Here is a 72,089-nt window from a genome sequence, read left to right as displayed (position 1 = left end):
AACTGTACAGTGAGCATTTTGTTCTAAAAACTTGAAAACATTTCGATTGAGTTATCGGAATGTATAAAACTATGAAACTAGAAAAATAGCTTTTTTTTATAGATATACAACTGTACAGTGAGCATTTTGTTCTAAAAACTTGAAAACATTTCGATAGAGTTATTAGAATGTATAAAACTATGAAACTAGGGAAATAGCTTCTTTTTTATAGATATACAACTGTACAGTGACCATTTTGTTCTGAAAACTTCAGAAAATTTCGATAGAGTTATCGGAATGTATAAAACTATGAAACTAGGAAAATAGCTTCTTTTTTACAGATATACAACTGTACAGTGACCATTTTGTTCTAAAAACTTGAAAACATTTGATAATGTTATCGGAATATATAAAACTATGAAACTAGAAAAATAGCTTTTTTTTATAGATGTACAACTTATTTTCCTAAATAACTTCTTTTTTATAGACATAAAACTATACAGTGGTTATTTTGTTCTCAAAATTTGAGGACATTCCGATAGAGTTATCTGAATGTATAAAACTATGAAACTAGGAAAAGAGCTTCTTTTTTATAGATATACAACTGTAAAGTTGTCATTTGTTCTCAAAATTTGAGAAAATTCCGATAGAGTTATCGGAATGTATAAAACTATGAAACTAGGAAAATAGCTTCTTTTTTATAGATATACAACTATACAGTGGTCATTTTGTTCTCAAAATTTGAGAACATCCCGATAGAGTTATCGGAATGTCTAAAACTATGAAACTAGGAAAATAGCTTCTTTTTTATAGATATACAGCTGTAAAGTGGTCATTTTGTTCTCAAAATTTGAGAACATTCCGATAGAGTTATCGGAATGTATAAAACTATGAAACTAGGAAAATAGCTTCTTTTTTATAGATATACAGCTGTAAAGTGGTCATTTTGTTCTCAAAATTTGAGAACATTCCGATAGAGCTATCGGAATGTATCAAACAGTTCGTGGTAACGAACTGTAGTAAGGAGCGACCCGGTTCAATAGTAACCAAAACTCTAAAAAATGGAATTTTGATACCAATACATACATCAAAAGAATCGCATTTTAAAGCTGATTTTAAATATATAAGTTTCATCAAGTTTAGTCTTACCCATCAAAAGTTACGAGCCTGAGAAAATTTGCGTTATTTTAGAAAATAGGGGGAAACGCCCCCTAGAAGTCATAGAATCTTGACGAAAATCACACCATCAGATTCAGCGTATCAGAGAACCCTACGGTAGAAGTTTCAAGCTCCTATCTACAAAAATGTGGAATTTTGTATTTTTTGCCAGAAGGCAGATCACGGATGCGTGTTTATTTGTTTTTTTGTTTTTTTGTTTTTTTTTTCCCAGGGGTGATCGTATCGACCCAGTTGTCCTAGAATGTTGCAAGAGGGCTTATTCTAACGGAAATGAAAAGTTCTAGTGCCCTTTTTAAGTGACCAAAAAATTGGAGGGCACCTAGGCCCCCTCCCACGCTAATTATTTTACCAAAGTCAACAGATCAAAATTCTGAGATAGCCATTTTATTCAGCGTAGTCGAAAAACCTTATAACTATGTCTTTAGGGACGACTTACTCCCCCACAGTCCCCGTGGGAGGGGCAACAAGTTACAAACTTTGACCAGTGCTTACATATAGTAATGGTTATTGGGAAGTGTACAGGCGTTTTCAGGAGGATTTTTTTTGGTTGGGGGAGGGGTTGAGAAGAGGGGAATATGCTGGGGGAACTTTCCATCGATAGTTTGTCATGGGGGAAGAAAATCTCCATGAAGGGAGCGCAGGATTTACTAGCATTATTTAAAAAAAACAATGAAAAAATAAATATGAAAAAGTTCTTTCAGCTGGAAGTAAGGAGCAGCATTAAAACTTAAAACAAACAGAAATTATTAACCATTTGAGGGGCTCACCTCCTCCTAATACCTCACTCTTTACGCTAAAGTATTTTTAGTAATTTCAACTATTTATTCTACGGCTTTTGTGATTCTGGGGTCATTCTTAATGAATTGGGACAAAATTTAAGCTTTAGTGTAAAGAGCGAGGATCTGACAAGGGGGCAAACCCCCTCATATATGTAATAAAAATATGAGAATACAAAAGTTCTTTACGTAAGCTAATTTATAAGTTACGTAAATCTTTTACTAATAAAAAAAATTCTAGTTGCCTTTTTAATTAACCAAAAAATCGGAGGGCAACTAGGCTTCCTCTCCCGCTCTTATTTTCTCAAAATCATTCGATCAAAATTATGAGAAAGCCATTTAGCCAAAAAAAAAAAAATGCAAATTTTGTTTTAATTATTCCTCTGCGGAGAGCCAAAATCAAAACATGCATTGATTCAAAAACGTCCAGAAATTAAATAAAACAAGAGCTAAGAGCTCATATGGCACTTGTGACGAGGTCGGAAGAGCCGAGAGCTCATATGGTACGAGGTCGGAAGAGCCAAGAGCTCATTTGGACGAGGTCGGAAGAGCCAAGAGCCAAGAGCTCATTTGGCACTTGTGAGAAGGTCAGAACCTAAAGTTAAACTTTATAGCACAAGATCCTTCTAAATATCAAATTTCATTAAGATCTGGTCACCCTTTCGTAAGTTACAAATACCTCAATTTTCAAAATTACCTCCCCCCTCCCAATTCCACCAAAGAGAGCAGATCCGGTCCAGTTATGTCAGTCACGTATCTTAGACAGGTTTCTATTCTTCCCATCCAGTTTCATCCTGATCTCGCCGCTTTAAGTATTTTCTAAGATTTCCGGTCCCCCCAACTGCCCCCCCCCCAATTACGTTTGATCCGGTTGAGATTTAAAATAAGATATCAGAGTTACGAGGTCCTTCTAAATATGAAGTTTCATGAAGATCCGATCACTCCTTCGTAAGTTAAAAATACGTTATTTTTCTTATTTTTCAGAATTACCCCCCCCCCGCCATTGAGCGGATCCGTTCCAATTATGTAAATTACGTATGCAAGACTTTTGCTTATTTTTCCAACCAAGTTTCATCCCAATCCTTCCAATCTAAGGGTTTCCCATCATTTTAGGTCTCCCCACCCCAAACTTCCCCCAATGTCACCAGATCCGGTCAGGATTTAAAATAAGAGCTTTGAGCCACGATATCCTTCTAAAAATCAAATTTCATGGAGATCCAATCACCCATTCGTAAGTTAAAAATACCTCATTTTTTCTAATTTTTCAGAATTAACCCCCCCCCCCCCCCAACTACCCAAAAGAGAGCGGATCCGTTCCGTTTATGTCAATCATCTATCTAGGACTTGTGTTTATTTTTCCCACCATGTTTCATCCCGATCCCTCCACTCTAAGTGTTTTCCAAGTTTTAGGTTTCCCCCTCCCAACTCCCCGCCCCCATCACCAGATCCGGTCGGGATTTAAAATAAGAGCTCTAAGACACGATATCCTTCTAAACATCAAATTTCATTGAGATCCGATCACCCGTTCGTAAGTTGAAAATACCTCATTTTTCTAATTTTTAAGACTTACTCCCCCCTCCCAACTACCCCAAAGAGAGCAAATAAGTTCCGATTATGTCAATCATGTATCTGGGACTTGCGCTTATTTTTCCCATCAAGTTTCATCCCGATCCCTCTACTCTAAGTGTTTTCCAAGATTTTAGGTTTCCCCCCTCCAACTCCCCCCAATGTCATCGGACCCAGTCGGGATTTAAAATAAGAGCTCTGAGACACAATATCATTCCAAACATCAAATTTCATTAAGATCCAATCACCCGCTCATAAGTTAAAAATACTTCATTTTTTCTATTTTTCCGAATTAACCGGCCCCTTCTCCCCCCCCAGATGGTCAAATCGGGAAAACGACTATTTCTAATTTAATCTGGTCCGGTCCCTGATACGCTTGCCAAATTTCATCGTCCTAGCTTACCTGGAAGTGCCTAAAGTAGCAAAACCGGGACTTTAGGTTTTCCCCCTCCAACTCCCCCCAATGTCATCAGATCCGGTCGGGATTAAAAATAAGAGCTCTAAGACACAATATCATTCCAAACATCAAATTTCATTAAGATCCAAATACCCGCTGATAAGTTAAAAATACTTCATTTTTTCTATTTTTTGCGAATTAACCGGGCCCCCACTCCCCCCCAGATGGTCAAATCGGGAAAACGACTATTTCTAATTTAATCTGGTCCGGTCCCTGATACACTTGCCAAATTTCATCGTCCTAGCTTACCTGGAAGTGCCTAAAGTAGCAAAACCGGGACCGACAGACAGACCGACAGACCGACCGACAGACCGACAGACCGACAGACAGACCGACAGAATTGGCGACTGCTATATGTCACTTGGTTAATACCAAGTGCCATAAAAACAAGTTTTTTAACTAAAAGTAAGGAGCGACATTAAAACTTAAAACGACCAGAAATTACTTCTTATATGAAAGAGGCTGCTTCCTCATCAACGCCCCGCTCTTTACGCTAAAGTTTTTTACTGTTTTAAAAAGAAGAATTGAGAGAAAGAGTCAAACTTTACCGTAAAGAGCGAGGCGTTGATGAGGAAGCAGCCTCTTTCATATACGAAGTAATTTCTGGTCGTTTTAAGTTTTAATGTCGCTCCTTACTTTCAGTTAAAAAAACTTGTATTTTTTATTTAATAAAACTATGAAACTAGGATAATAGCTTCTTTTTTTATAAATATACAACCGTACAGTGACCATTTCGTTCTTTGAGGGTTTGTGGCTGCAGCTTGGTGTTGACACATATGAAACTATGAAATTAGGAAAATAGCCTCTTTCTTATAGATATACAACTTTACAGTGACCATTTTGTTCTAAGAATTTGATAACATTTCGATAGAGTTTTCAGAATGTATAAAACTAGGAAACTAGAAAAATATGCTTCTTTTTTACAGATATACGACTGTACAGTGAGCATTTTGTTCTAAAATACTTGAAAACATTTCGATAGAGTTATCGGAATGTATAAAACTATGAAACTAGAAAAAAACCTTTTTTTGTATAGATATACAACTTTACAGTGACCATTTCGTCTTAGAAACATTTTGATAGAGTTATCAGAATGTATAAAACTATGAAAATAGGAAAATAGCTTCTTTTTTATAGATATACAACTGTACAGTGACCATTTTGTTCTGAAAACTTCAGAACATTTCGATAGAGTTATCGGAATGTATAAAACTATGAAACTAGGAAAATAGCTTCTTTTTTTATAGATGTACAACTTCTTTTCCTAAATAACTTCTTCTTTATAGACATACAACTATACAGTGGTTATTTTGTTCTGAAAATTTGAGGACATTCCGATAGAGTTATCGGAATGTATAAAACTATGAAACTAGGAAACGAGCTTCTTTTCTTATAAAAATACAACTGTATAGTGGCATTTTTCTCAAAATTTGACAGCATTCCGATAGAGTTATTGGAATGTACAAAACTATGAAACTAGGAAAATAGCTTCTTCTTTATAGATATATAAGGGTAAAATGGTCATTTTGTTCTCAAAATTTCAGAACATTTCGATAGAGTTATCGGAATGTATAAAACTATGAAACTAGAAAAATAGCTTTTTTTTATAGATGTAAAACTTCTTTTCCTAAAGAACTTCTTCTTTATAGACATACAACTATACAGTGGTTATTTTGTTCTCAAAATTTGAGGACATTCCGATAGAGTTATCGGAATGTATAAAACTATGAAACTAGGAAAAGAGCTTGTTTTCTTATAAAAATACAACTGTATAGTGGCGTTTTTCTCAAAATTTGACAGCATTCCGATAGAGTTATTGGAATGTACAAAACTATGAAACTAGGAAAATAGCTTCTTCTTTATAGATATATAAGGGTAAAATGGTCATTTTGATCTCAAAATTTCAGAACATTTCGATAGAGTTATCGGAATGTATAAAACTATGAAACTAGGAAAATTGCTTCTTTTTTATAGTTATACAACTGTAAAGTGGTCATTTGTTCTCAAAATTTGAGAAAATTCCGATAGAGTTATCGGAATGTATTAAACTATGAAACTAGGAAAAGAGCTTTTTTTCTTATAAATATAAGAAAATGGTCATTTTGTTCTCAAATAGGAAAATATAGGAAAATAGCTTCTTTTTTTATAGATATACAACTGTACAGTGGTCATTTTGTTCTCAAAATTTAAGAACATTCCGATAGAGCTATCGGAATGTATAAAACTATGAAACTAGAAAAATAGCTTCTTTTTTATAGCTATGCAACTTTACAGTGGTTGGTTTGTTCTCAAAATTTTAGAACATTCCAATAGAGTTATCGGATTGTATAAAACTATGACACTAGGAAAATAGTATCTTTTCTATAGATATACAACTGTACAGTGGTCATTTTGTTCTCAAAATTTAAGAACATTCCGATAGAGTTATCGGAATGTATAAAACTATGAAACTAGAAAAATAGCTTTTTTTTATAGCTATACAACTGTAAAGTGAGTATTGATGAGCTTGCTGGTAATGCTACAAGAGATAACAAAAAAACTCGTATCACTCCTCGCCAACTTCAGCTAGCCATTAGAAACGATGAAGAACTGAACAAGCTACTGTCGGGGGTTACCATTGCCAAAGGAGGCGTTTTGCCCCATATTCAAGCAGTCCTTCTACCAAAGAAGACTGAAAAACCCGCAAAGGCCTAAATGAATCTAATTTTAGCTCCAAGACCTACCCTAAATTAACCAACAGCCCTTTTCAGGGCTACAAATTCATTGAATCACTCTATAGCATCTAACCACTCCCGGAATGGAAAAAGCTATGAAATAAAGGATGCTAAATGTGAAAAGGAAAACTATCACATTAATCAATGTGGAAAGGAATTTCCGGAGTCTGGGGAGATATTTTCCTTAAAAATCCTTAAATTATACCCCAACAAAATCTAAATATATATTTGAGGCTAAACTATTTTGTTACAATTCATAAAGTTTCAAAGACCCTCTAATTCGACTGATCTAAACTAGTCTAGGAAGCCATAGGGTAGTCATCTCAAAGGTAGAAACATTTTAGGGGGCTTGTCATTTCTTTCAGAAGGAATAAAGGTTTGTTTTAAGAAAAAGAATTAATAAACATATTTTGATTCTTTTTAAATATTTGTCTACTAAAAACCTTGGTTCATGACTCTAAAACTAGGCATTTTATTTCTTTTCAGTTTGTAGACCAACAATCATTTTGTTACAAAATTTCTCAGCCAACGGCCATACCACGTTGAAAGTACCCACTCACGTCAGATCATGGAAATCACAAAACGTCGGGCCCGATCAGTACTTGGATGGGTGACCGCCTGGAAACACTGGGTGATGTTGGCATATTTATATATATATATATATATATATATATATATATATATATATATATATATATATATATATATATATATATATATATATATATATATATATATTTTTTATAATGATTTTTTTTTCAAAGTAAAATAAAATTCTTGGTAAAAAACTCGTTTCCTTATTCTAATAGCGCCAAGCTGATTACATTTTTTATAAGAAAAAAGAAAAACAGAAGAGACTAAGTTGGACATCTCCTTGATTTCCATCTATCGGTAATAAATAAATGCCAACACTTGACTCACATTTCTCTAAGCCAATAAATAAAGTCAAAATTGTATCCAAAGTGACAGTATAAAACCCCAAGATATTTTAGTTGACCATTCCGGCAATTAAATCAAGTTGAAAGCAACCAAGAAACATACATTTTTAATGATTAATTCTCCTATGCTGGAATTGATTTATCAGTCCATGGGGCATCGCCTTGATAAGAGCAGATTGAACAGTGTATTTATGTCCTAATCGTCTTCATATATTTTTGGGCTCAACTACATTGAACAGTTCAAATACCTTTGTCTTTCAATAGCATCTACACCACAATTCTGCTTGTTCCTTCAATAGCACCGCATAAATAGCTGATTTAAATCAAAGGCTTACTTTAAAATTAGTTTTTGATTTGTCCATGTCCAAATTCTCTTAATATGTTGTTCGGCCCAACTCCATCGTACAGTTCAAATTGCCTCGGTGTTTCAATCGCATCTATAGCAAAAGTCTGACTTTTTAGATGCTACTTTCTTGGCGGGAGCTTTCTTGACTGACAGTCCCTTCTTGGGTGTCGATTTCTTTGCTGCTACTGCTTTTTTGGCAACAGTGGGTTTCTTGAAAACCTTTACATGTTTTTTGCTACCGGCAATTGGCTTGGTAGCCTTTTTGGCTGAAGTTGAGTTTTTAACGGCAGCTTGCAAAGCTTTCTTAAGATGCTTAAGATCCTAAGCGATGCTTAAGATGGTTAATTTTTATTTTTGCAATCGGAATTTTCGGCCTTGACAGGCTCTGCAAGCTTGAAAGAACCAGTTACGCCAGTACCTTTGGGATTTATAACAATTCTATTTGCAAGGCAACGCTTCAAAGCTTGCTTAAGGTGCATATTCACAACTTTGGCATCGTTGCAAACCTGGAAATTGCCCATTATGTATTTGAGAATGGCCTGACGGCTAGGTCCCCCACGTTCTTTCAGGTCAGCCATGGATTTGGTGATCATTTCCGTGTGTTTTAGGTGGTTTTTTCTGGTGTCTTGACCTTTTTATCCCCTTTAGGTTTTGCAGCCTTAGCTGGTTTTGGAGCCTTTTCTTTCTTTCTATGAAACAAAATCAACCAGTTATAATGGCCTCTGTGCCAAATATGAAAATCCTGGTAATTCCACAAGGGAATGGCTTATTTTAGGAGTGGCAAATACCCGTTTGATTTTGAAAGCACAGTGGACTTTTTGGAAGACGTGAACTGAGCATTCAATATAGAATAAGTGCCCACACCGAAAAACTTTCGTTGGGAGAAAAAGTTTAGTTTTGAATTAGTCAAGTCATCGAAACAGCACAGTCAATTTGTGGAACAACCAAACCTTTGCTTAAGTGAAAGTTGATGTACCTTATGTGACAATTTAAATATAAGTACTGCAATAAATCTATTGTTTATTAATCGTCCTTGTTTATGAATCCAGGTACCAGGCACAGTTTCTATAATCTTGGGGTAAGCTCTCAAGGGAATCTACACAACTTAGGAGACCCAAATATTACTAAGATGATTCTGTCACCCAAATCATAGGAGATTATAAACAATGTCTCTCTGATCCCCATCATGCAATCTCGATTTGAATATCCCTTATGTTATATCGCAATTAAGCTTCCGATATTCATGGAAAACTCCCAGCAAGATCTCTTATAAATGGACCTCCCCCTCCCCCGTAACACAAACTCGTATTATCTCAAACTCATGACCTATCTAGATTGTTTTTTTTGTCAGGCCAGAAAGTCCTAGGATGCCAATTTAAAAAAATATGGAGTTGGTTTTGAGAAAAACTATAAATATGTAATTATGGCTCGTTTGAAAAGATAAAATATTAAATATCTTAAGTAATGATAAGCGGACAAGCCTTAGTTTTGTAAACAAAAATCCACGACTGACGAATTTATGAGCACATTTCAAGATTTTAAATATGATATTTTAGCCTAAGGAGTGGCTCTATCATTTTAGGTGTCTGTGGCACCTGCAAAATTAACCAAGAAACATAACTAAGTGTAAAAACCCAGTGTAATCTGACAGAAGAAAATGAAGAAAAAAGATATACTACTTGTATGAATGGTTTACTGATATATGGATGGATGATAGACTTATATATCCAAATTTTAAATGACTTAATTTTTATACAGTCCTAAAAAAACTTTTGCTGGATTTGCCTTACGCTCAGACTATCGGTCTTGGCTTTTTCTCCAAATTATTCACGGCCTGATACCAGCAATTTGATTCTAAATCAAAAGTCATGTGTCAACCCGAAATTCATCCGATTATTCATCCCTTAGTTTCACGACTATCTACCTTAGTTCTGCTCTAGGATAGATGTATCAACAAGTGAAATGACTTCATTTTTATACAATCCTAAAAACAGTTTGTACCAGATTTGCCTCTCACTAAGACTATCTGTCTTAGTTTTTTGTCAAAATTGTTTATCAAGCCAATATATTTTCCTCGTTATTCATGCCAAGGAATGGTTGGTTTCCAATATAGGCGTATTGGACAAGAAGGTTCTAATAGTGTACTTCTGTTTTGGTGGGACTACCGCTGCGACCCGGATAAACATTTCAAGTACTATAAAATAGCCTTCGTTTTTTATTATAAGCATTATAGCTTAGACAGGTAACTTTTCAAAACATACTTGTATTATCTTAACTTTTAATTACTTCGTGATGTGGTTTGTTCTTTCTAGGTTTCAGCTATGTTTGGTAAAACTTACATTGTCCATTTTTATAATGAAGTATATCCAACAGTATATTGATACCTGCTTACAAACAGGAAAAGCCCTAGATTTTTTCTTCTTTGGAATAGTTAGAGACGAACCTCAAAGAATCAGGTAGTAAACTAAGTCCAATACATGCAATGGGTTGTTTATCTAATGATCGCTAATGAGTGTCTTTTAATATAATTACTCTGAGCTAGCGTTCGTTCTCTATTATAATAAGAGACGATTCTCAGTATGGCACTATACCCCAGACAAGTAGCTTTTCAAAAGGCGCTTGTATTATCTTAACTTTTAGTTACTATGTACTGTTTTTTTTCTTTACTACGTTTCAGCAATATCTGATGAAACTTACATGCTTCTCATTTATAATGAACTATATCGATCCTTTATGTAATTACATAAAAAAAACTAGTTTTTTTAACTGAAAGTAAGGAGCGACATTAAAACTTAAAACGAACAGAAATTACTCCGCATATGAAATGGGTTGTCCCCTCCGCAATCCCTCGCTCTTTACGCTAAAGTTTGACTCTTTGCCACAATTCTGCTTTTTAATACAATTAAAAGCTTTAGCGTAAAGAGCGAGGGATTGCGGAGGGGACAACCCATTTCATATACGGAGTAATTTCTCTTCGTTTTAAGTTTTAATGTCGCTCCTTACTTTCAGTTAAAAAAACTAGTTTTTTTTATGTAATTTCTGAACGTTTTTGAATTAATGCATGTTTGATTTTGGCTCTCCACACATAAATTATTAAAATGAAATTTGCATATTAATTCCTTTTTTGGCTAAATGGCTTTCTCTTAGTTTTGATCAGACGATTTTGAGAAATAAGGGATGGGAAAGGAGGCCTAGTTGCCATGAAATTTTTCGGTTACATAAAAAGGCAACTATAAATTTTTATTTTTAACGAATTTTTCTATTAGTAAAAAATATACGTAACTTAAGAATTATCTTACGTAACAAACTTTTATATTCTTTAATTTTTATTATGTATATGAGAGGGTTTGTACCCTCGTTAATACCTCGTTCTTTACACTAAATCGCAAGTTTTGTCCCAATTCTTTAAGAATGACCCCTGAATCAGAAAGGCCGTAGAATGAATAGTTGAAATTACTAAAAATACTATAGCATAAAGAGCGAGGTATTTATCTCCTCCTAAATACCTCGCTCTTTATGCTAAAGTATTTTTAGAACCCCTCACATGCGTAATAATCTCTGTTCGTTTTAAGTTTCAATGCTACTCTTTACTTTCAATTGAAAAAAAAATTTTCCATGTTTATTTTTTCATTGTTTTTTTATAGTAATTTTAGAAAATCCTGCGCCCTTTTCATTGAATTTCTGTTCCCCCATGACACATTTCTCCATGGAAAGATCCTCCCACATAGCCCCCTCACCTCAACCCCACCCCCAAAACCAAAAAAAATCCCCTGAAACCGACTGTACACTTCCCAATAACCATTATTATATGTAAACACTGGTCGAAGTTTGTAAGTTGCAGCCCCACCCCCAGGGACTTTGGGGGAGTAAGTCATTCCCAAAGACATAGTTATTATGGTTTTTGACTATGCGGAACAAAATGGCTATCTCAAAATTTTGATCTGTTGACTTTGGAGAAAAAATGAGCGTGGGAGGGGGCCTAGGTGCCCTCCAATTTTTTTGGTCACTTAAAAAGGGCACTAGAACTTTTCATTTCCGTTAGAATGAGCCCTCTTGCGACATTCTAGGACCACTTGGTCGATACGATGACCCCTGGGGAAAAAAAAACAAAAAAAAAAAAAAAAAACAAACAAATAAACACGCACCCGTGATTTGTCTTCTGGCAAAAAATTCAAAATTCCACATTTTTGTAGATAGGAGCTTGAAACTTCTACAGTAGGGTTCTCTGATACTCTGAATCTAATGGTGTCATTTTCGTTAAGATCTTACGACTTTTAGGGGGCGTTTTCCCCTATTTTCCTAAATAAGGCAAATTTTCTCAGGCTCGTAACTTTTGATGGGTAAGACTAAACTTGATGAAACTTATATATTTAAAATCAGAATTAAAATGCGATTCTTTTGATGTAGCTATTGATATCAAAATTCAATTTTTTAGAGTTTTGGTTACTATTGAGCCGGATCGCTCCTTACTACAGTTCGTTACCACGAACTGTTTGATCCTAATAAAACTATGCTGACATTTAATATCTAGGAGATGAAAACGAGTGCTAGATGTTTTCCTCCAGAAAATACCCTCTCCCCTTTGGTAAGCTTACTTATGTTTGTTCTGTCGTATCTCTCTTTTTATGTTAAATCTTGCGGTCTGAATTCAAATCTCGGTGGATCCTTTTTATAAATTGTTGTTTGCTTTTACCACCATGTAGATCTCTGCCATAATTCCTTCTTTTCAAAATTGAAATTAAGTTCAATGGGCTAGAGTTCGTTCTTTACCATAAAATTTCTTGTTCTTCAAGCCAATATATTTTCTTTGTTGTTCAAGCCAAGGAACAGTTACTTCCCTTTATATGGGTATTGGACAAGGCGGTTCTAATACTGTACTTAGTTTTTTTTATCTGATTCTATTTTTGGGAGTTATAAAGCAAAGAGCCCAGGAAAAAAAGAGGAAAGATGAACAAAAAATGGACAATGAAATGTCCATTTTATGGTTGGAAAACAAGGAACAACGATGAATGGAATCAAAACGATATAAATAGGTCAGGACTTTAAGAAAGGTCTCTTGTTTTTCACGTGGTGGCTGTATCGAACCTCTGGTGACGTAATAACACTAAGAAAAGGATCAATTATAAGACAAGCGGCAATTCGCCTAGGATATATTGGCGATAAGGGTGACAAGACAAGGGACAGTCTTAATATTAAGAAAAGCGTGAAAAGTGTAGAGGTAATAGAAAAGTGGGGTAATTTTAAAGGTCACATCTAGAAAAAACGTGATCAGACCTGCTGAAAATGAGCAACCTTTAGAAATATTCTACACTCCTACCAAAAATCAGGAACTTTGTCCCTGTTATCAAGTTTGTTCGAAATTATCAGGTTTCATGTAGAAGGATTGGGGAATGCCGGATTCTGATCACTTAAAATCCAACCTCCCCCCCCCCACAAAAAAAAGAGCCATAGGAAGGAAAAATGTAGCAATAAAAACTACATGAAAACAAAATCTATACCACATACTCTACCTATATTTTAGAATATCAGCCTAGCACTTACTTGGATATAATACATTATCTTCTTCTGTAATATATTGACAGCATATTTAAGGATTATTGATTTTAATTGATGGGGGAAATAGTGCTAGCATCAACCTCTGATATTTCCATTGGAATCAACATGATCGGGAACCAACTATAGGATCATTAAAGTTTTCTCTATTAAAGAAAAAGGAAAATCACTTCCGAATATTTGTAGCCCTGATATATTTTCTTTTTTTTCTATTTTTTCACCAGGGATAGTGGGTTATCAGAACATTATAGAGACATGTTTAATAGCCCATTTTAAAGGAAATCGCCATATCTAGTCGCTTTTCCAAGTAAGAAAAACTATTTGTAAAATAAAATCAGTTTTTCAACAACGTTTAAAACATTTAAAACCATTTTTTAAATCAATAATTTTTACAAGAAAGTGCATTTCATAATTGGAGGTTATAACCATTTAAGGCGCAATAAGTGAAGGCTAAGTTGTTTATTTCTTACGTCATAATTTTATGTAAATTTTGTAAACTTTAAGATATTGTGTTAAGATATTATGGAAACTGCAGAAATATTTCGGGACTGTATACAAACACTTGCGACAAACACTTATCTTTTGAGAAGATAAGAACTATATATACCCCCAGCGCATAACTTAAAATTTCAAAAAACGTCTCAAATAGAAAGTGTTTCAAATCAATCAATCAAAAAAATGTGTAAAATAAAACAATGTTACAAATAAAATCGGAAGAACCGAACTGGAACGATGCTAAACTTTTGGATTCACCAAACGATATGGTCAAAATAGACATTGGCGACCTGATTGAATTTGAAAGAATCATTTTTGGCATCAATGTATACCATCATTGGGCGATTTACGTAGGTAATAGCGAAGTAGTAGAAGCCCGCGCTCAAAGGAATTGCCTGTCAAAGTTAGCGAGTAAAGAAGGGCAAACTGAAATTACTACGCAAAATGATTGGATACAAAAAATATCTCTTCGGGAAGCAGCTTCCAATTCCCGATGGGGAGTTAATAATTCCCTTGACAGAATTTACTCCCCCCTTTGAGAAGCAAGAAATTAGAAAAAGGGCAGAAAAACAACTCGATCCAAAAGCCCGCATCTTCCCCCGTTATCGGCTCAAAACTTCCAATTGTGAGCATTTTGCTCATTTTTGCAGAAACGGTGAAAGTATTTGCATTCAAGTTGAGGAGAAAAAATTCAAATTAATTGATGACGGGGGAGACTTTTTGGATAAAGCCGGTAAGCAAGTGGCCAAACTGGTATTCTGTGAGCTCCTGAATTGTTTTTTAACATTTATATTTTCAGCACATGGACGCTAGGCTTGACTTAACTTACTTGACTTAATGCTTCTGCCGAAATGCTTCCGGTGTCAAGAGTGACGCTACTTGGTTCCTCCATTTGGACCGGTCTCTTGCAAGGATGTGGACATCCTCCTGAATATTTGCCATGACTAAGAAGGCACCTGTCGTGTCCTTCCATCTGGTAGCATTTCCCGCCGTGCAGCACGGGATCAAAATCAAAAATCATTCGTGCAGGACTGTCGGGGGGCATGCGAAGGAGATGTCCGTACCAGCGTAGTGTTCGTTGGGCGAGTTGGACTGAGAAGGGTGTTTGACCAGTTAACGCCAGGAGGCTCTCGTTACTAACAAAATCGTACCAGTTTAGTCCTTCAATGCGGCGAAGGTGTTTTGTTTGAGCTATAATTACGGTGCTAATCACAGACCGAGTGGCTGGCCAAGTTTCGGCTCCGTTAAGAAGCATGGATCCCACCGAAGCATTGTATATGCTTATCTTGGTCCTACGGCTGAGAGAAGGTTTCCCCCAAAGGGTGCTTAGTCTTCCTACTACTGCTGAGGCTTTGGCAATTCGGTGCATTAGATCTTTAAGGATTGATCCATCATTTGAGAGGATAGAGCCAAGGTATGTAAATTCCTCAACAATCTCAGCTGGTTTGTCAGCGACCATTAGGACTGGCGGGGGACGCGGCGAATCATGGGGTTCAACAAACGTCAGTTTTGTCTTCTGCCAATTAATCGACAGCCCTATCTTTAAGGCTTCATCAGCAAGAATTTGTAGGGCTTCTGTGAGCTTCGACGGTGAATCGGAGACAAGAGCAAGGTCATCGGCATATTCAGCGTCTGAAAGTACTCTATCACCGTAATGCAACCCAAACTGGAGGTGGTTAATGGTCCGAGTCATAATGTAGTCGATGACACGATTAAACAGTTCTGGGGCAGCAGCACAACCCTGACGGACTCCAGTATTGATTTCAAAAGATGAGCTGCGTCTACCATTGACTTGCACGCAGCTCTCAGTCCGTTTTTGGAGCCACTCAAAAAGGTTGCAGTACTTTGCTGGTAGTCCCGTTGTTTTCAATATGAGCCAGAGTGATTGCCGGTCGACAGCATCGAAAGCAGCCTTGAAATCCACAAAGGCAATATTTGCTTTTTTTTAAATTCTCGAGTCTTTTCTGTCAGCTGCCGCATTGTAAATATTTGCTCCGCGGTGGACCTTCCTGGCATGAAGCCAGCCTGTTGGATTCTTCGTTAGCTTCTGAGAAAAGTGGTACAGTGGTCCAGGAGTTTCATAACGAAGAGCTTCCCGGGCACAGAGAGGAGTGTGATGCCACGATAGTTAGAGCAGATTCTGCGACTGCCTTTCTATTTCCAGAGAGGCAGAATGATGCCCGCTCGCCAGTCTTTTGGAATCCATTCTGTACGAAATACTATGGAAAACAGTACTTGGAGCCGGAGAAGGGTCGCTGCACCACCATATTTCAGCAGTTCTGCAGAGATACCACAGACTCCTAAGGCTCGGTTATTTTCCATCCGTTCCCAGAGAATATAAGATTTCTGTAGAGGTGAAGGGGTGGTGCACACTTTCACACGGGGCCTCAGGGGTGTTGGATACAACTTGAAGAACGTCAGGGTCTGGTTGGCTAATATAGTCCAGGGTTAGAAGTGAAGAGAAGTGATCCTTCCAGGCGGACAGTTGAGCGCTCTCGTCAGTGATAATATTTCTATCATTAGATATGATACGGCCTAGAGAGGATGGCTTTCCATCTGTAAGTTCCCAAAGGTGTTTGTATAAAGCGCATGTGTCACCCTTTCTGACGGCCTCCTCGAGATCAGCTGCCTTTTTTTCGGTGAACAGTTTTCTGTCTCTGTGGAGGAATTTATTTCTTACGCCATTTAGACGTCTGTAGTTAACCACATCCTTCGTTAGGCGTGCTTTACGACGCTGTTCAATAATATTTAGAGTTTCCTGCGATATCCAGGACTTTTTTTCTGGGTTTCAGACGACCAATAGTACTTTCAGCCGAAAGCAGTACGACGTCCTTGAATAGTTGCAATGCTTCTTCAGATTCTGAAATTTGACCAAGACAGTCGAGACGGTTTGAGATGGAGACAGCATAGACCTGGCGCGTTTTGGAATTTGTGAGATTGTTCAGGTCTAATTTGGGAGGACGGTGGTCACTTTTCTGGGCTTTCAGGTGTATTCTAAGGTTAAAAACGACAAGCCTGTGGTCGGTATTTCCCAATTTTGCCCTTCTGTATGTTTGGCAATCAGTTATAGAGGAATCCCAGCGTCGGGAAACGATTATATAGTCTAACATCTTTTTTGTTCGTCCGTCATCACTATACCAGGTATATTTGTGAACTTCATTCCGTCCGTCATCACTATACCAGGTATATTTGTGAACTTCATTCCTTTGAAAAGGGGTATTGGTGATCACAAGATCGTGCATGTTGCACAGCTGAAGGAGCCTTTGTCTTTAAAGCAGTCGGGTGTTACAGGCCCTAAAACACTGTTCCAAACACCGTCTGTATCTCTGACAGTGCCGTTGAAGTCGCCAAGAAGGGTTAAAACATCATGAGGGGATACTTTTGCTAGGATGCTAGACGGCTGGGCGTAAAAACGATCTTTCACCTCATCTGAGGCTTGGGTTGTTGGGGCGTAGCAGACAATGATGGTCCATTTTTCATGTTTGTGCTGGATTTGCACTGTTAGTATCCTGTCTTAAATTTGCTCGTAAGAAAGGAGGCACCTCCTGGCCCGAGAGTCTAGCACAAGTGCGACTCCATTAGTTTTGGTCCTATGGTCACCCGACAAGATTAGGTGATAGCCTTCACCGATGTCTTCACAGAGTCATTTCCTGTAAGGCGAGCTTCAGTTACGCCTGCTACAGCCACGCCAAAACACTTGAGCTCTAGCGTAAGTATTGACTTTGCTCCAGAGAAGTTAAGGGTCAGAACATTCCAGGTGGCCAGGTGAAGACCACCTTGGTCAATAAGGTTCAAACGAGGGTTAAATTCCGGTCCGGGGACATGCTGAAGTCTTGAAGGGTAAAAAGAAGATCGATCATCCGAGGCAATAACATCACTATTCGTTGCAATTAGGTTCGGGTGGAGGGTTGCAAGCCCTACCGACCCTTGGCCTGGGACCTGATTAGCTAGAGTCTAACTATTGAGTGTCCCTGGGGTGGGCTCTATCCACCTTGTGAGGTCAAGGCCACCCTTTACGTTGAGCGTTTAGTTAGGGGATTGGCCCATATACAGTGGTAAGTGGTCAGCAGACCAAGGTCTGCTTCATTCCGGACAAGCTCCACCCACCAACGGACGCTAGTAGCTGGTTAAAAAGACAAAATTAGTGTATAATTAAACAAATTTGGTAATTACTTTAGTTTGAATTCAAACCCCATATTCCTACGAAATACATTACACAAACATGACAAAAGGGAAGGCGAAAATATTAAACAATATGCAACTGAACTAAAATCCTTGCTGTCTGACTGCTCATATGGAGCTACGATTGTTGACGAAATGGTAAGTGATCACCACATCGTTGGAACATCATCCCAGAAGATTTTTGAAAGACTACTGCAGACGGGATCCAAATTGACTATCAAAGTAGCAAGAACTTGCACAAGAACTTAGGTACAGCTTAAGACAGCGTCAACAGAGTTAACAGAACATAGAATTAAGTAGTTGATATTATAAAAAAAAAACAAAATAGACTGTGGAAACCTAATACTAATTAAACTGAAAACTACGAATGTTACTTCTGTTAGGAGAGCATTCACAGAATCACCAATGCCCAGCATAAGGGCAGATCTACAGTAACTGCAAAAAAACAACCGTTTTGCACGTGTCTGTTGTAGTAGCAAAAATACTGTGAGCATTATTAATTCTGAAGCTGAACAAACTGACAAACCATTCAATCTTCAATTAATCATTGATAAAGCTAATGATAAACTAAAAACTACCCACCTGTTAAGTGTGAAATTCAAGATTGACATAGTGGCACAAGCTAGCCTTATTACCAGACAAATGATAAAAAGAATGAATCCAAAACCTGCAATTCACCCTACAAACCATATTTTTAAAAGCTGTTTTGGTCAGACTGTTCCCATTACGGGGACATGTAAGATTGACTGTGCCTACAAAGCAATTGATAGTCTTTCCATAGTTTTATACTTAGTTTTGAACATGGAAATGTTCTTTTCCAATGCTCAGTCTTAAATTTGGACAGTTAAGCACCAATAAGATACTCAGCAGATTTTCCAACCTGTTTGAGAGAGCTGAAAAACCGGAAGGTGAATATAAAATAATCCTTAAGGAAGGTGCAAGGCCATCCATTCACCACACAAGATAAACCCCCTTGAGGACTGGTGAATATTTTCACTCATATCCTGTAATTATCTTTTATTAGCAGCAGTCACTTATTATGATGCCATAAGTTATGATTAAAATATTAACTCTCGAAACAAGAGAGGCAATTCTTTTCTTTTAGACCACTCGAATAATCTTCATTCAGAAATTTTTTACAAAATCTTAAGCTGTAGACTATGATTCATTCAATTGAGAATTCTGAAAATTCAAAATGGAGAGAGAAGATCAAAATGAAAGGAAAAAGAGAGAATAAGAAAACTGTAACTCACCATCCGTCCTTTGCTTCGTTGCTTTGGCTTTGTCAATTGGATTGAAGTTTAATGAGGAGTCGCAGGCGAGGCATATGGATATGATATGGCACCATTTCTCAAAATGTGATACAAGATGTTAATCCAAATGAATGGCAAAGAAATTAACCCAATAAGGCTCTAATAAGAGCTTCGTCTTATGCTCTTTTGCTAGCGATTGTATTTGCATTATTTTATTCAATTACAATGAATTTTTTCTAGGGAATAATTTTTATCTATAAGAAGCAAACAGCGATATTAAGGTCTGAATTCTTCTCATTATTAATTCTGAAGCTGAACAAACTGACAAAACCATTCAATCTTCAATTAATCATTGATAAAGCTAATGATAAACTAAAAACTACCCACCTGTTAAGTGTGAAATTCAAGATTGACACAGTGGCACAAGCTAGCCTTATTACCAGACAAATGATAAAAAGAATGAATCCAAAACCTACAATTCACCCTAAAAACCATATTTTTAAAAGCTGTTTTGGTCAGACTGTTCCCATTACGGGGACATATAAGATTGACTGTGCCTACAAAGCAAATGATAGTCTTTCCATAGTTTTATACTTAGTTTTGAGCATGGAAATGTTCTTTTCCAATGCTCAGTCTTCAAAATGGACAGTTAAGCACAAATAAGATACTCAGCAGATTTTCCAACCTGTTTGAGGGAGCTGAAAAACCGGAAGGTGAATATAAAATAATCCTCAAGGAAGGTGCAAGGCCATCCATTCACCACACAAGATAAACCCCCTTGAGTCTTAGATCCAGAGTAATAACTACATTGTTTAGAGAACCTAGAAGTCATCGAGTATGTGACTCATCCAACAGATTGAGTGAACACAGCTGTGGTTGTTGAGAAATCAGATGGAACCATGAGAGTTTGTATAGATCCTCATGATGTCAACAAAGCCACAGAAATCCCACCATCCCGTGAACACTTTTCTAAAAGCATGAAGGTACTATGTACTTCTTCAAGATAAATGTCTGGACAGGATATTGGAACTTATATCTTGATGACATATTTTTGGAATTGATTATGTTCTCAACTCTCCATGGGCAATACAAATTTAGACATACGCCCCTTGGACAGGCCCAAGTTTTTCAAAGATGAGTTCTAACACCAAATTAAAGAAGAATTCAGCAGCTTTACGAGATTGAAAGTAATTTCAGAGGACATGATCATCTCTGGTGTATCTGAAGAGAATCATGATAAAATTTTAAAAAAAACCCTTTAACAAAAAAAAAGAAAATGGTTTCTAGTTTAACAAAGACAAGTCTATCTTCAAACTATCTTCAATACCTTGCTTTGGACCCATCGCCTCTGAAAATGGAATCCTTCCAGATCCCAAAAAAATCAAAGCAATAGAGAAAACGCCATCATCCAAATCCCAGGAAAGACTAGAAGCAGCTTTTGGGATGATAAGCTACATCTCAGGTTATAACCCAAATTTTTCACGCCTCAATGAACCTCTTAGGACATTATCTGGGCAGAAGGAATTCAACTGAATGAAAGAACATGAGTTCAAATAAACAAAATTTTAAGCATCAATCATAACAATTTTGCTCTTTGGTCCTATGGAAGTTCAGACAGAGGTACAAGTTTATACTTCCAAATTAGGACTTAGTGCTGTCCTGTTTCAAGAGGATAAAATATCTTTATTTGTATCAAAATCACTGAATGAAAGAAAGTAAAGATACTCACAAATCGAAAAGAAGCTGCGTGCTATTGTCTTTGGATCTCACTATTTTCATCAGTATCTCTCTGGCCGTCACTTCCAAGTTGTCCGGGACCCTAAGCCCCTGGAAGCAATCCTGAATCAACCAATCATTGAGTCATCACAAAGACTTCAAACAATGCTGTTACATGTGCAACCCTAGGATTTCAATATAACAATGAATTACAAATACCCTCTTCTAGTTCAAATCGGAGACTAAGATCCCATAATTCCACAAAAAAATTTAACACAATGTATGTTTGTTAAGAAACTACTATAAATAAGTTAAGAAAAGCTATTTGGGTTGAAACAAGAAATGTTATAAGATCCACAGCTGAGGATTCTGTAAAAATGGTAGAAGAAGGTTGACATCTGAGCGTGCAGAAGCCTTTTATCACATTTAAGATATACTTCTGTTCATTTTAAGTTATAAGGTCGACCCTTGATTTCATCCAGAAATTCTTTTATATACTTCATTGTAAAACAAAGGGAACAAAATGAATCTATCTTATCAGTCCCTTGAATTCCTTCAATATAAGAGATAGCCTATCTGTTTTTGTCCATTCAACCTAGATTGGGCTTGAAGTTACTACCAATGAGGACTGGTGAATATTTTCACTCATATCCTGAAATTATCTTTTATTAGCAGCAGTCACTTATTATGGTGCCGTAAGTTATGATTAAAATATTAACTCTCAAAACAAGAGAGACAATTCTTTTCCTTTAGACCACTCGAATAATCTTCATTCAGAAAATTTCTACAAAATCTTAAGCTGTAGACTATGATTCATTCATTTGAGAATTCTGAAAATCCAAAATGGAGAGAGAAGAGCAAAATGAAAGGAAAAAGAGAGAATAAGAAAACTGTAACTCACCATCCGTCCTTTGCTTCGTTGCTTTGGCTTTGTCAATTGGATTGAAGTTTGATGAGGAGTCGCAGGCGAGGCATATGGATATGATATGGCACCATTTCTCAAAATGTGATACAATATGTTAATCCAAATGAATGGCAAAGAAATTAACCCATTAAGGCTCTAATAAGAGCTTCTTCTTATGCTCTTTTGCTAGCGATTGTATTTGCATTATTTTATTCAATTACAATGAAACTTTTCTAGGGAATAATTTTTATCTATAAGGAGCAAACAGCGATATTAAGGTCTAAAATAAGCAAAATACTGTCACACAGATCTCACTGGCATAAAGCTTAAAAGAAATGAAATAAATGAATAAGTAAACCATGAGTTTATTCAAATTTTTCTGATGAAAATATAAAAATTACAAGAGAAACCAGATGCAGCTTTTTTTACTTTTAATGTTCTACGGCAAATTCGCTTAAGATAAAAAGTGACAGGTTCCGCTATAGTTTGAAATACGCTATTCCATGAGCTGTCAATACCTGCAGTATTATGCCGCTCGATATTAGGGGCCATTGTTTTTCATAAGAATAAAGAAAAGGAAATGCTTAGTTAGGACACAGATAATTTCTAATTCCATTGTTTAATAAGTTTGTTTCCTTTATTCATTTTCAAATTTTTTTACCCCTCTGACAATTTAAAATTTCAAGCTAAATAAAATATTTAGTGCCTCATATTGTGATACGTGATACTGAAATAATTTGTAATTCTAAACTAAAATTTAACAAAAGTTACCCTGAACACAAGTAGGGTCACTGCTTCCTCGAAGCTTTTATAAGCTAGACTGTCCTTTGTGCAAAAAGTAGCTAACCAATTGTATATTTTATGCTTTGAGCCGATGAAACACATCAATAGCTGGTATTTTTACTTTCTATATTACTAGGTGTATTTGCTAACTTGAATGTCCAAAACTGGTGAATGACGACAGTCACTGTTGAATGTCCCGAAATACCTTCTTTTCTTCTTGACTTTAGTCAGCGTTGCTAGTCAAGTTTTCAGTTTTATGCAAGATTTGATGGTGACAGGTTAGGTCTTCAATCCATTTCTGAGATTTATAGCCTAATTCAAACTAACCTAACCTAACTTTTATCATCAAAGCTTGGATAAGACTGAAAAATCTGATTCAAAAAACTAATTGAATCCAAGTAAAAAAATGAATTTCAAACTTTCGCCAGTGAATGTCGACATTAACCAGATTTGGACATTAATGGTAACATATTCATGAAAGTAGTAAGACTGATTGGGTATTAATTTTGTTTAAAAAAGAAACAGTGCATTTTGACATCATCGTTACATGGATTATTTTTTTAACTTAGTCTTAAGGAGGAAAAAGTCTCCTGCAATTAGATTATACAGACGATTTGAGCATCCCAGATGAAAATGTGAGCAAAAGTAACGAACTTTTCAAGATTTTGAGAGGTCAGGATGTTAAAGTAGGTTGGAAAATTAATGTTAAGCAAATCACTAAGGCTAAAAACCTTTTTTGACGAAAGAAAAGACTAAAATTGAAACTGAAAACAAGTAGAAATTATTCTTATTCTGCCATATTTGTAGAAATATAAAAAAAACTAGCTGTTTATCAAAAACAAATCCAACGGAAACAAAAAAAATTTATGTCTAATAGTTTTAATAGGGATTGTCGTAATTGCTAGAGAGACTGGCAAAAGGCAAAATCCTTATCAAACAGTTCGATGTAACGAACTGTAGTAAGGAGCGACCCGGCTCAATAGTAAACGAAACTGTAAAAAACGGAATTTTGATGCTAAAAGATATCAAACAGTTCGTGGTAACGAACTGTAGTAAGGAGCGATCCGGCTCAATAGGAACCAAAACTCTAAAAAATTGAATTTTGATATCAATAGCTACATCGAAAGAATCGCATTTTAATGCTGATTTTAAATATATAAGTTTCATCAAGTTTAGTCTTAGCCATCAAAAGTTACGAGCCTGAGAAAATTTGCCTTATTTAGGAAAATAGGGGGAAACACCCCCTAAAAGTCGTAGGATCTTAACGAAATGACACCATCAGATTCAGCGTATCAGAGAACCCTACTGTAGAAGTTTCAAGCTCCTATCTACAAAAATGTGGAATTTTGCATTTTTTGCCAGAAGACAAATCACGGGTGCGTGTTTATTTGTTTTTTTTTTTTTGTTTTTTTTTCCAGGGGTCATCGTATCGACCAAGTGGTCGTAGAATGTCGCAAGAGGGCTCATTCTAACGGAAATGAAAAGTTCTAGTGCCCTTTTTAAGTGACCAAAAAAATTGGAGGGCATCTAGGCCCCCTCCCACGCTCATTTTTTCCCCAAAGTCAACGGATCAAAATTTTGAGATAGCCATTTTGTTTAACATAGTCGAAAATCATAATAACTATGTTTTTGGGGATGACTTACTCCCCCACAGTCCCTGGGGGAGGGGTTGCAAGTTACAAACTTCAACCAGTGTTTACATATAATAATGGTTATTGGGAAGTGTACAGACGTTTTCAGGTTTTTTTTTGGTTTTGGGGGTAGGGTTGAGGGAGGGGGCTATGTGGGAGGATCTTTCTTTGGAGAAATATGCCATGGGGGAAAAAATTCAATGAAAAGGGCGCAGGACGAATGTGGTCACGTTAGAAAAAAACGTCAAATTAAGAGCTTAACATACAATGCTGGGTGTTCGGAGCCTCTCTATTATGGAGTATAATTTGAAAATAACACAACTATACGAGCGATAAAACATATATACCACAACCATAACTCAACTAACGAAAGAACTGCTAAGAGATAACACAACTATAAAGCGAAAACAGGTGAAAACTAACGGGAAAATTAACGAACTAAGAGGTGGAAGGGGCCCAGAGAAAAAATATAATCCTTTTTCAATTTTGAGCCTAACTTCCGCAAAGGAGTAATAATGTCAGAAGCCCCGAAATACCGAATTATTTTCTTTTCAAACAGTTCGTGGTAAGGAACTGTAGTAAGGGGCGACCCGGCTCAATAGTAAACGAAATTCTAAAAAACTGAATTTTGATGCTAAAAGATACAGCAAAAGAATCGAATTTTTACGCTGATTCTAAATATATAAGTTTCAATTAATTTAGTCTTTGTCATCAAAAGTTACGAGCCTAATCACGGGTGCGTGTTTATTTGTTTTGTTTTTTGTTTTTTTTTTCCCAGGGGTCATCTTATCGACCAAGTGGTCCTAGAATGTCGCGAGAGGGCTCATTCTAACGAAAATGAAAAGTTCTAGTGTCCTTTTTAAGTGACCAAAAAAATTGGAGGGCAAATAGGCCCCCTCCCATGCTCATTTTTTTCCAAAAGTCAACAGATTAAAATTTTAAGATAGCCATTTTGTTCAGCATAGTCGAAAACCATTATAACTATGTCTTTGGGAATGACTTACTCCCCCACAATCCCTGAGGGAGGGGCTGCAAGTTACAAACTTTGACCAATGTTTACATATAGTAATGGTTATTGGGAAGTGTACAGACGTTTTCATGGGGATTTTTTGGTTTGGGGGGTGGGGTTGATGGGAGAGGGCTTTGTGGGAGGATCTTTCCTTTGAGGAATATGTCATGGGGGAAGAAAAATTCAATAAAAAGGGCGCAGGATTTTCTAGCATTACTATAAAAAAAACAATGAAAAAATAAACATGAAAACATTTTTTCAAATGAAAGTAAGGAATAGCATTGAAATTTAAAACGAACAGAGATTATTACGGATATGAGGGGTTCTAAAAATACTTTAGCATAAAGAGCGAGGTATTTAGGAGGAGATAAATACCTCGCTCTTTATGCAAAAACATTTTTAGTGATTTCAACTATTTATTCTACGGCCTTTTTTATTCAGGGGTCATTCTTAAAGAATTGGGACAAAACTTACGATTTAGTGTAAAGAGCGAGGTATTAACGAGGGTACAAACCCCCTCGTACAAATAATAAAAATATAAGAATATAAAAGTTTGTTACGTAAGTTAATTCTCAAGTTACGTATATTTTTTGCTATTAAAAACGTTCGTTGAATATTAAAAGTTCTAGTAGCCTTTTTAAGTAACCGAAAAATTGGAGGGCAGCTAGGCCTCCTTCCCCACCCCTTATTTCTCAAAATCGTCTGATCAAAACTAAGAGAAAGCCATTTAGCCAAAAAAAAATTAATATACTAATTTCATTTCAATAATTTATGTGCGGAGAGCCAAAATCAAACATGCATTAATTCAAAAACGTTCAGAAATTAAATAAAAAAAAACTAGTTTTTTTAACTGAAAGTAAGGAGCAACATTAGAACTTAAAACGAACAGAAATTACTCCGTATATGAAATGGGTTGTCCCCTCCGCAGTCCTACGCTCTTTACGCTAAAGTTTTTAATTGTTTTAAAAAGTAGAATTGTGGCAAAGAGTCAAACTTTAGCGTAAAGAGCGTGGGACTGCGGAGGGGACAACCCATTTCATATACGGAGTACTTTCTGTTCGTTTTAAGTTCTAATGTCGCTCCTTACTTTCAGTTAAAAAAACTATTTTTTTTTTATTTAATATCAAAAGAATCGAATTTTCACGCTGATTCTAAATATATAAGTTTCAATTAGTCTTTGTCATCAAAAGTTACGAGCCTGAGAAAATTTGCCTTATTTTGGAAAATAAGGGGAAACATCCCCTAAAAGTCATAGAATCTTATCGAAAATCACACCATCGCATTCGGCGTATCAGAGAACCCTTTAGAAAAAATTTCAAGCTCCTATCTAAAAGAAATGTGGAATTTCGTATTTTTTTTGCCAGAAGACAAATCACGGGTGTGTGTTTATTTGTTTTTTGATTTTTTTTTGTTTTTTTTTTCCGGGTCATCCTATCGACCAAGTGGTCCTAGAGTGTCGCAAGAGGGCTCATTCTTACGAAAATGAAAAGTTCTAGTGCCCTTTTTAAGTGATCAAAAAATTGGAGGGCACCTAGGCCCCCTCCCACGCTAATTTTTTTCCAAAAGTCAACGGATTAAAATTTTTAGATAGCCATTTTATTTTACATAGTCGAAAACCATAATAACTATGTCTTTGGGAATGACTTACTCCCCCACAATCCCTGGGGGAGGGCTGCAAGTTACAAACTTTGACCAGTGTTTACATATAGTAATGGTTATTGGGAAGTGTACAGACGTATTCAGGGGGATTTTTTTGGTTTTGGGGGTGGGGTTGATGGGAGGGGGGCTATGTGGGAGGATCTTTCCTTGGAGGAATATGTCATGGGGGAAGAAAAATTCAATGAAAAGGACGCAGGATTTTCTAGCATTACTATAAAAAAACAATGAAAAAATAAACATGAAAACGTTTTTTCAATTGAAAGTAAGGAATAGCATTTAAATTCAAAACGAACAGAGATTATTACGCATATGAGGGGTTTTAAAAATACTTTAGCATAAAGAGCGAGGTATTTAGGAGGAGATAAATACCTCGCTCTTTATGCTAAAATAGTTTTAGTAATTTCAACTATTTATTCTATGGCGTTTTTGATTCAGGGGTCATTCTTAAAGAATTGGGACATAACTTACGATTTAGTGTAAAGAGCGAGGTATTAACGAGGGTAAAAACCCCCATGTACACATAATAAAAATATAAGAATATAAAAGTTTGTTACGTAAGTTAATTCTTAAGTTACGCATATTTTTTTACTAATAAAAACGTTCGTTAAAAATTAAAAGTTCTAGTAGCCTTTTTAAGCAACCGAAAAATTAGAGGGCAGCTAGGCCTCCTTCCCACCCCTCATTTCTCAAAATCGTCTGATCAAAACTAAGAGAAATGTAAAGATCAAAACTAAGAGAAAATGTAAGCAAACGTCCTTGAATTCTAGGACGTTACTTCTGAAGCTGCAGTATCACCTCTCCCAGTCATTGTATGTCCCAATGAAGAAGTTGAAGTTGTTTAAAATGATGTTCATGGCCATAGCTTGAAGAATTTCCTGCGACAACTTGTGAAAAATCTAGCTGGTAAAATAATTTTTATTTTAGAATCGATTACTTGTAATTTTCGAAAGTATCTAAAGGTTAACCTATAATATTTTTTCCAAGGGGAAGTATGTAACAAGTCTTTTTATTCAAAAGCCTTTGACTTTCAAGGAAGGTGTACTGAAATTATAGAGATCCTCGAATAATAATTATAATGCGAAAATGATGTTCATAGCGCACAAAATTCAAATTAACTGGTGTAAAAACCAAGGATTTGATAGTTGATAAATGTTGTCTTACAGGTCAGTTGTACTGCTCATGCATCATTTAGGAAACTTTACGAAGTAACCATATTTTAGAAATTTGTTTTATTCTTGAATTGGAAAAGAACGAGTTTTATGGGTCTGAAGGAGAAAGTTAACTTATAAAATAATAAAAAATAAATTAAAGCCTGTTTTTTCACCATAAACAGACTGAATGAAAGCTCTTTTATTGATACGGAATAACTAAGGACATCCTGAGTATAATTTGCGACTGTGTTACTGCAAATTGACTACTTGTTAATTTTTATGTGTGATCCTTTGTAGTTTATTGCCTGTTTTGGAATTACTTCCCATTGCAAACAGATAAAAGCTCTGATTGTCTTCTTGTACATTACTCTGTCTTGCACAGATTTGAAATACTTCACCTTTTTATACCGAGTAACGAATAAGCTTTTTTTTTTCAACGAGTTAGTATTTAACTCATTTTCGTGCAGAACTAAGACCTACCTGGTTTTTCCACCGAGTCAGGACATGGATTATTCTTTTAATCAAGATTTAGGGCTCAGCTCGTTTTTTCTTACTGAATCAGGATTTTGGTTGTTTTTGGATCTAGTAAGGACTTAGCTTGTTTTTGCACTGAGTCAGAACTTAGTTCGCTTTTGCAGTGAATAATGACTTATTTGTCTACTGAATCAGGACATCATTCATTCTACAGTCAGAATTTAGCTGAACTTCACATTCAGCCCGCAGCTAGGTTTTAGCTTTTTAATAATAAGGCAGGACCTAGCTCGTTGAATTTATTTAACCCCGTGTAATCAAAGTTCTAAAGCTTTAACTTAAGTTGTTTTTACACCAAATTAGGATTTAGCTCTTCTCCTACAATTAGTAAGGGGTTTACGAGTCAGGACTTACCTCATTTCTGCACTTTCATTCTGTCTTCTTTGTTTTATTACTTTTTTTTCTGGAAATAATTCATGTAACCCTGAATCAGAATGATAGCTCGCTTTAACACTGAATCAGAAAATAAATCGTTTCTACACTGAGTCACGACTTAGTTCGTTAGTACTAACTATGTTAATGTCCTTAAAAAAATGACGGGGTCCCAATCACTTGGAAAAATTTCTGGTTTCTAGATGAAAGCTCGCAGAGCTGGTGGTTATGTCCTGTGAGTGCGCGGTGCAAAGATAGTTAGTTTTTATACAAGACCCGTCTGCTGTTTTGCCGCAAATACAAAATGCAAAATGACTGAGTATCAAGAAATATGTTTCTTAGTTAAAAGGTAATTCGGTGAAATGATAACGACATGAAATACCTGCATGCGGGAATCCTATACCTTATACACATAGTTCTTGTCGTCATTGTGGAGGGAATGACCGTAGAGCGATTCTGATCCGTTACCTTTTGTATAGATTATTATTGTTTTTACTTTTACACTCTTAATTAGTTTCTTATATGTCTAATTCTGAAGTAGCCTATTTTTATACAGCGAAATATCAGTCGTTAATTTGTTTTTTCCTTTCCTTGTACTGGCCGTAGACCCGATATTTTGTTCTTTATTTTGAGATTTGTCCCTCTTTGTTTGTCGTTGCTGGCCAATTTGGCCTAAGATCTTTTATTATAGAATTGCTTATCCGGTAGAGAATGACAACAAACAGAACACTAAATATTGAAGTTGTCACTGAATTTTCCAAACGTTTTTGATTAATAAAAAAAAAAAAACAAATAAGAATTGTCAAGCAATAGTGATCATTTCCTTATTATTCATTTAACCTGTTTTATAATAAGCTAGCTAAATCAGGAGTAACGCTGTATTCAGACCGCTTCAAAAAAAAGTGATTATAAAGTCATCGAGGGATCTTGTGCTAGCTTTAATTGAATAAAATAAATGATGCATCACCTCTTTTTACGAAAAGCTGAATAACACATTGCAATCGTTTCAGAAATTTAGAAAATGTATTTGATTACAATTCCATTCCTCGTTTCTCACCATTCTAATTTTTGATATAATTATTATAACATGACTTATTTACTCCAGTTCTTTGGAGAATAAATTGATTTTATTTTGTAGGAACAATCGTATCAGTTGTTGTTAGTCATCCATTCGTTGTAGTGGCTACAAGAATGTGTGCACAGTTTGTTGGAAGCGAATCAATTTATAAGTAAGTGAAATTTCGTCTTTTCCACAGAAAGGTGTGACCTTTTGTCAAGTTCTAAGTCTTGTTCTTTGCTCAATCTCGTAACGTCACTTAAACTTTTGTTTTACTTATGAAATGAAATTTAGAAAGCAATTTGCTGTTGCTCAGGCAAAATATTAAAAGTTTGGCTTCGCAACTTTAAGCTAAACTGTTTTTGGCAGTTACTGTTGTTTCTTATTATTTTTATATTGTAATTTTGTAGTCACTATTTTTTTGTGATCTTAAAATATTAAATGTTTTAAAATAGTTGTTATGCCAAGATTATTCGGAAGCATGGATGGCTGACACAGCGGTGTCAGCCTCGGTGTCAGCCAGTCTTGTAAAGAATTCCACTCATTACATTAAAGCTAATAAGGCAATTAAGAATGGTAAATCAAATAATAACTTTTCTTCGAATGATTTCATATTGATTCAGGAAAACCAAATTAATAGTAAAAAAACTGACCAAGATTTGTCTTTAACTGTCCAATAGATTCCAGTTTACAAACAAATTTAAAGCAAAGCTGCAATCCAAGTAGTTATACAAAATGTAGACTTACCAAAGCCTGGCTGAATCTTTGTGCGGCAGTAAAGCTAAGAATCAGTCTAAATTTTAGATTTCTCTATGGTTTCTGTTCAGCTTTAGGTAAACCAAGAGAAAAGCAGCTCTCCTTCTTTTCACCTGGTTTACTCTGCATTATATACCAAGAAGTTTTTGAGTGATCTTGGTGGTTTCTTTATTTCAGCATTAACATTTTCCATAGAAGATGGCTATTAGTCATACAGTCGAAATATTCGGCGAGGTTGTATTTTGTACACTCTCTTTCAAAATTCCTCTTCGTCGTTTATGCTTTGGGATTTTTAGTGTGTTATATATCTGCTCTCCTACAGTTTTAATATATCTACAAGAAAAATTAATTTTCCTATCATTCCATAGCTGAGGTTCAGTTCTATTTATCAATCAAATGAAATTTTGAAATTCGGCGGGTATAATTTTTTAGGTGAAAACACGGTGAATTTTTTTTTTTTAATCGCTTAGAAAAGCAATATAATAATTATAGCTTTGTGAATGGATAGTTTTTAAACTAACAAAATTAATGATATAAGTATATTTTTCTTCTGCAGACTTATAGTCTTGTTGTAGTTACTTAAAAAGGCTATTGGCGGCAGTTGATGTAATGTTGGGTGTTTGGGGTGAGACTTGTGACATCTACTTATGGAGTTAATAACTATAGGTAACGAGGTAGCCTAACTTCTTAGAAAGAGACGTAACCTGGTGAGCTTTGAGAGAGACATGCGTTCAATATTGATTACTTTTAGATGATTCTTAAGCAGTCAAACGATACAGGACTTGTTATCAAAAGGCTATAGTTGACAGTAAATAGTTAATTCATAAAATAATAGTTAAATCACTAACACTTGCTCTACTAAATAATTTAATTGATATAAGGTTCAAAATGTTACCATCGCGTTATCGCAACAATAGGGTATATATAAACTATATGCCCTAACCATGTATCCTGTTTCAGACAGGGAAGTGGGTATTCCAAAATTTCGAGTTCTGGAAGAGTAAAAGAAGTAAAGTTTGTAAAATCTAAAAACAAAAGAAATTAACATCATTAGTAAAGCTTATTCCCAAAGACATGATGTAAATGAGTTTTCATTTTTAGCTTTATGATTTGAGACATTTTTGTTGAGCAAGAAAATTGAGACATTGAAAAAAAAGTTAGGAATTGGGACTGTTCGAGATTGCTTATTTCAATAATATTATGGGACCTAAAATTTCCAATTTTGCTGTACTTAAGTGCCAACGTGCATGCATCCTTGTGCAACTAGTTTTTTACTTGGTAAGATTTGATAAACATTTATCTAGATAAAATATTTCTGCCAATACAAATCTTTCCAGTAGAATTCTTTCTCAATAGTCATATATTTATCAGCTTAATTTTTTGTTGTAAATTAATTGTGTGTTGTCGTGTTATGTTCGGTAACTTACTGCAATATATGGAGTACATCCTGTATGGAGTGACAACATTATTTGGTGCTTTTTGGAAGATGCTGCTTGCTTTGTACAGATAAATATATATTTTTTTTAGACCGCCCTACTTTTCAATTTCCACTTCAAAAGTAACAACATAATAACGTGTACAACTTTTTGTTAAGACAGTGAATGTCGACAAAAAAATACTGATATTCAGCCAAATATCTCGCCTTACGTTCAAAAGGCTTTGTTAACGGGTAAGAAAAAAAAAGGTGGGAAAGGAATGAAGTCAATTTTGAAAGAGTCTCCACGTTCTGAACCTCACATACATTCAGCCAAGACACAGCTGAACCTAAGTCTTATCTTTACCATCGGAGAGTGATGACGCTGAGATTTTCAAAATTTTAGCCTGAAATTTTTTTTTTATCAGTGAATTTTTTTTTAGTAAATTGTTTCCTTTTTTATTTGTTTAGGTTGTATTCATTGCGTTATTCACTGTCTTCACAAATTTCATCGCCATTTTTCTTATTTTGTATGATAAGTATGACTAGAAATCGTGGGCACTTTGAATTATTGAGGACGATATGCTAGATTTTTTGCAGAAGTATTGTCTAAGGATAGTTTAAGTACTCGTGTGACTGACTGTATATCAAACAGTAAACTGGGTAAAAAATTTGGTTCGATCTCATTCTTTAGAGCTATAATGAAAGATAGATCAAGATGACTTGTCTACGTCTTTGATACTGAAGATTACCAAAGATTTTGCATTTTGACGATCCCAGCCACACTAAAAGCCTGTCATCCCCAATTGAGGTGAGAAGAGGTTACAAGGAAGGGATTTATAGAAAATTGAAACTTCATGGGAGGCAGTAAAGAGTATACCTTGAATAGATTGAGCTAGTCGAGAAGCTGGCGCTGTTATATTAGTCTCCGGTGGCTTGGTTCTATAGTGATTTGTTATTAGTAGTACTACTAGTAGTTTCAAATACCGGTAAAACTCCCACCCACCATTCTTCACGTCTCTACTTAGTGCCTTTTGATTTGGTGCTGTTACATTGTGATTATAATGGCATTCAATCATTAATTTTTGAGTAACTAGGATAGGTTCCCAAACCATTCCCGGATGATCTTAAGCCGAAAGAAGTACCAGCCTATGAATTTGTGCTAAGTTTGGTGGTGGAGAGTTTTGGCTGGGGTTGGAGGGACCATGGGCCCACTTTTAGCAATTCAATCCCACACTTTGAAAATTAATTTGGATTTCAACTTGATTTAGCAACTCAACCTGGCTGCTACTACTTAAATAAATGGGATTGTCTATTTACTTATGTATGGGCACTTATCCATGGGACTGTAGGTCTTTTGTAGAATTTTGAGGAGTTTTTCTCCTTTTGTTTGGCTGATTTTACCACTAGAGTGTTTTTTTAATATATATCTCTTCATTCCTGGATTCTTATGCTATCATTTGGTGACTTTCTTTTAATTTTACTTGGCAGGTATATGTAAATGAGAATAAAAATACGCAAAATTAAACTGCATTCATGGCCAGGAAGGTTGTCTTTAGATTTGAATAAAAAGGAGATTGGGGTGGGGTGCTCCCCCCTTTTCTCCTTTTTTGGTTTGGATATTTTATAATTTAAGGCATATTGATTTTAACTGCATACAAAATATGTGGGTAAACCAGGCGCCCCCCTGGATACGCCTCTGAATTATTAAGTTTGAAAGCACCAATATTGTCTATCTCAATAGATAGTATATTGGGAATTTTAAGCGTTTTTAGTCTTTCGAAACTACCTTAGGATTTTCTTCTTTTTTTTTTATAAGTAAAAAACGCAAATGTGCTTTACTCATCATTTGCTGCTACTGCCATCACGGTATTTTGCTTTTATACTTTTTCTTTTCATATTTTCTTCATTCTAGGGATCTTACATCATCATTTCGAGAGATTCTTTCGACAGAAGGGATCAAGGGTTTGCTTGCTGGAGTCACTCCTCGTTTGATCGGGGAAGTCCTCTTTCTAGTTATTAGTAGTTCTGTCGCTTTTGCTGTCAGTCGGTTTTTCCAACCAAGCTGGATTACAGGATTTTTTTTTTTTAGTGTTCTGGTAACGTTTTCTTTTAACTCTATCTTTTGATTATGTAAAGCTGCCGAATTTTGCAATTTTTGCTGAAAAAACAGGATTTTAGCTTTGCACATTAGGGGAGTGGGGGGGGGGGTGTAAAACATAGTGGTCCTGCGTCCAAAATAAGTTAGGTACAATTATTCTGCATATTATGAAATAAGAATTGTTTTCTCACTTCAAACTGTCCAAATACTTTACCTCTCCCCTAATGTGCAAAAATATAGGCCAAATTATATTTTTTTTCCAGATGTTCTGTCACTTGTCTTTGTCTTGTTTTGCACTAAAATGAAAAAAACTGAAAGGGATGAACCTGCTTATATACGTTATAATTTCCACTCGTTTAAGTTTTAATTTTGCTTTCTACTTTCAGTTGAAAAATACTCGTTTATTTTATTTAATCTCTCATTGTTTTTTCAGAGAATGCTAGAAAATCCAGCGTCAAGGAAATTGTCTTCCCCCATGATAAATTCCTCCATGGAAAGATCCTCCCATATAAATTCCTCCCCTGACCCCTCCCCCCACCCAAAAGAAAAAATCCACCCTGAAAACGTCTGTATACTTCCCAATAACCATTACTGTATGTAAACAAATAGCAAAGTTCATAACTCGCAGTCTTTCCCCCGGGGACTTTTGGGGATTAAGTCGTCCTCAAAGACAAAGTTAATACATATTTCGACTATGCTGAACAAAATGGCTGTTTCAGAATTTTGTTGGATGATCCAGGTTGCAGCGGTAGCTAGCAGTCTAGGGGAAGACAATCACGTTCCATAGTAAACAATAAAATAGCCCGTAACTCCTAAAACTAGAGCCAGATCAAAAATATTCGGTGCAGGGAAAATGTTAAAAGTAGAATAGCCAACGGCCAGGGTGTTCTGACAGTTGAAGGAAAGTGAGACGAATAGAACTATACGTCTGCGGACCAAGGTTGGAATATTTTAAGTCACAGTGATGACAGTGGTTAAGTTGGGCATGGTTCTGAAGCATGGGCACTCCAAAAAACAGAGGAAGATTTGCTAGATGTTTTTCAAAGAAATTAACTACGGATTGTTTTGGGTAGACTGACCGCAGCTCAACAGTAGGCTGCACGAAAAGTGTAGTTCAATCCCGCTCTGTAGGACGATAATGAGAGAAGGGTTGAGATGGCTCGAGCACGTTCTTCTAATTTCTTTGAGAAATTACTAAAGATGGTTCTTTTCGCCAACTGTCTAGAGCCAAACGAAAAGGAGATCGTTCCTGGTTGGAGCGGGAGGACGTCGTAAGGAAATATTTAAGGTAAATGGAAACCTTCTGGGAGGGTGTTAAGCGGGAGGCTTTGAATAGATTGGGATGGAGTAGGAAGGTGCGAAGCTGTGTTTGCCACAGGGGGCTTGGTGCTGCAGTGGGTTGTTAGTAGTTATAGTGTAGACTAGTGCAAAAAGACGCTGTGTCCTTATTTAGTGCGAAAAAAATTTGGGTCCTGACTCATTACAGTAAGTTTTCAGTATAGTTTTTGGTCATTTCTGAAACGAAATCTTTTATAGTTTTGGACTGACCCGGTGAAAAAGGGGACTGTGTGCTAGGTTGGCGTAAGAAAAAGGTAATTCATGGCTCGATGCAAAAGAAAACCAGCTATCTCCCGACTTCTTGAAAAAAGAATCAAATACAAGAATGACTTGATGCAAAAGTAAGCCAAATGCCGAGTTACTAGATGAATGAGCTAAGTCTGGACTCGGTAAGAAAACCAGCCAAGCCTTGATCGGGTGCAAAGCTGAGATATCTCCAAGACACAGAACTCCAATGAATCGGTACAAACGATTCTGATAAATTGAAATCGATCTGAGCTGCAGGGTTTCGATAATGCTGTGTTTGTAGGCTACTGTGTGGTGTCAGTAATTCCTGAAACAGTTAAAGATTAACTTTTTCTGAAACACGGTATTTTGGTGACCCGATGCAGAAACTAGCATGAGCTGGTGCAAAAACGAGCGATTATATGCTTCCTATCTACGGATTATAGGAGCAAAGTGTGCCTGTGGCCCCCATAACACCATCTCAACCACTATTTGTTTATCTTTTTATTATGTTAGCTTTAAACTTGTGTGGCATATACCCTGAGCCGGTAGAGCATAACACAAACGACTTACAGAAAATTTGGAGCTGGCTAGTGCTTTGCCTGGGAAACTTATAGGTCTGCAAATTTTTTCAGAAATTTCTGTTTTGGCGTGAGTACCTGTGTTCCGAATTTCAGATGGATGTTATTTCTTTAGAATTTTAGGTAAATTCCACGACAGGCTGCCAAAGAGGTATCAATCTCAGGTGATAGAACCAGAAACTCGAAAAAAAAACTATTTCAAGTTTCAACTTTTGTCTATCACCCTTTAGTTGGCGGTCAGCCAGTTGACTCGGCAGTTTCACTGGTACATATATTGACTTAGAACCTTCCTTCTATTGCCTGTGCGACATGACTGGATCCCTATGGTTTTATTGGAGGATTAGAAACATAAAAAGGTTCTCTGACTCCTCAACTTCACCATCGTAAAAATGCTGTTATATTGACATTTCTGCAATAATTGAGAAAAACTTATAATAAAATATATATATATATATATATATATATATATATATATATATATATATATATATATATATATATATATATATATATATATAATATATATATATATATATATATATATATATATATATATATATATATATATATATATATATATATATAAAATCATAATAAAAATTCCTTTTATAGAGAATTCTTGCTTGCATTTATTGAAATGCATTAAGAAAATGAAACTGAACGAAAAGTTCTCTCAATTAAAATGCATCCATAATATGTGAAGTCCACAGGATGGAGGTTGGGACAGATTCAGCCTCATAGGAGAAATCATGCAGACTTCTAACTCGTATCGAAACGAATTAAATACAATTATTTCGAAAACAAATGTTTTTTAAGAAAAGTGAAGCACGATATTAAAGCCTAAAATGGACATAAATAAAGAAAGCTATGTAATTGGTCAGATTCTAAAGGAACGAAAAATTGTTATGAATGAGTAAATGAAACCTAAACTAACACGAATTCCAAGGAATAGAAAATATAGGCCTACCATATACGAAATGTATTACCGCCCACTCAAGCCTCCTAAAGGCTATAGCAACTTCTGTTCTTTTCTAGAAACAAAAGATATTTTGACCAGTATGTCTTTCCATTATGGAGTTAGAAAAATTCGTTATATTAAAAATTCTAGGATTTTTTTTTTGTATCACGTAGTTTAAAACTGTTTCAGGAGTCAGATAGGCAGCACATTTTTATCATTTTTTTTTCAAAGATATTGAAAATAATTTTGTGAATCATATAGTTTTAATATAAAGTTTTAGTTATAATAAAGTTTTATTAATAATAAAGTTTTAGCAAACTAAAAATATTGCTTCAAAAATTACATGAACTTCAAAACTGGCGTTTTAGTAGCTTTATTTACGCGTTAATTTTGTATACTTTGGAATGAAATGGAATCTAAAGGGGAGTGACAGAAAAGTGTCCTTTTGAAAATAGTACAACTGAACTGAAATTCACAAATTTATTTGATCTTGGAAATAGTTTCTATCTTTCTTTTGAACTTGATTATTGTTGTTTCTTTTCAATCTTTTGAAAAATAAAACCCACCCTTTGAAATATTTGTCGTTTTATATAAAGTTCAAATGACATTATAAGAAATAATGATAATAGTCTCGCTGTTATTAGCGTGAATTGTGGCTCTTGTCTTAATTTTGAATCCCTCTTTAGTTTCTTGGTATTTTTTTTTTACCGTCCCATCTTTTGAAAACAGATTTAAAGTGATTAGGTTTTCTCTGTATGTTTTTAGAATTCAATTGATTGTTTCAGGGTCTACTTCCAATGTCTAAGTTTGTTTTTGAAGTAGTTCAGTGCTCATAATTACGTCATTAAAGCTAGAGAACAAAAAACTCAAGACTGCAACCGAATTTTCACCTCACGCCCTATTTCTTCCTTGACTTTAAATCCTTGTAGCTTTAAGATAAGATTTTCTTCTACAAGTTTTCTTTTCCCAACTGTTCTAAAGGACGAAGAAAGGAGATTTCTAACTCCGCTTTTATTACTTTTACTTTCTTTCTTTGAATGAGTGGCGCGGATTTATTAGGATAATTTATTGTATCACGTTGCTATGTACATCGGGTGTAGAGTGAACATCAGTAGCATCAGTCGTGTTTAAATACGATAGTGTTGCCTTTGTAAAGAGTGGGATGTAGTTCATTTTATATTTTTCGTATTGGTCTCATTTAGAACAGAACGGAAGCCTTAGAAAATACAGGAAATCTCATTCAATCATTAATTTTAAAAATTTTCTAGTGCCCTAAGGATCGAGGTCGATCAAAAGTAGACTGGTGCTCCATAAATTCCTAAGTCCACCTTTTAGCCCGTATTGAACTAAAAACTGTAACATGACTGTAAACGTAAAAACTGTAGCATTGCCCTTTTGATGCGAGCATTCGATAGAGAACAAAACTGTGTTCCTTGGGGGTGGGGGGGGAATCTGGATTTTCTCACAGGGAAGATATATATATATATATATATATATATATATATATATATATATATGTATATATATATATATATATATATATATATATATATATATATATATATATATATATATATATATATATATATATATATATATGTATATATATATATATATATATATATATATATATATATATATATATATATATATATATATATATTATATATATATATATATATATATATATATATATATATATATATATATATATATATATATATATATATATATATATATATATATATATATATATATGTATATATATATATATATATATATATATATATATATATATATATATATATATATATATATATATATATATATATATATATATGTATATATATATGTATATATATATATATATATATATATATATATATATATATATATATATGTATATGTATATATATATATTATATTATATATATATATATATATAATATATATATATATATATATATATATATATATATATATATATATATATATATATATATATATATATAATATATATATATATATATATATATATATTATGTATATATATTCATTTATATATATATATAATATATATATATATATATATATATATATATATATATATATATATATATATATATATATATATATATATATTATGTATATATATATATATATATATATATATATATATATATATATATATATATATATATATATATATATATATATATATATATATATATATATATATATGTATAAATATACATATATATATATATATATATATATATATATATATATATATATATATATATATATATATATATATATATATATATATATATATATATATATATATATATATATATATCGTAATCCAGTCACCGGTCACAACACTGAGGAACTTAAATTTACGACTAGCCATCGCTAAAGAATCTTGACCTTGAGTGGAATCTTTTTAATCGTACCTAACGATTCCTATGAACTTCTGTTGGTGAGAAGATTTCGTGAGTCGTTCCATCAATGCAGCTAAACTGAGTAATACCCATTATTGACTCACTGAACATTTAACTGAATAGCGTATTTTTGAAAGCATATTATTACATGGAATAGCTCTGTATTTACTTGTTAGTAGGATTATTTTCTAATGAAAATTATTGTTTGATATTTTTTTCCATGAAGTATTGTTATATGTTCTTAATTCTAGGTTCTAGTTTCGCCTCATTTAATTCTACCCCTTCGATGTTGTGTCAACACATATGGCTGTTAACAATTCAAGGTAACATTTGGCTGTACTCTGTAGGAGTTTGAACATTCGAATGACTTATTTATTTTTCTTCTCAGTTTTCAGATTTTTTTTTTTTATTATTATTCAGGATATTTAACTATTTCTCGGCGCTAAAGATTCTAAAAATAGCCTTTCATAGGGGTGAAAACGTTTGACAATTATTTAGCTGTTCTGATTTAATGAACTTTTTATGCCAATTTATGTTTTTTGTAAAGTAAAGTTTTAATTCCATAAAATCAAAGGAATAATATAAGAGGATGAGACTCTTTGCTACAATGTCTTAAACAATCTGTTTTTCGAAATTAGGTCAACTCGAAAAGTAACCTTTCAAGGGATGTAGATTAAGTGTTTTGGTCAACTGTAATATTTTATCATTGGCTTAGGTATATCTTAGATCTTATATAATTTTATAGAAGTATTTCAAAGAAATTGGTTTGCTGGAATATAGTAGCAGCAATTTTCATCATTGATGCTACTAATATATATTAAACGTTTCCATCTTCCAGCATGTTGGGGTGTCATTTTCCCAATTGTTTAGCTTATAATAATTCTAGAATGTTTTTAGCCTGTACATTTCTTTCATTATTTGTTGCCACATTTGTATATTTTGTGGGAGTTGGGAGGGGGGCGTCTCAAATCTATTTTGCATAGTGCTCGTCCAATCTTTTGAGAATTTTTGTGAATAATTAAATAACAAAAAAAAATCACCTTAAAATAAAGAGCGAAGTAAAATTTAAAAACAGACAGATATTACCCTAAGTTTGACTAGGGCTGACAAGCCTCCCCCTCCCCCCTCACTTTTTTCAAATATTTAACTTATTCTTTGCTAAAGTATATATCTACCTGTTTGTATCTTTTTTGAAAATAGAATGAATATGCACATTCAGATGCACTAAAATTACCATCTCTCCCATGTCAAATCTTGAAAAACACTTGGCCCTACGGGACCCTTTGAAAAGTTCAAATCAATCATCCAAGATTTTCCCAAGATATTTCAGAAATGTTTTTTGATATTTTGGTTACCCTCGAGTACTTTTGGTCTTTATCGCCAACCGGGAATAGATCCTAGTCCCTGGATGTGATAAAGAAGCTAAAACCCATAAACCCTTCCTCTCTTTCCTCTCCTTTAAGTGAAGATATATGGCCTACTTACCCCCCTCCCCCAAACAAATACTCCTTAAAAGTCTAAACGTGATCATCCAAGATGTTCCCAGATGTTTCAAATGCACAGGTTTGATCAAATAGCAACGCATAATTTATTTTGATATATGTCGATACTGAGAAAATGTATTGTACTGTAAATGTATTGTAGGTCCCATAGAGCTATATAGAGCAAAAAGTTTTGTGGGGATCGAAGAAAAAATTGCCCCCCCCCAAAAAAAAATTGAACTTAAATGGCCCGTCCCCTAAAGATGGCCTGGCAAGACATAGTGTCTTTTGATTTACCTCGCTACTTATTTGTGTATAGATTATATGCTGAACCAGAGCTTATAACGCAAAAAAAAATTGTGAATTAATGATAAAATTTAAAATACTAAATCATAATCGCTAGCTTTTAAGCATATTCGTATGTTTTTTTACCCACCGTCCTATGAGGAATGTCATCGCTTTATGTTTGTTCTTGAATTACAAATGGGAGCCAATTAATTTCAGTCGTAATTACTGGCGCTGAAACTATAGATTTTGTACCTGGCTAGTCGATGCTTGAGACCTACATATTGTTATTGGTGTATATCCTACTTGTCAATGTTTGTCTCCTTGCAGTCCTAAAGTAATCTTTTACTTTTTTGGATTATCGCTGGTTTGCCTCCTTTTGCTCCTTTATATGGAAACTGGTATGATTGCTGGCGTGACCTCAGCAGAAAAAATCAGTTGTGACGGGGAGCACATGTTGGTGGTATTGCTTATCCTATGGTACTGACGGTAACATAGCTACCATATCACAAGATGCTTTAAGAAGATGGTTTAACAGAAACACTTTTTATCTTTAGCAAATTTGCCGTTGAACATTTAAAACAACTGAAGCTGCATCTAGGCTGCCTTGTAATTCTTATTTTTTTATCAGAAAAATTTGAATAAACTCATGGTTCACTTATTTGTTTGTTTTATTTTTTTAAGCTTTATGTCAATTACTTCTGTACGACTGTATTTTGCTTATTTTAGACCTGAAATATCGCTGTTTACTTTTTGTTGATAAAAATTTGTAAAAATTCTAGTTAATTGACTTCTTGCTATCTCAGAAAGGGTTTAGGTTAGGAAAATGAAACTTTCAGGGATGGGTCTACAGGCTAAATTATGTCCCGGGAAGGTAATTTAAAATGTCCACCTCCACTCCTTCTCCCTCTAGATGGCTCTGAAATTTGCCTACATGACGGGTTCAATTCAAGACCTATTGAAATTTTGACAAAACAACATTTTACCTTAATTTTCAGTTACTAGTTGCTTTTTCTCTGCCTTTAGTTCTGAAAATGCGATTCCTGTTATTTGAGTAGAATTTTGAACCATATCAATGTTTTTTTTTTCAAAATTTAGGAAATGTATTTGCATATCTTTAAAACCTTATAAAATGGAATTGAGCAAAGTTATGAGCTGAAAACAGTTTTGTTGTACTTTTATTAAGCAGAAGATCTATTTTGCAATGTTTCACTTTTATAACACACATATTTTTAAAAGTCATCAGAGGTCAGGGCCCTCTAGAGGGAGAAGGAGTGGAGGTAGTTGCTTTAAAACCTTCCTTGGACATACTTTAGTCTATAGTTTCATCCCTGAAAGTTTCATTTTTCCTAGCCTAGACACTTCCTGAGATAGCAAGAAGTTAATTAACTAGAATTTTACCATAAAAATTATTCCTTGGAAAAGTTTCGTTGTAATAAGAATAAAATAATGCAAATACAATTGCTAGCAAAAGAGCATAAGAAGAAGCTCTTATTAGAGCCTTATTGGGTTAATTACTTTGCCATTCATCTGGATTAACATATTTTTTATAAAATTTTGAGAAATGGTGCCATACCATATCCATATGCCTCGACTGCAACTCCTCATCAAGCTTCAATCCAAGTGACAAAGCCAAGGCAATAAAGCAAAAGACGGAATGTGAGTAACAGTTTTCTTATTCTCTCTTCTTCCTGTCTTTTGGCTCTTCTCTCTAATTTGAATTCTTAGAATTCTCAGTTGAATGAATCATAGTCTGCAGGTCATGATTTTGTAGAAATTTTCTGAATGAAGATTATTTGAGTGGTCTAAAAGAAAAGAATTTTCTTTCTTGTCTTGTGAGTTAAACTCTTAATTATAACTTTTGGCATCATAAGAAGTGACTGCTACTAATAAAAGGTAAATTCAGGATATGAGTGAAAGTGTTCACCAGTCCTCATTAGTGACAACTTCGAACCCAATTTAGTCTTATGAACGAAAACAGATAGACTATCTCTTATATTGAAGGAATTCAAGGGACTGATAAGATGATTCATTTTGTTCATTTTGCTCACTTTGTTTTACAATTAAGTATATAAAAGAATTTTTGTATGAAACCAAGAATCGACCTTATAACTTAAAATGAACAGAAGTGTATCTCAGATGTGATAGGAGGCTACTGCACGCTCAGTTCCCTTCTATTTACGTCAGAATTTAATCCAGTGTTCATCATCGGCAATAAAACTAAAAGACATCACTGTAAAACAAACAAAATTTATATCTAATAAACTAATTATATATAGTAACTATTATTCATATTGCTCTTATTTTTTTCAATGCAACAGCGGAAGCAAATCTCTTTGACCTTTTCGGTTCCGGTTCATTAGATTTGTCTGACATTTTACGCGGACAGAGGTCATAGCTCTTAGGTGAGATGATATTTACTTTAGTTGACCTCAGTAAATTATCATAAATTGAATTCAATCCAAATTCACCTTTTTCACTCAACCCCGGAACATATGATTCAGAACAAAAAACATCTTTCTTTTCTGTTGTTTCCAGAATATCTTTAGAAAATTCGAGAAATTTTTTCTTCTTTTCGAAAAAGTCTGGTCAGTTAACCAGCCCGGATACTGGTTACTTATTAAAATTTCTCTTAACAACAATAATTCCTCCTCAATGAATTTTGGAGAGCAAATTCGAAGAACACGGTCAGTTAAGGTATGATTAAACCAGTTTTACTTGGCGAGCATGACCGGAGAAAACCGACAAAATCTATTATTATTATTGAATTTTCTGCAAATCTTAAAATCAAGACTATTAAATCACCTCCCCAAAAATTATCTTGTTCTAAAAAGTCTTTTAATTCCTCCTCCCCATAATTCCATACTGAAATTATGTCATCCATATATCTCCCCCAAAACTTGTGTTTAAAAAAATATGAATCTAACGCCGTTGTATCAAAATTTTCTACAAAACAGTTTGCTAATAAGGGACTTAAAGGGGCCCCCATGGTTAAACCATTTACTTGTTCGAAAAAAACCCCTTTGAATTAAAATAGGAGAACGTGTTGCACAACCTAACTAAATTCACAATTACACCAACTTCCAAAGCTGGAAGTCCAAAAACTTTGTTTGTTTTTATTGATGTCTTTTAGTTTTACTACTGATAATGAACACTGTATATGTGTTCAAAATATCCAGTTAAAATTTTTATTTCTGTTCACTGTCGATTAAAAGGTTTCATCCCTATTTTGAACTGTTATACCTTCGTCATGGAATGGTTTTTGAAGTTTTATACTGCTACTACTACTTCTATTGCAACTACTTGAAGAGCTAAAAGCATTAATAATTGATAGTATTGATTTCTTTGTGCCGTCTATACATACTTGGATGTACACAAAAGAGTATAGGAAATAAATGAAAAGAAAACAAAAAAAAATATATTACACTTCTAACGAAAAGGACGGTAATAAGTATCTCATAATACTCATAATTATTCATGAATATATACTATATTGCTTATGATAGCTCATTATTGCATAACACTTAAAACACTCATTAAACATAACGCATAAACATTCATTATAAATACCGTATTAATGACTGTTTTATAAAAGCTATGTCTAGAGAACTATTTTAAATTAAACACGACAATTAAGGGGAAAATTAATTTTGTTTTCTCTAGATTGCCTAAGAAACTGGTCGTATTGTAGATTCATTTTAACATTAATACCATATATTGCAATATTCGTGTAAGATACCTTTTTTTGGAACATAGTAAAAATCTGAGAAAATAATTACAAAACCGAAAAAAGTACACGCAGATACGCTTTCTATCCCTTTTACATAAAACTTAAAAAATGGAAAGACGAAAGTACATGAGGGGCAAAGATTGAATCATAAATTATAGCAAGTGTTTGTTTATCAAAATGACCTTTCACCGTAACTAGCAGGCCATGACCACCCGGTTCACAAATCAGTGCTAAGGTCGTAAATAAGGAATATATAGAAATTAAAGGAATTGACGAGCACTTTGATGAAGATATTATTACAGGTTTAGTTAACTCTGTTAGTTAATTCTAGTTTGGAGGCACTTCAGCCTTGTAATTGCCCTTTATATTTAAAATAAATTTGATATCACCCAAAAGCATGGCATCACAATCGATGATTCGGTTTTAAGTGTATCAACTCCACTGAATCTACCCAAGCAGTCCTATAAATGCCAAACATTTGACCACTTTGAACTTAAATGTGGTAAATATGCTGGGCCCCATGTTAATAGCCGTGATGATTCATGTTCACTCTCCCCTATGAAATGTGAAAATTGTGATGGGAATCACAAAAGCAACAGCTTATCCAAAGCCGCGTTGAAGAGCTGTATGCCTGCCGCAGCCTTGAGCACTCAGGATTGAGGCTGATACCCCCTCCTGTAGGTTTGGACCTTTGCACGGAATCTGACTGTCTAAACCTGTGGTTTCAGAGGATAAATGGAACAAGATATAAGTTAATAATTTTAGCCGAAATATTCAAGTCATTCGAAATAGTGTGTGCAATAAAGCACCAGTTAATTGGTGTTAATTTGATCAGTTGGAAGTTGCTTGCGAACGGGAGTTCTTTATCCGTCATGTGAAAATTGCAGAAGGTTGTCCTTCTAGCAGCATTATTATAAGAGTAAATAAGAGCCTTAAGTGTGTTTTACTTGAAAACAGTGATACTTTTGTTAAAGTTGATCTAGGCCAAACTGTTATTTCTGAAGTTTGTATGCTTATTAATTACAGAAACCAACAATCTAACGAACGTTTAACATCTATCATTGAATGTTAAGTATCTAGCGAAGCATGTGCAAGTGTCTCCAATTTTTTTTCATAAAATATGAGTGTCTGGTAAAGCCATATTGCTTTGAGCGAATTTAACACTGACCTTACTATTTCCTAGGAACTGACACTATAAAACTAGGAACTGACACCTACTTTCCCAAAAATCTTTGATAAAACAATTAACTTCTCTCGTTTTACACCGCAGATAGATATATTCAGATATAATGAAGCTTGCATCATTCGTAAGGGTGAATTTGGTTGTGTTTATATTCAACTGAAAAGAATTTTTGTTTTAAAGTTCAAAAAGGGCAGTACCTAAAACTATTGTAGCCCATATCCTTGAAAAACATTAAAAATCTGGTCAAAAGAGGTATAATGAAATGGTAGAGCTTTGCAATTTCCCAGTTATTCTAACTGCCTTCATTGAAATATTTGCCGACACAGGATGTATATGATTTGTAGTGCACGTACATTGAATAGATAATGTTTCGATTAACAATTAGCAAGAGATTGTTGCTTTCCTTTGTCTTAAATTAGCCACTCATTAGCTTTTGTAACTACTGACACATTTTAAATCCCTTATCAATTTTTATGCAAAATGCTTTCGAAATTTCCTGCGGTGCTGAAAAAATCTGCTGATAAACCCTTTGTCTTTAAACTGTCAGAGAACGCTGAGACTCATAATGGTATTAAATCCCTTTAATCATTGGTCTTACTTGTGGGTCATTTAATATTGCTCTATTTTTGCCTCTGTTCTCAATTGAGATGTTTACCCCTTATATGCCAAGCATGAACAACAAGAAGAACAATAGAGAATTCTTTTTACAACCCAGTGGAATTCTATATTTAATGAGCATTTCAATCATGTGTCCGAGGGCCATCCTCAGATAATAAACTTTCAAGGAATAAATCTGTCATTTACAATCCCAAATATAAACAAAGAAGAATCAAAAACATCCATATGGCTGGAAATAGAGAAAATTAAAGGTACAATGCAATTAACAAAAATAAAAGAAACATTAGATCTATGAATACCATTATTCACTAAGGAGGACCAAATATTAAAATATGTTTAAAATCAGTATGGATTGTTATCATCAAATTCCTGGTACAATACTATAATTACTTTATTTACCGTATTTCTCATTTCGCTGACAATTAGGGCATTGCTAACACTAAACTATGGAAAGCTCTTAAGACTGAGAAGAACAAAACCCAAAAATGATATAATTGAGGCACAAGAAATGCATCATTTAAACCGTAGAGCCCCCAAAAATATGTAAGCCATTAGAAGTGGGAGGACACAATATTACAATAGAATTGAGAAGTCGTCTCCTGTATACTAATATATCCCTACATAAAAAAGAATATTGCTGATGTAAATTGGTTGAAAGGCTGTGACATAATAAATTGTGTTTCTTTTTCGACACAATCAAACATCAGAAATATAAACATTTGGCAGAAAATATTTGGTGAAATTGAAACCTCAAGTAATTACCAACTATGTAGTTAGTAATTACTAACTATATATATATATATATATATATATATATATATATATATATATTTTTATATATATATATATATATATATATATATATATATATGTATATATGTATGTGTATATGTATATATATATATATATATATATATATATATATATATATATATATATATATATATATATATATATATATATATATATATATATATATATATATATATATATATATATATATATATATATAAATTTAGGAGGTCAAACATCTTGTTTTGAAAGTCCCAAAGTAATGCAATTAATAAGGAAAAATGCTATCAAACGAGCAACCTATAAGAAAATTATTCAAAGGACAAACAGTTTTTGCGATCGTTAAATATAACGCTAACGCAACAACTTGTTGAATACCGCCATAAAATAGAAAGTTGGAATTAAATACCATTTGTGATTATTGGAAAATTAGGGAGACACCATTTACGACAGCTGGTCAAATACCTTTAATAAACGCTATGACAAAAAAAAATATGTATGCAGTCTAAGTTTTTATTAATAATAGTCTACAATTTATAATTTAAAATAGGCCAAAAAACCTACTTCACATTCAAATAATTAACCCGTGATAATTCAAAATATTAATAGCTAAATACATATAATTTCGAAAAAAAATTACCAACTCGTGCCGAAATTCCAACCAATCGGATTAAAGACTTGTTAAAAGTAACCGCCCATTTAATCGCTAACCTTGTAATGATTGGCATAGTTCAAACGCAAGGCAGGACTCTAACAACTAAAAGTTTACTGAAATACAGAAACGTAGCAAGAAAAGTAACTGTATTTTTCAAAGTTTATAAAAAAGTAAATCTAAAAAATATTCAAAAATGACTATCACCTATCCCTGACAATTTTGCCTAATTTTCACAAAATATAAATTAAACTATCCGAAATTAACGAATTATTGGCAAAATACTCGTTCTAAGTGTCAAGTTAGTCCATTTATTCAACAATACCTGTTTTTGTTACGCCCAGAAAAAAATAAAAAAGAAAAACCCTGCTATGATTTAACATTTAAATAAACTAAACAACAAGGAATTTGCAAGAGCTAGTAAACCTTTCAAGGAATTACTGTTTGAAATTCAGTTGCTATGATTTAATTCTTTTTTTTTTCAAATACTTAATTTTTAGAACGTGAAAAACTGACCTGATCACTCTTTTCTAAATCACAAATTGACCTATATTTTACTTTTCATGCAACGATTGAGGAGTTATATTGTTTTTATTCCTTCCAATTATAAATGACTAGTTAAGCGCTTCGTTCTTTTTTTAACCTAACCACAAATTCTACTTGTATTCTTTAACCTGAATTTCAAACTGATTTCATTTACTTAGATTTATAGTTAGTTACCCAGTAATTTTAAGTTTATTTCTCATTTAAATTTATTTTTTTATTTTTTTTATTTGTTTTAATGATCTTTATTCATTTAAATTTACCATGTCTATGCAATAAATATTTAGCTTGTTTTTTCACATCATTTATATACGTCTTCGGTATAAAATTCAATCCGATAGCCCCAACTCTAACTAATTACAGACTTCATTTACTAAAAAAATTATGCTTTACTAACGACATGCAATTTATTTAATTGAATATTTTTATCTAAAATTTCCACGGTAAATATAAAATAAGAAAATTTGAAAAATTAATTAAAATAATGTTTAGTCAAACAATCTATAAATTTTGAAGAATTTACAGGATAAGAAACTGTTATACAAAACAAACTGAAACCAAAATTATAGGCTCTGCCATGGACTACTCTTATTAACTGTATTACTATAAATGCCATTTTAAATTGATTTTAAAACTAACCACAAAGGCTTGAGTAGCAAAAAAAATACAAACAGTGCAGTACTTCTTGTGCAGTACATCCTGTATCCAGTGTTACGAAATTAATAAGTAGTTTGGTCATAAAAAGGTCATCCAGCCTCAGCACCCAACAACATAAAATTCTACCAACATTGTTGACAACTTATTTTTTTCGTAAATTATCATTAACAAGTAGTGTGGTAATAGCGGTATCATCCTGCCCTATCTTATATTTAAAATTTTCTTAAACAACAAATGTTCTTCTGAATTGACACTGTTAACATTTGATCATTTGATTTAAGATTATTTTTTTGTTATGTTGAACCTGGAATCTAATTGATGCAAGTCAATCTGCCAAACTTTCCATTCTGCCGGCCTCAGACGAATATGAATTAATTTTTCTGCAAGACTCATATAGGGAAGTAGACAAACAAGTAAAGAAAAGTGCCTGGACCGACAAGAGATAATTTATTGAACACAATGAAGCTTTGGCGAAAGAGGCATCAAAGAAGGGAGATTTGAAAACAGTTTATAGATTATCAAATGAGATGATTGGAGTCAAGCCTAACAGGACTTATGTAGTAAAGGATTAGAATGGAGTACTTTTGACTGACCCTTTGAAAATTGACGAGAGGTGGGCAACCCACTTTGAGAACCTACTAAAGAGACAGAAAATAAAAGACCGAGATTTGATTCCTGACACTCCATTTATGATTATTCATGTAAACGAAGAGCCACCGTCTCCAGAAGAAACCATAGTCGTCGTTAGAAGGCTGAAAAACAGAAGAATCCCAGGAATAGATGGCATTACATCTGAATGGCTGAAAACTTCAGTCCGCGACTGCATGACAGTTTGGGCTGAGTTACTAACTCTGATACGGAGCGACCAGAAAGTGCCCAGTGACTGGACGAAAGGAATCATTATTAAGCTCTTCAAAAAAGGCGATGCACTTGTTTGTGGCAACTGGAGAGGTACTAACATAGTGTCGAAACCTAGTAAACTTGTGTCAATTATCATACTACAACGCCTACAAAAGAAACTGGACCAACATGTTCGTGATGAACAACATGGCTTCCGACCTGGAAGATCATGTGCAGATCTAATTTTTACGCTGAGAATGATGGTTGACGACTCAAAGGAATGGAATAAATAGCTGTATCTTCTTTTCATTGACTTAGAAAAGGCCTTTGACTCGGTTGACCGAGAAATCTTGTGGAAAATCCTCAAGTACTATTGAATACCCCCCAAGATAGTAGATCCTATTATCGCCCTATAAATAGAAACAGAATGCTCTGTTCGAACAGAAAACAGAGTTAAAGATACTTCAAAATCATGACTTGTGTCAAGCAAGGATGTGTATTATCACCACTTTTATGTACAATAGTTATGGACTACCTACTCAGACAGTCTACGGGCTATGGAGTAAACGTCAACAGCAAGCAAATCGCAGATCTTGACTTTTCAGATGTTATAGTACTGCTAGAAGACACCAAAGATCGATTACAGTTGCTATTTGATGAAATCTCAGAATAAACCCGAGAGGTCGGATTGTCGATCAACGTCAACAAATCAAAAGTATGTTCACATCTGGCTCTTCCTTAGCTCTTCAATGCTCCGATAAACTGTTGAGTAGGTCCAAGAATTTAAATAATTAGGAAGTTTAATAGAAGATACAGGCGATATAAAATTTGAAATCAAGAGAAGGATCGTACAAGCATCAGGAGCCTTCAAAAGACCAACACCAATACGGAGAAGTGAAAATTACTCACTTCGTTTAGAATTGCGCTTTTGCAACATCAATGTTTTGTCTATAGATAGATAGATAAGTGTATTTCAAAAACCCGTGGGCCATATACACACAAAAATATAAATAAATAACAAACAAGCAAAGAAATTAACAGCAGTACGAATTACAAACACGAACAAAAAAACAGAATTCAACGCGAAAAGTGCCTAATCTAACAAGAAAAGAGATTAGTCATATAAAACTTTTTCTTCTTATTAAGGATTTATCTATATACACTCCCACTCGAAATATTGTGGTTGGGTTACAATTTTGCAGAATACCCGGAAGCATCAAATTAATCCCATGCAAATAAATTTCTCGTAAATCCAAGAGCACCGGGCATTTCTGGAGAAAATCATCCAAGTCTTCATCATCATCATTACAAAAGGGCCAAACATACCGCCTATTAGGACAAACTATCATTTTATTTTTGTCTATAGTCGTTTGCCTGTTCTGGATTGGAAGACAATTCGCCCTAAGCTGAATCCAACGACGTAGAATCATAGCCGGTAAATTAAATTTAAAATAAACTTCCTCTCCAAAACTAGGTTTTGCCTGATTATAACGTTGTAGGGTTATAGAATCTAAAACCAGCCCTTGCCAATGCTGAATTTCCTGACTCTCTAATATAAATCGTACCTGGCTTTCTAAATTTGTTGGTACATCACTAGAGCAAAGACCATTATTCCATAAATAAGGCATTCCTACTTTTTCTAGTAATGATTTAATTTGGGATGGTCATGAGGTTTTTAAACCATATTTTAACATCTGTTCATATGCTGCTCTTACTAGTCTATCTTCATTACTCTTAGTTAACTTCAACCAGAATCAAAGCATTAAAATATACCTACGTAGCTTTAAAGAAAACAAGCCCATATCACCTTTCAGATTCTGTGAATGAGTTGTCTGATGTAGACCAAACACTTTTTTATAGTACTGGAGCTGAAGGGACTCTAGTTGCTGCACCATTTCTCCACCCAATATCTCTGCTCCATATTCTATCACGGGTAAAATTTTTGTGTTAAATATACTTTTATGCGTTTTTAGGTTTTTAATCCCCATTATCGTCGGGCTTCTAAATATTCCTGACATGGCCACCCTACCTCTCTTAATTTTTTCATCAACATGACTCCTTAGGCTACCATTTTCCGATAAGATAAAACCTAAATATTTTATTCGTTTACTTATAAATAGTTCCTTATTATTAAATTTAAATGTATATTTTTCCTCACCCCCATCACTCCTTTTTTTAAAAATAACAACTTCACTCTTTTCAGTATTCAGCCTTAATTTTTTTATCTGCAAATATTCTTCTATGAGATTCAAATGTGACTGTAGATCTTGCGGCTTATTAGCCACCAAGGCAATATCATCTGCAAATAATAAGAGAGATAGTTTTTGAGTCCCTAGGCTAACTTTTGGAGCCCATCTATTCTCTAGAAAGTCAACAACATCATTAATAAAATATTAAACAACTTAGGTGAAAGGGTACTGCCCTGTTTTACTCCCCGCTTAATTTTAAAAAGCTTCGAAAACCTATTACCAACATGTATGATTCCACTCACACAAGTATACATGCTCACTATCAATCTAACAAATGAATGAGGAAGGCCAATATTTAGCATGGCATCATTCAATAACTCTCTGTCGACATTATCAAAAGCCTTATGGAGATCTAGAAATCTCACATAAAGACAAGTTTTACCCTTTCCATATTTATCTATTAATGCCTTCAAAATAAACACACTATCTGTCGTTCCATACCCTGTCCTGAAACCTCCTTGTTCCTCATGTATTAAATTATATTTATTTAACCAATTGGAAAGCCTGGTATCTAATATTTTCTCCAAGACCTTACTTAAAGCAGGGGCGAGCGCTATTAAACGATAATTTTCATGAGCCTTCGGGTTTCATCTCTTAAAAAGTGGTATAAACAATGATGTCTTCCAAGTGCTAGGCAATTGCCCTGACGTTAACACCTTATTACAAAGAAGAACAATTATCGGCATCAAAATGGAAAGAAAATTCTTAAATAACAATATTGGTATAACATCAACACCCGCAGTAGTACCACCTTTTAAATTCTTAAATATTGACTTAATCTCTTGGCCATTCACATCACCCACTAAATCGTAATCATGTTCCTTCATAGGATAAATAACCATCTCTGGAATATGCGCTACCTCCTTAAGATCTACACAGTCACCTTCCAAATTCTTTAGGTAATCAGGCCATGAATCAGCTTCCGGAACAGCCTGGGTATTAACATTTCCCTTTCCACTCTCATTCTTTATATAGCCCCAAAACTTTTGAAAGTCTTTATTTCTAAAATCGTCAGCAATGTCCAGTTTCTTCTTATTCTCTTACTCTTTTTTTTCTGTTTATTAAACTTTTATATTCTCTTCTTTTAACTTTATATTTAGCCAATCTCAGACTTTGATCTCTCAGACCGTGCTATCAAATTCATTCAAACAATTTAATAAATATTTTACTTCTTCTTTCATTAACTTGCAATCCAAATCAAAATATCCCTCATTCTTTTTTAAGTTTTTAGTCAGGCCACATGATTCTGTGCAACTACCCATTATTTCATTTAACAGCATAATTAAACTATTTGAATCTTTTTCATTATCTTCTAACGCTTTCAACTTATTTTTTACATGCGACTCCAAAAGCTTCCCTTAAAATGCCTCAATATCTTTATCTTTTAAAATATTTCTAATTCGTTTTTCTAAACCTATTTTTCTATAATCCGCATTGTAGAAATTTCTTACTCGTGAACCGTGGTCCAAAAACTGACCAATCTTCACCTCAAGCATAATAGCTCTATGATCAGATCCAACTAAATCTAATACTCCCATATTTATTGATTCAGGTACAAATTGTGTATTAATTAGCACATAATCTACAACACTTGGAGTTGGACCCGAAAGACAAGTGAACTCGCCCCTACCCTTATCATTCCCAAACCTACCATTCGCAATCAACAGACCATGTTCCCCACAAAACGCCAGGAGCTTTCTTCCCCATACATTTATTTTTCTTTTTTATCCTTGTTGCTTCGTGGTATTCTACAACAAATTGGGGCAAAATCACCTAAATCTGTGATCAACATATCTGGGATCTCAGCCTCCAGGCCGGTATAAGCATTGAAATCCCCCATTAGCACACACTCCAGATCTCTATAACTTCCTTGCATTAACGAAAATTCTTCTCCTAAAATTTCTCCAGTATTTTCTCGATTATACGAACTATTTCGTGGAGGTATATACACTACACCCAAAATTAATTGCTCCCCACATTTCAAACAAATATACAGCCAAATCAAATTTTCAGATCTACTACTAATTCCCTCATAACCTTCAATAGCAGATGCTTTAACCAAAACCAAAATGCCACCATAATGTCTATTATTTCTTGCTACATTACGCACGGTCTGTTCAACGAAATACCCGGGGAGAGGTGATATAGGAGATAAATTGTTTTATGTTTCAATAAGCGAAATCACATCAAAAGAAAATAAATCGTCATATAAATAGGTCAACTTATCACGTAATTCTTGTATGTTCCATGACACTAGACTCAGTATATGGCCCTCTATATCCTATGTTTCTAAGCATTCTTTTAGCACGTTAACATCACTAGCCTTTGGTTGAGATTGCTCGTTACTAGTATTACTCGGGGAAAAGGCAACATGATAATACTCACGACTGCGGTTATTTATATCCGCTAACACACTTCGGTGTTTATTGTCATATAAATCACGTGAAAACCACCACGATGTCTTTCATTAAACTTCTTTCTTGGCGATTGGCTTCCTTTGGGTGCTACATTACGAGTACCTGGTCGATACAGGTCAATGGGGCTGACAATAGCACTAGCAGGTCTTTTAGCTGTCGATACTACCTGAGGAGTGCTGGTCGATGGTACCAATGTCTCAGTGTCACTATCACTGGCATCACTAACTAGCCTCATCGGAATATTATTGGGATCATTTGGGAGCCTAGCACTAAAGGGTGGACCAGAATTTTGTATTGGCTTCAAATTACGCTTAATCTCGACTATTGAATTTCCATCGTACCTGAATATTCGGCCTTCAATGAATAATTTGTCACCACGTAACTTTGCATCACGGCCGTCATTTTTCGCAAGAGTCAACAATTCCTTTAAATGTTCACGGGCCTCTCTTTGTACAGCTGTGTAATCCGGAGCCACTGATAAACCAAACCTTCTTAATACGGAGCTATTTCTTAAAATATAGGCTCTGATTTCAACAGAGTTTAGCTTTACTACTATCGGCACTGATTTCAATCTAAAAATATCACGTATATCACTTCGATTTATTCCGAGAGATGGCTCGTTCATAAGAGACTGCTAGGTTAGATTTCGCATTTTCCAGCTCTTTTTTAATTTCATCATTTGTCTTAGCATTGTTAGATAACTGCGTAATAATGCTACTTAACTGTACTTGTATGGCATCAATGCTATCCGAAAGTTGAGGAATCGTATTAACTTTATGCGAAAGCACCGGTAATAAATCCAGTTTAAAATTGATTTCTTGCAAGAACTGGGCACTTTGCATTTTCTCGGCCTCTCGTGTTTGGTCCGCCATTTACACCCTTATAAACTTATCAAAATGTAAAATGTAAAACCTTTATCACTCCTTGATTTGATCCAGTATCGTTAATTAGCACTACGACTTTTTTTCACTATTCGAACAAATCACAATATTGGCTCATAGCCACACAGGAGAGAAACGTTATTTCAATCTTGGTTTAAACCTGTTAGTTACATATTTTGTCTAAATGTAAGCATGGATGTCATCGGAATGAAATGAAATCTGGTTTTGTTGTTAACTAATTGAAATATGAATGAAAACTGATCCTTATATCAGTATCCTTAGTATCAGTATCCTGACCCTGATTGTATCCTTAAATTTCAAAACATTTGCTTTTGAAGAATCCTCAAAATCAGTTGGCATCGAAATATTACCAATAGGGAAATTCGGCTGAAAACGAACCAGTCCATAGTGACCGAAGTTATAAAGAAACGAAGATGGTCATATTTGGGTCATGTTTTATGCATGCCCGAAGACAAACTGCCTTCAAGACTGTATCATTGGCAGCCTGAAGAAAGACAAAGACGAGGCTGACGAAAACACACACTGTTGAGCTAGTATGATCTGGGCCTAAAAGAGGCCAACATTTCCCTCGCTCCACAATGGGAAGATTTCACTGCAACCACAGAGCTTCGTGATGAATGGAGAGGTTTTGTCGACGCCCTGTGTGCCACTAATGGCTCATGAAGATCTAAGGTCTAGCGTCTAAGGTAAGGTAGTATATCAGTTGGTACTTTCTTCTACATTACTGGTATTATTGAAGTGTTCTATTTTCGTTGATAGCTGTTGGGTGGAAACAACTGTGTGAAATTTCGGGCATTTTTCGGTGGTTAAAAAATTATGAGAGTAGATGTTAGTCGTTCTTTGATTTTGACAATATTGCATCGTTGTTTAGTGCCATAATATGCCAGTTTCTGTAACACAAATTTCTGGGAAGAATCATATTTTTAATGCGCAAAATGACACATAACAATGCGTAACATTATTATGACAAAGATATATATAACACATAATCATTAATGAGTAATATGTGAAGCATTATTATTTTGACACTAACTCCATATCAGGACTATGATAAGTGAATATAAGAGCACTGTCCTAAAAGGATGGTTAAATACATAGTAAATGTTGGAGGTCTTAATATTACATATTATATTTTCTCTAAATACTTTTCATTTCCGATGTTCCATTGTGTTGAAAGGAAACACAATTTATTGTGGCATAGTCTTCCAACTAACAAATATCAGAAATATTTTTGTCTTAGGGACAGGATATTAGAATATACAGGATACGACCTCTTAATTCTCTTGCGTTTCTATAAAAACGGATAAGTAGTTGGTAATTACTTGAGGTTTCATTTTCACCAAATATTTTCTGCCAAATGTTTATATTTCTGATGTTTGATTGTGTCGAAAAAGAAACACAATTTATTATGTCACAGCCTTTCAACCAATTTACATCAGCAATATTCTTTTTTATTTAGGGATATATTAGTATACAGGAGACGACTTCTCAATTCTATTGTAATATTGTGTCCTCCCACTTCTAATGGCTTACATATTTTTGGGGGCTCTACGGTTTAAATGATGCATTTCTTGTGCCTCAATTATATCATTTTTGGGTTTTGTTCTTCTCAGTCTTAAGAGCTTTCCATAGTTTAGTGTTAGCAATGCCCTAATTGTCAGCGAAATGAGAAATACGGTAAATAAAGTAATTATAGTATTGTACCAGGAATTTGATGATAACGATAAATACTGATTTTAAACATATTTTAATCTTTGGTCCTCCTTAGTGAATAATGGTATTCATAGATCTAATGTTTCTTTTATTTTTGTTAATTGCATTGTACCTTTAATTTTCTCTATTTTCAGCCATATGGATGTTTTTTATTCTTCTTTGTTTATATTTGGGATTGTAAATGACAGATTTATTCCTTGAAAGTTTATTATCTGAGGATGGCCCTCAGACACATGATTGAAATGCTCATTAAATATAGAATTCCCCTGGGTTGTAAAAAGAATTCTCTATTGTTCTTCTTGTTGTTCATGCTTGGCATATAAGGGGAAAACATCTCAATTGAGAACAGAGACAAAAATAGAGCAATATTAAATGACCCACAAGTAAGACCAATGATTAAAGGGATTTAATACCATTATGAGTCTCAGCGTCTTCTGACAGTTTAAAGACAAAGGGTTCATCAGCAGATTTTTTCAGCACTGCAGGAAATTTCGAAAGCATTTTGCATAAAAATTGATAAGGGATTTAAAATGTGTCAGTAGTTACAAAAGCTAATGAGTGGCTAATTTAAGACAAAGGAAAGCAACAATCTCTTGCTAATTGTTAATCGAAACATTATCTATTCAATGTACGTGCACTACAAATCATATACATCCTGTGTCGGCAAATATTTCAATGAAGGCAGTTAGAATAACTGGGAAATTGCAAAGCTCTACCATTTCATTATACCTCTTTTGACCAGATTTTTAATGTTTTTCAAGGATATGGGCTACAATAGTTTTAGGTACTGCCCTTTTTGAACTTTAAAACAAAAATTCTTTTCAGTTGAATATAAACACAGCCAAATTCACCCTTACGAATGATGCAAGCTTCATTATATCTGAATATATCTATCTGCGGTGCAAAAAGAGAGAAGTTAATTGTTTTATCAAAGATTTTTGGGAAAGTAGGTGTCAGTTCCTAGTTTTCTAGTGTCAGTTCCTAGGAAATAGTAAGGTCAGTGTTAAATTCGCTCAAAGCAATATGGCTTTACCAGACACTCATATTTTATGAAAAAAATTGGAGACACTTGCACATGCTTCGCTAGATACTTAACATTCAATGATAAATGTTAAATGTTCGTTAGATTGTTGGTTTCTGTAATTAATAAGCATACAAACTTCAGAAATAACAGTTTGGCCTAGATCAACTTCAACAAAAGTATCACTGTTTTCAAGTAAAACACACTTAAGGCTCTTATTTACTCTTATAATAATGCTGCTAGAAGGACAACCTTCTGCAATTTTCACAAGACGGATAAAGAACTCCCGTTCACAAGCAACTTCCAACTGATCAAATTAACACCAATTAACTGGTGCTTTATTGCACACACTGTTTCGAATGACCTGAATATTTCGGCTAAAATTATTAACTTATATCTTGTTCCATTTATCCTCTGAAACCACAGGCTTAGACAGTCAGATTCCGTGCAAAGGTCCAAACCTACGGGAGAGGGTATCAGCCTCAAGCCTGAGTGCTCAAGGCTACGGCAGGCATACAGCTCTTCAACGCGGCTTTGGATAAGCTGTTGCTTTTGTGATTCCCATCACAATTTTCACATTTCATAGGTAAGAGTGAACATGAATCATCACGGCTATTAACATGGGGCCCAGCATATTTACCACATTTAAGTTCATTTATACATTTAAGTTCAAAGTGGTCAAATGTTTGGCATTTATAGGACTGCTTGGGTAGATTCAGTGGAGTTGATACACTTAAAACCGAATCATCGATTGTGATGCCATGCTTTTGGGTGATATCAAATTTATTTTAAATATAAAGGGCAACTACAAGGCTGAAGTGCCTCCAAACTAGGGTTAACTAACAGAGTTAACTAATAAACCTGTAATAATATCTTCATCAAAGTGCTCGTCAATTCGTTTAATTTCTATATATTCCTTATTTACGACCTTAGCACTGATTTGTGAACCGGGTGGTCATGGCCTGCTAGTTTGGGTGAAAGGTCATTTTGATAAACAAACACTTGCTATAATTTATGATTCAATCTTTGCCCCTCATGTACTTTCGTCTTTCCATTTTTTAAGTTTTAAGTAAAAGGGATAGAAAGCGTATCCGCGTGTACTTTTTTAGGTTGTGTAATTATTTTCTCAGATTTCTACTATGTTTCAAAAAAAGGTATCTTACACGAATATTGCAATATATGGTATTAATGTTAAAATGAATCTACAATACGACCAGTTTCTTAGGCAATCTAGAGAAAACAAAATTAATTTTCCCCTTAATTGTCGTGTTTATTTTAAAATAGTTCTGTAGACATAGCTTTTATAAAACAATCATTAATACGGTATGTATAATGAATGTTAATGCGTTATGTTTAATGAGTGTTTTAAGTATTATGCAATAATGAGCTATCATAAGCAAAATAGTATATATTCATCAATAATTATGAGTATTATGAGATACTTATCACTGTCCTTTTCGTTAGAAGTGTAATATATTTTTTTTTGTTTTCTTTTCATTTATTTCCTATACTCTTTTGTGTACATCCAAGTATGTATAGACGGCACAAAGAAATCAATACTATCAATTATTAATGCTTTTAGCTCTTCAAGTATTTGCAATATTTTCTGACAATCACATTGAAGAAGATACAAGAAAAACAACAATGCAATTTATTCTGCGAGTGCCGTTCATTCTGCACAATGCAAGTGCTGTAGAGAGATTTTCTGACTATCACATTAAAGAAGATACAAGAAAAACAACAATGCAATTTATTCTGCAAGTGCCGTTCATTCTGTACAATGCAAGTGCTGTAGAGAGATTTTCTAACAATCACATTAAAGAAAATACAAGAAAAACAACAATGCAATTTATTCTGCAAATGCCGTTCATTCTGCACAATGCAAGTGCTGTAGAGAGATTTTCTGACTATCACATTAAAGAAGATACAAGAAAAACAACAATGCAATTTATTCTGCAAGTGCCGTTCATTCTGCACAGTGCAAGTGCTGTAGAGAGATTTTCTGACTATCATATGAAAGAAGATACAAGAAAAACAACAATGCAATTTATTTTGCAAGTGCCGTTCATTCTGCACAATGCAAGTGCTGTAGAGAGATTTTCTGACAATCACATTAAAGAAGATACAAGAAAAACAACAATGCAATTTATTCTGCAAGTGCCGTTCATTCTGCACAATGCAAGTGCTGTAGAGAGATTTTCTGACTATCACATAAAAGAAGATACAAGAAAAACAACAATGCAATTTATTCTGCAAGTGCCGTTCATTCTGCACAGTACAAGTGCTGTAGAGAGATTTTCTGACTATCACATTGAAGAAGATACAAGAAAAACAACAATTCAATTTATTCTGCAAGTGCCGTTCATTCTGGATAATGCAAGTGCTGTAGAGCGATTTTCTGACTATCACATTAAAGAAGATACAAAAAAAAAACAATGTAATTTATTCTGCAAGCGCCGTTCATTCTGCACAATGCAAGTACTGTAGTGAGATTTTCTGACTATCAAATTAAAGAAGATAAATGAAAAACAACAATGCAATTTATTCTGCAAGTGCCGTTCATTCTGCACATTGCAACTGCTGTAGAGAGATCTTCTGACTATCACATTAAAGAAGATACGAGAAAAACAATAATGCAATTTATTCTGCAAGTGCCGTTCATTCTGCACAATGCAAATGCTGTAGAGAGATTTTCTGACTATCATATTAAAGCAGATACAAGAAAAACAACAATGCAATTTATTCTGCAAGTGCCGTTCATTTTGTACAATGCAAGTGCTGTAGAGAGATTTTCTGACTATCACATTAAAGAAGATACAAGAAAAACAACAATGGAATTTATTCTGCAAGTGCCGTTCATTCTGCACAATGCAAGTGCTGTAGAGAGATTTTCCGAGTATCATATTAAAGAAGATACAAGAAAAACAACAATGCAATTTATTCTGCAAGTGCCGTTCATTTTGCACAATGCAAGTGCTGTAGAGAGATTTTCTGACTATCACATTAAAGAAGATACAAGAAAAACAACAATGCAATGTATTATGCAAGTGCCGTTCTTTCTGCACAATGCAAGTGCTGTTAAGAGATTTTCTGACTATCACATCAAAGAAGATACAAGAAAAACAACAATGCAATTTATTCTGCAAGTGCCGTTCATTCTGCACAATGCAAGTGCTGTAGAGAGATTTTCTGACTATCATATTAAAGAAGATACAAGAAAAACAACAATGCAATGTATTATGCAAGTGCCGTTTCTGCACAATGCAAGTGCTGTTAAGAGATTTTCTGACCATCACATCAAAGAAGATACAAGAAAAACAACAATGCAATTTATTCTGCAAGTGCCGTTCATTCTGCACAATGCAAGTGCTGTAGAGAGATTTTCTGACTATCATATTAAAGAAGATACAAGAAAAACAACAATGCAATTTATTCTGCAAGTGCCGTTCATTCTGCACAATGCAAGTGCTGTAGAGAGATTTTCTGACTATCACATTAAAGAAGATACAAGAAAAACAACAATGCAATGTACTCTGCAAGTGCCGTTCATTCTGCATAATGCAAGTGCTGTAGAGAGATTTTCTGACTATCACATTGAAGAAGATACAAGAAAATCAACAATGCAATTTATTCTTCAAATGCAGTTCATTCTGCACAATGCAAGTGCTGTAGAGAGATTTTCTGACTATCACATTAAAGAAGATACAAGAAAAACAACAATGCAATTTATTCTGCAAGTGCCGTTCATTCTGCACAATGCAAGTGATGTAGATAGATTTTCTGACTATCACATTTAAGAAGATACAAGAAAAACAACAATGCAATTTATTCTGCAAGTGCCGTTCATTCTGCACAATGCAAGTGCTGTAGAGAGATTTTCTGACTATTATTTTAAAGAAGATACAAGAAAAACAACAATGCAATTTCTGCAAGTGCCGTTCATTCTGCACAATGCAAATGCTGTAGAGAGATTTTCCGACTATCACATTAAAGAAGATACAAGAAAAACAACAATGCAATTTATTCTGCAAGTGCCGTTCATTCTGCACAAGGCAAGTGCTGTAGAGAGATTTTCCGACTATCACATTAAAGAAGATACAAGAAAAACAACAATGCAATTTATTCTGCAAGTGCCGTTCATTCTGCACAAGGCAAGTGCTGTAGAGAGTTTTTCTGACTATCACATTAAAGAAGATACAAGAAAAACAACAATGCAATTTATTCTGCAAGTGCCGTTCATTCTGCACAATGCAAGTGCTGTAGAGAGATTTTCTGACTATCACATTAAAGAAGATACAAGAAAAACAACAATGCAATTTATTCTGCAAGTGCCGTTCATTCTGCACAATGCAAGTGCTGTAGAAAGATTTTCTGACAATCACATTAAAGAAGATACAAGAAAAACAACAATGCAATTTATTCTGCAAGTGCCGTTCATTCTGTACAATGCAAGTGCTGTAGAGAGATTTTCTGACTATCACATTAAAGAAATAAAGAAAAACAACAATGCAATTTATTCTGCAAATGCCGTTCATTCTGCACAATGCAAGTGCTGTAGAGAGATTTTCTGACTATCACATTAAAGAAGATACAAGAAAAACAACAATGCAATTTATTCTGCGAGTGCCGTTCATTCTGCACAATGCAAGTGCTGTAGAGAGATTTTCTGACAATCACATTAAAGAAGATACAAGAAAAACACAATGCAATTTATTCTGCAAGTGCCGTTCATTCTGCACAATGCAAGTGCTGTAGAGAGATTTTCTGACTATCACATTAAAGAAGATACAAGAAAAACAACAATGGAATTTATTCTGCAAGTGCCGTTTATTCTGCACAATGCAAGTGCTGTAGAAAGATTTTCCGAAAATCATATTAAGGAAGATACAAGAAAAAAAACAATGCAATTTATTCTGCAAGTGCCGTTCATTCTGCACAATGCAAGTGCTGTAGAGAGATTTTCTGACTATCACATTAAAGAAGATACAAGAAAAACAACAATGCAATTATTCTGCAAGTGCCGTTTCTGCACAATGCAAGTGCTGTAAGAGATTTTCTGACATCACATTAAAGAAGATACAAGAAAAACAACAATGCAATTTATTCTGCAAGTGCCGTTCATTCTGCACAATGCAAGTGCTGTAGAGAGATTTTCTGACTATCATATTAAAGAAGATACAAGAAAAACAACAATGCAATTTATTCTGCAAGTGCCGTTCATTCTGCACAATGCAAGTGCTGTAGAGAGATTTTCTGACTATCACATTAAAGAAGATACAAGAAAAACAACAATGCAATGTATTCTGCAAGTGCCGTTCATTCTGCACAATGCAAGTGCTGTAGAGAGATTTTCTGACTATCACATTAAAGAAGATACAAGAAAAACAACAATGCAATTTATTCTTGCAAGTGCCGTTCATTCTGCACAATGCAAGTGCTGTAGAGAGATTTTCTGACTATCACATTAAAGAAGATACAAGAAAAACAACAATGCAATTTATTCTGCAAGTGCCGTTCATTCTGCACAATGCAAGTGATGTAGAGAGATTTTCTGACTATCACATTTAAGAAGATACAAGAAAAACAACAATGCAATTTTTTCTGCAAGTGCCGTTCATTCTGCACAATGCAAGTGCTGTAGAGAGATTTTCTGACTATCACATTAAAGAAGATACAAGAAAAACAACAATGCAATGTCTGCAAGTGCCGTTCATTCTGCACAATGCAAGTGCTGTAGAGAGATTTTCTGACTATCACATTAAAGAAGATACAAGAAAAACAACAATGCAATTTATTCTGCAAGTGCCGTTCATTCTGCACAATGCAAGTGCTGTAGAGAGTTTTTCTGACTATCACATTAAAGAAGATACAAGAAAAACAACAATGCAATTTATTCTGCAAGAGCCGTTCATTCTGCACAATGCAAGTGCTGTAGAGAGATTTTCTGACTATCACATTAAAGAAGATACAAGAAAAACAACAATGCAATTTATTCTGCAAGTGCCGTTCATTCTGCACAATGCAAGTGCTGTAGAGAGATTTTCTGACTATCACATTAAAGAAGATACAAGAAAAACAACAATGCAATTTATTCTGCAAGTGCCGTTCATTCTGCACAATGCAAGTGCTGTAGAGAGATTTTCTGACTATCACATTAAAGAAGATACAAGAAAAACAACAATGCAATTTATTCTGCAAGTGCCGTTCATTCTGTACAATGCAAGTGCTGTAGAGAGAATTTCTAACTATCACATTAAAGAAAATAAAAGAAAAACAACAATGCAATTTATTCTGCAAGTGCCGTTCATTCTGCACAATGCAAGTGCTGTAGAGAGATTTTCTGACTATCATATTAAAGCAGATACAGGAAAAACAACAATGCAATTTATTCTGCAAGTGCCGTTCATTTTGCACAATGCAAGTGCTCTAGAGAGATTTTCTGACTATCACATTAAAGAAGATACAAGAAAAACAACAATGGAATTTATTCTGCAAGTGCCGTTCATTCTGCACAATGCAAGTGCTGTAGAGAGATTTTCCGAGTATCATATTAAAGAAGATACAAGAAAAACAACAATGCAATTTATTCTGCAAGTGCCGTTCATTCTGCACAATGCAAGTGCTGTAGAGAGATTTTCTGACTATCACACTAAAGAAGATACAAGAAAAACAACAATGCAATGTATTATGCAAGTGCCGTTCTTTCTGCACAATGCAAGTGCTGTTAAGAGATTTTCTGACTATCACATCAAAGAAGATACAAGAAAAACAACAATGCAATTTATTTTGCAAGTGCCGTTCATTCTGCACAATGCAAGTGCTGTAGAGAGATTTTCTGACTATCATATTAAAGAAGATACAAGAAAAACAACAATGCAATTTATTCTGCAAGTTCCGTTCATTCTGCACAATGCAAGTGCTGTAGAGAGATTTTCTGACTATCACATTAAAGAAGATACAAGAAAAACAACAATGCAATGTATTCTGCAAGTGCCGTTCATTCTGCACAATGCAAGTGCTGCAGAGAGATTTTCTGACTATCACATTAAAGAAGATACAAGAAAAACAACAATGCAATTTATTCTGCAATTGCCGTTCATTCTACACAATGCAAGTGCTGTAGAGAGATTTTCTGACTATCACATTAAAGAAGATACAAGAAAAACAACAATGGAATTTATTCTGCAAGTGCCGTTCATTCCGCACAATGCAAGTGCTGTAGAGAGATTTTCTGACTATCACATTAAAGAAGATACAAGAAAAACAACAATGCAATTTATTCTGCAAGTGCCGTTCATTCTGCACAATGCAAGTGCTGTAGAGAGATTTTCTGACTATCACATTAAAGAAGATACAAATGAAAAACAACAATGCAATTTATTCTGCAAGTGCCGTTCATTCTGCACAATGCAAGTGCTGTAGAGAGATTTTCTGACTATCACATTAAAGAAGATACAAGAAAAACAACAATAATGCAATTTATTCTGCAAGTGCCGTTCATTCTGCACAATGCAAGTGCTGTAGAGAGATTTTCTGACTATCACATTAAAGAAGATACAAGAAAAACAACAATGCAATTTATTCTGCAAGTGCCGTTCATTCTGCACAATGCAAGTGCTGTAGAGAGATTTTCTGACTATCACATTAAAGAAGATACAAGAAAAACAACAATGCAATTTATTCTGCAAGTGCCGTTCATTCTGCACAATGCAAGTGCTGTAGAGAGATTTTCTGACTATCACATTAAAGAAGATACAAGAAAAACAACAATGCAATTTATTCTGCAAGTGCCGTTCATTCTGCACAATGCAAGTGCTGTAGAGAGATTTTCTGACTATCATATTAAAGAAGATACAAGAAAAACAACAATGCAATTTATTTGCAAGTGCCGTTTATTCTGCACAATGCAAGTGCTGTAGAGAGATTTTCTGACTATCACATTAAAGAAGATAAAGAAAAACAACAATGCAATTTATTCTGCAAGTGCCGTTCATTCTGCACATTGCAAGTGCTGTAGAGAGATTTTCTGACTATACATTAAAGAAGATACAAGAAAAACAACAATGCAATTTATTCTGCAAGTGCCGTTCATTCTGCACAATGCAAGTGCTGTAGAGAGATTTTCTGACTATCACATTAAAGAAGATACAAGGAAAAACAACAATGCAATTTATTCTGCAAGTGCCGTTCATTCTGCACAATGCAAGTGCTGTAGAGAGATTTTCTGACTATCACATTAAAGAAGATACAAGAAAAACAACAATGCAATTTATTCTGCAAGTGCCGTTCATTCTGCACAATGCAAGTGCTGTAGAGAGATTTTCTGACTATCACATAAAGAAGATACAAGAAAAACAACAATGCAATTTATTCTGCAAGTGCCGTTCATTCTGCACAGTGCAAGTGCTGTAGAGAGATTTTCTGACTATCACATTAAAGAAGATACAAGAAAAACAACAATTGCAATTTATTCTGCAAGTGCCGTTCATTCTGCACAATGCAAGTGCTGTAGAGCGATTTTCTGACTATCACATTAAAGAAGATACAACAATGTAAACAACAATGCAATTATTCTGCAAGTGCCGTTCATTCTGCACAATGCAAGTGCTGTAGAGAGATTTTCTGACTATCACATCAAAGAAGATACAAGAAAAACAACAATGCAATTTATTTTGCAAGTGCCGTTCATTCTGCACAATGCAAGTGCTGTAGAGAGATTTTCTGACTATCAAATTAAAGAAGATACAAGAAAAACAACAATGCAATTTATTCTGCAATTGCCGTTCATTCTACACAATGCAAGTGCTGTAGAGAGATTTTCTGACTATCACATTAAAGAAGATACAAGAAAAACAACAGTGGAATTTATTCTGCAAGTGCCGTTCATTCTGCACAATGCAAGTGCTGTAGAGCGATTTTCTGACTATCACATTAAAGAAGATACAGAAAAACAACAATGCAATTTATTCTGCAAGTGCCGTTCATTCTGCACAATGCAAGTGCTGTAGAGAGATTTTCTGACTATCAATTAAAGAAGATACAAGAAAAACAACAATGCAATTTATTCTGCAAGTGCCGTTCATTCTGCACATGCAAGTGCTGTAGAGAGATTTTCTGACTATCACATTAAAGAAGATACAAGAAAAACAATAATGCAATTTATTCTGCAAGTGCCGTTCATTCTGCACAATGCAAATGCTGTAGAGAGATTTTCTGACTATCATATTAAAGCAGATACAAGAAAAACAACAATGCAATTTATTCTGCAAGTGCCGTTCATTTTGTACAATGCAAGTGCTGTAGAGAGATTTTCTGACTATCACATTAAAGAAGATACAAGAAAAACAACAATGGAATTTATTCTGCAAGTGCCGTTCATTCTGCACAATGCAAGTGCTGTAGAGAGCTTTTCTGACTATCACATTAAAGAAGATACAAGAAAAACAACAATGCAATTTATTCTGCAAGTGCCGTTCATTTCTGCACAATGCAAGTGCTGTAGAGAGATTTTCTGACTATCACATTAAAGAAGATACAAGAAAAACAACAATGCAATTTATTTGCAAGTGCCGTTCATTCTGCACAATGCAAGTGCTGTAGAGAGATTTTCTGACTATCACATTAAAGAAGATACAAGAAAAACAACAATGCAATTTATTCTGCAAGTGCCGTTCATTCTGCACAATGCAAGTGCTGTAGAGAGATTTTCTGACTATCATATTAAAGAAGATACAAGAAAAACAACAATGCAATTTATTCTGCAAGTGCCGTTCATTCTGCACAATGCAAGTGCTGTAGAGAGATTTTCTGACTATCACATTAAAGAAGATACAAGAAAAACAACAATGCAATTTATTCTGCAAGTGCCGTTCATTCTGCACAATGCAAGTGCTGTAGAGAGATTTTCTGACTATCACATTAAAGAAGATACAAGAAAAACAACAATGCAATTTATTCTGCAAGTGCCGTTCATTCTGCACAATGCAAGTGCTGTAGAGAGATTTTCTGACTATCACATTAAAGAAGATACAAGAAAAACAACAATGCAATTTATTCTGCAAGTGCCGTTCATTCTGCACAATGCAAGTGCTGTAGAGAGATTTTCTGACTATCACATTAAAGAAGATACAAGAAAAACAACAATGCAATTTATTCTGCAAGTGCCGTTCATTCTGCACAATGCAAGTGCTGTAGAGAGATTTTCTGACTATCACATTAAAGAAGATACAAGAAAAACAACAATCAATTTATTCTGCAAGTGCCGTTCATTCTGCACAATGCAAGTGCTGTAGAGCGATTTTCTGACTATCACATTAAAGAAGATACAAAAAAAAACAACAATGAATTTATTCTGCAAGTGCCGTTCATTCTGCACAATGCAAGTGCTGTAGAGAGATTTTCTGACTATCACATTAAAGAAGATACAAGAAAAACAACAATGCAATTTATTCTGCAAGTGCCGTTCATTCTGCACAATGCAAGTGCTGTAGAGAGATTTTCTGACTATCACATTAAAGAAGATACAAGAAAAACAACAATGCAATTTATTCTGCAAGTGCCGTTCATTCTGCACAATGCAATGCTGTAGAGAGATTTTCTGACTATCATATTAAAGAAGATACAAGAAAAACAACAATGCAATTTATTCTGCAAGTGCCGTTCATTTTGCACAATGCAAGTGCTGTAGAGAGATTTTCTGACTATCACATTAAAGAAGATACAAGAAAAACAACAATGCAATTTATTCTGCAAGTGCCGTTCATTCTGCACAATGCAAGTGCTGTAGAGAGATTTTCTGAGTATCACATTAAAGAAGATACAAGAAAAACAACAATGCAATTTATTCTGCAAGTGCCGTTCATTTTGCACAATGCAAGTGCTGTAGAGAGATTTTCTGACTATCACATTAAAGAAGATACAAGAAAAACAACAATGCAATGTATTATGCAAGTGCCGTTCTTTCTGCACAATGCAAGTGCTGTTAAGAGATTTTCTGACTATCACATCAAAGAAGATACAAGAAAAACAACAATGCAATTTATTCTGCAAGTGCCGTTCATTCTGCACAATGCAAGTGCTGTAGAGAGATTTTCTGACTATCATATTAAAGAAGATACAAGAAAAACAACAATGCAATTTATTCTGCAAGTGCCGTTCATTCTGCACAATGCAAGTGCTGTAGAGAGATTTTCTGACTATCACATTAAAGAAGATACAAGAAAAACAACAATGCAATGTACTCTGCAAGTGCCGTTCATTCTGCACAATGCAAGTGCTGTAGAGAGATTTTCTGACTATCACATTGAAGAAGATACAAGAAAATCAACAATGCAATTTATTCTTCAAATGCAGTTCATTCTGCACAATGCAAGTGCTGTAGAGAGATTTTCTGACTATCACATTAAAGAAGATACAAGAAAAACAACAATGCAATTTATTCTGCAAGTGCCATTCATTCTGCACAATGCAAGTGCTGTAGAGAGATTTTCTGACTATTATTTTAAAGAAGATACAAGAAAAACAACAATGCAATTTCTGCAAGTGCCGTTCATTCTGCACAATGCAAGTGCTGTAGAGAGATTTTCCGACTATCACATTAAAGAAGATACAAGAAAAACAACAATGCAATTTATTCTGCAAGTGCCGTTCATTCTGCACAAGGCAAGTGCTGTAGAGAGTTTTTCTGACTATCACATTAAAGAAGATACAAGAAAAACAACAATGCAATTTATTCTGCAAGTGCCGTTCATTCTGCACAATGCAAGTGCTGTAGAGAGATTTTCTGACTATCACATTAAAGAAGATACAAAAAAACAACAACAATGGAATTTATTCTGCAAGTGCCGTTCATTCTGCACAATGCAAGTGCTGTAGAAAGATTTTCTGACAATCACATTAAAGAAGATACAAGAAAAACAACAATGCAATGTATTATGCAAGTGCCGTTCTTTCTGCACAATGCAAGTGCTGTTAAGAGATTTTCTGACTATCACATCAAAGAAGATACAAGAAAAACAACAATGCAATTTATTCTGCAAGTGCCGTTCATTCTGCACAATGCAAGTGCTGTAGAGAGATTTTCTGACTATCATATTAAAGAAGATACAAGAAAAACAACAATGCAATTTATTCTGCAAGTGCCGTTCATTCTGCACAATGCAAGTGCTGTAGAGAGATTTTCTGACTATCACATTAAAGAAGATACAAGAAAAACAACAATGCAATGTACTCTGCAAGTGCCGTTCATTCTGCACAATGCAAGTGCTGTAGAGAGATTTTCTGACTATCACATTGAAGAAGATACAAGAAAATCAACAATGCAATTTATTCTTCAAATGCAGTTCATTCTGCACAATGCAAGTGCTGTAGAGAGATTTTCTGACTATCACATTAAAGAAGATACAAGAAAAACAACAATGCAATTTATTCTGCAAGTGCCGTTCATTCTGCACAATGCAAGTGCTGTAGAGAGATTTTCTGACTATTATTTTAAAGAAGATACAAGAAAAACAACAATGCAATTTCTGCAAGTGCCGTTCATTCTGCACAATGCAAATGCTGTAGAGAGATTTTCCGACTATCACATTAAAGAAGATACAAGAAAAACAACAATGCAATTTATTCTGCAAGTGCCGTTCATTCTGCACAAGGCAAGTGCTGTAGAGAGTTTTTCTGACTATCACATTAAAGAAGATACAAGAAAAACAACAATGCAATTTATTCTGCAAGTGCCGTTCATTCTGCACAATGCAAGTGCTGTAGAGAGATTTTCTGACTATCACATTAAAGAAGATACAAAAAAACAACAACAATGGAATTTATTCTGCAAGTGCCGTTCATTCTGCACAATGCAAGTGCTGTAGAAAGATTTTCTGACAATCACATTAAAGAAGATACAAGAAAAACAACAATGCAATTTATTCTGCGAGTGCCGTTCA

At 34.4% G+C, this 72,089-nt stretch overlaps 1 protein-coding gene and 1 pseudogene across 2 annotated transcripts; both read left to right on the top strand.

The window, feature by feature from the left end:
* Window positions 1-7,195: 7,195 nt before the first annotated feature.
* LOC136042399 (5S ribosomal RNA) lies at window positions 7,196-7,314 on the top strand (annotated as a pseudogene).
* A 20,041-nt stretch (window positions 7,315-27,355) lies between these two features.
* On the top strand, window positions 27,356-42,486 carry LOC136042398 (mitochondrial carrier homolog 2-like). 2 transcript variants are annotated; one of them, XM_065727378.1, is made up of 5 exons: window positions 27,356-28,043; window positions 30,333-30,423; window positions 34,337-34,520; window positions 40,320-40,391; window positions 42,263-42,486. In XM_065727378.1, exons 2-4 carry the CDS (start codon window positions 30,386-30,388, stop codon window positions 40,380-40,382), a joined length of 285 nt encoding a protein of 94 aa, XP_065583450.1. In that variant the 5' UTR covers window positions 27,356-28,043; window positions 30,333-30,385; the 3' UTR covers window positions 40,383-40,391; window positions 42,263-42,486. The 2 variants fall into 2 exon arrangements, with proteins under 2 accessions (XP_065583450.1, XP_065583449.1); XM_065727377.1 differs by having other exon boundaries at window positions 40,320-42,486.
* Window positions 42,487-72,089: the final 29,603 nt, after the last annotated feature.

Source organism: Artemia franciscana, unplaced genomic scaffold (genome assembly GCF_032884065.1).
Source record: "Artemia franciscana unplaced genomic scaffold, ASM3288406v1 Scaffold_1239, whole genome shotgun sequence".
Lineage (NCBI taxonomy): Eukaryota > Metazoa > Arthropoda > Branchiopoda > Anostraca > Artemiidae > Artemia > Artemia franciscana.
The sequence above is the reverse complement of the archived record's forward strand: the minus strand, read 5'-3'. Positions and strand labels throughout refer to the sequence as shown.

Bases quoted from the DNA above. Each gene is read 5' to 3' on its own strand.
- LOC136042398 (XM_065727378.1), top strand. From the start codon at position 30,386: ATGTGTGCACAGTTTGTTGGAAGCGAATCAATTTATAA. The intron at 30,424-34,336 runs GTAAGTGAAATT...TCTTCATTCTAG, and splicing joins GGAAGCGAATCAATTTATAA to GGATCTTACATCATCATTTC. The intron at 34,521-40,319 runs GTAACGTTTTCT...TCTTAATTCTAG, and splicing joins TTTTTTTTTTTAGTGTTCTG to GTTCTAGTTTCGCCTCATTT.